This window comes from Haemaphysalis longicornis, unplaced genomic scaffold (genome assembly GCF_048455015.1).
Source record: "Haemaphysalis longicornis isolate Haplotype H1 unplaced genomic scaffold, Haemaphysalis longicornis Haplotype H1 scaffold_74, whole genome shotgun sequence".
Lineage (NCBI taxonomy): Eukaryota > Metazoa > Arthropoda > Arachnida > Ixodida > Ixodidae > Haemaphysalis > Haemaphysalis longicornis.
Window position 1 is genome coordinate 436733 of NW_027526431.1, and position 72089 is coordinate 508821.

Sequence of the window (72089 nt, forward strand, 5' to 3'; positions counted from 1 at the left end):
GCAGGGAAAAGGTAGCAAAGCAGAAGCTGCCATGTGTGACCTGCCTTCCCCAGTGCTATTCTCAACCTGGAAAATAAATGTAGACAATTTTACGTGCTTACAGTACACTCGCGTTAGCTCGCTATTCAAAGGGACCTGGAAAGAATTGATTCGTGGTATGACGCAAAAATGGGAAAAGCGCAGTTTCCAGCCGCCGTGAAAAAAAAGCTAAAACTTGAAACGATAAAAACAAAATCAAGACTTGATGTACTGCAGCTAAAGGGGCACTGTTAAGGGTACTGAGTAAACAGCGAGGGATTAATTAAAATCGTGGTGATCACTAACATGCAAAGAGATCGTGTCCATCTTGCATTGTTTTTCTTTCGAGTGAACTCCGGCAGGAAAACCGCTGCTCAGACCGGCAACGGAAGCTTGGGATCCATGATTTCTAACACAACGTTTTGAACCACTGTAGCAGCTGCACACAAACCCGTGGCGTTATAAAGCTTTATTTTCATTATTCGCCTGCATGTTACTAACACGACGAGAGCTAGGCTTACGTATGCCAGAAACCAAGGGCCCCTTTCATCCCTTTCACGGTACGGATTACTAAACAGGCGCTTTCTGTCAATAGCAGATTCATAACTGCACTCGACACTTAGAAAACAAGAAAAATTGATTGAATAATAGCGTCAATTTTAACAGTCAAATAGAATCAAATCTGGTTACGTGCACTAGGGCTCGGGTGTGTAGAAAAAGCTAATTTCGCACTCCGGCTGTGATCTCGTAAAATGCGTTTTTTAAGCGTAATAAAGTGCCAAAATTAGCCAATGATTAACCGGTTTTCGCGATCCGCATGCTTTATTTTGTACATGTCGGCCGTTATGATCATAAACCCAGTTCATTTTTTTAATATTCCGCCTCAAAGTCGAGGTAAACGCACTGCGCTCACACAGCTTATTGCTAATGTTATTTTTATACTCCTATATTTCCTGTAGAAATTTCATATCAGTGCGTGCCTCTCTTGGAGCTTTTCACTCGAGCGCAGTTATTTTCGGTCATGCGCATTTGCTGAGTCAGCCATATCCCTGGAAGAGTATTGACTACATATTGAACACGTCTTTCGCATTTTCTGATTTATCCGTGAGGTGCAGATGGATATTCCTCTTTTCGTTCGCGTGGGTCTTTTTACGGTAAGACTGCCCGTTCGAGGACAAACTTCGTTTTGCTGTTCTGTTGTCGTGCGTGAGATTACAAGCTTGGGTTCCGCAAAATATTTGAAAAAAATTTGAATTCAGCCAATTTACATCATATTCTATCCGTTAATGCCTAGTTTTATTCGGGACATGGTTAGGCTTCTGAGGGTACAACTATGCTTTGCCAATTTAGCTACACAGCGTAAGCGTCCCTTGCAGATAGCGTCTTTCACAAGTTTGTTGCAAAGTTTTCTGCTTAAATATCGTTTTCCCGTAAAAATTTGGTATCAGTACGAGTAATTCTTCCATCTTAACCGCAGGGTGCTGCGGTGTTGCTGTTTTATTGTTCAGGCGCATGGCTAAAACGTTAGAGCCATTCAATGGCTATGAACACATTTTAGCCGCATGGTGCGAGTTTTCTAGCTGTAGATTTCTTTAAACTTTCTTATTAAATGGCGTCATGCATTAAACCCTTCTAGTACCACCAAGGTGTTAAATGTAATTTCGAATACAAAAAAGTTAACGTTTAAGTTCCTCTCTATCAACCGGCCCTGATCGGGTACTTATTCATGCGTTTCGGCAACGTGGGCGAAGAAAAACTGCATTTTTATGGTGCGAGGCTGAGTAAATATAAGTTATTATATACCGGAACAAACAGAAAGAAGATCGTTGTCGGCAGTGAGCTACAACGATTTTTTCGGTGGTGGCTTCAAAAAATCTGAAACTTTGACGATAAATTTTAAGCATACAAACTTCGAAAAAAACATTGGCCGCGTTTCTGCTCCTATCGTTGCAAATGTTGACGGAAGACTATAGTCTTTCGTCAACATTTGCAAAGAAAATGCCTCCCTTCGCTTTCCCGCTCCCCTCTCATACTGTTCCTGTCCCGTCGCGCTTCTCCCAAAGTAAACACGTTAGAGGTTTTCCCCAGTCAATTTAAATTTACCGCGTTTCATTGCTGCATCCCGGGTTCCTCGATGCCAGCGCTGCCGTACGGCGGAGACAAGCGTGAACACAGACACCCTACTTCTGTGTTTATAGAACAACGGTTCCGACTCCACGTGCGTTCCAGGCGGAATGTGGAACCTATATAGTGAACCTTTGGTAACTGTTGCCGTTTGATTACTCAAAATGCCGATGGAAGCTATAGTGGCGCGGGCAACAGCAAGCGAAGGAGTGAATTTTTTATGCAGCAGATGCAGTGTTTCATTCGCTATCGCAGAAATCAAGGGTTATCTTCGCGATGTTCTCTCCCCCTTGGCTTCTCCTCCAAGCCGCAGTAGCGCTGAGGATCTCACCCCGGGTATCCTCATCCGACAAACTGACCTTCAGATACAAAAACTGCACATTTATTTACAGCCTAGCGGGCGGCTAAGAAACAATGCTCGAGCACAGCTTGAAGACGACGGGCCGATAGCTCCGGCACCCCGACCGCGTCTGTCTGTCTTCATCTTCCCCTCCTCCTGCCGCTGAGGACCGGGGACAGGGAAAAAAGCAAGTTCTCTTCGTCGGGGTCCATCCCCATGCGGTGGCCGTTAGGAGATCCGGTGCGAGCAGGCGCGGCCTTTCTAGAAATACCGGGTGTTTGAAAACGCCACAAGACACGTTCTTTCCATTTCCGCGCTGCTCTTCCCAAGGCCCGCGCAAGTCAGTGCGTCGAAATGCCCGACATCAAGCATCCATAAATTTGTTGTAAAGGAACGCTGCAAATACCACTCATGTATTGACTTTCTGCCTCATAATCGAGTGATGTTTTGTTCGTGTTCAACAATGTTGACAAGTATGAAAATTTCCACCGGACGTAGACCTTTATGTTCGACTGTGGGTATATAAATCTATTGGGCAGCTTCTGTGTCATTTGGCCGGGTGGCTGAATCGAGTTAGACAGACAGACAGACAGACATACATACAGACAGACAGACAGACAGACAGACAGACAGACAGACAGACAGACAGACAGACAGACAGACAGACAGACAGACCAAATTATTTGCGTTAAAGTAGCCCAAGAAAGACTATCCTCTCTAAAGAGGGGAATGGGGAAATGCCGCCACCGCAGAGCTCACCTATCGAATGTCCGTAGCCGCTGGCCGCTAAACGGGTAAATTAAGACTGACGGCCGCCTCCCGAGGGCGCAACATGAACATCACAAAATGAAGTGAAAAAATCACAGACGACGACCTGGAAAAAGAGGATGAACGCGAAGACGTTCTTAGATATCTACAGGATCCGGAAGCAGGAGATCACAAAGGCAAAATTCTTCGATAATACCAAAGGGAGGTTTTGAAGACATTGTTGCTTGGGGACAAAAACGCTTATCCGCTAGCCGGTACAGGAAAAACTGCGCAGGCTGCGGCAGGGAGCCAGAACCGATGAGACATATTGTACCGGAGTGCAAAAGTATCCGTCCAGTCTTCGGTGAGAGAGCCATCCAGCTTCCGGAAACCCTTGGCTTTAGGTTAACGGAAAAGTGAATTGGACCGCAGTAGAGGTTAGTAAAAGGTTAGAATGTTGGTGGAAAAGCGCAGAGAACAAACTGGGAAGACATGCGAACAAAGTCACGCAAGCACAAAACTTTCATGAAGGTATTGCCTTTTTATTTTATTTTTATTTTTGTATTTATTTATTTTTGCAATTTTTTGGCAAGGTGATTGTACAGTGGCGTAAAGACTAAGACAACGGTAAAACGCCACCCCGTTATGAAGGGGAAGCCGCTAAGCATCATCATCATCATCTTCTTCGTCGTAGTAGTCGGGAACAGATTGTGCTGTCAGTCTCTCCGTTCGTCCCATTCACATCTAGGGTCCAACGTTTGGTCCCTTAATTTTGCACACAGCACTCATTTTGGCACGTTTGGTCTCTCAGTTGACTAAGTGTTCTCGCGAGGCCCCAATGTTGCAGTTCGTCATATTCTCTCCCATTTTGGGTGGGAGTATAGTTGGTATGCGCGGGAGTAGCGGCTATTGCGGGTCGTGCCCGAAGTCGTTTTTTTTCGGCCGGCCTTAACAGATCGGTGAAACACTCCATCGCCATTTACAACCTGTGCCAGCATCAGAAGAAACCCCTTGTGCACTCAGCAGGCGCTTTACAAGCGCTGGACATTCAATGCGAACCATTTTTTCCCTTCGACTCAGACCTAGTCGCTGCGTTCTCGTTATCACATTCCAGCAACAAACGAACTGCGGTTGCTGCTGACAACGGGACGCCGTACGCGATCACCCATGGTCTTCGCAGCAGCTTCTCAAAAGCTGTCACTCGGTTTCTTCTAAAAGACATCATCATTCACCACAGTGCTCCCCAGCAACTAATTACGAATAGAGGACACACATTCTCATCCAAATTCATCGACGACATTCTTTGCACTTTTTTTAATGCGATAGATTGCCCTATGGCACAACATGGAGGTTTAAAGGTACAACACTGCACCAGTTGCACGCAGGAAGCCAAGAAGAGACCGGTACTGCGTTCCCCATATCCAACGCTTAAATCGGGAATCTCCTAGGCACTTGTTCGATCCGCCACAAAGTGGCCACAGCATATAATCCCCAAACCAACGGACTTCGTAAACGTTTGAACAACCGCATTACGGATACGTTCACATGGTATGTCTCGGCGGAAAATCTTCTTTGGGACGCCACACTACCATATATAACATTTGCCTATAATCAGTCATGTCGTGATAACGCCAGATATTCTTTATACTTTTCACATGGCCGTGAACCAACCTTACCAATGGACAGCATTCTACATGGTTTTGTCATGCATCCTCAGCATACGCCTGTGATGCCGTTTCCACGACCAGGATAGTGCGCCTTGTTGCCCGCGTGCGACTTTTATCCTCGCAAGTATCCCAAAAGTACCGCTTCAAACTAGAGCCCCTTACGCCCGTACTGTCCGCCTGGTTTGCTTTTTCTTTCCGTGACACCTGCTCGCCGTGTGGGCCTCACGCCAACCTTGCTATATTTGGGCCCTACACAGTCATCTGCAAGGTAAATGTCTTAACTTAAAGAGGCCACGAAGGCAAAATTCCAGTTTGGTTCATTCGAAAGGTGCCTCGTAGAATAACAGTCAGACGACTTTTATCGCGAAGTTCAGTAAAAAACTGAAAATTGTCATGGGACCACTTGCAAATTTTCCGCTCTAGAATTAATGGCGTATTATGGACAGCTATGGGATTGGCTGAGGCCGGCAAATGGAAGCGCAAGTTAGGCAGGGCTTATAAGCTTCTAGAGTGAACTATGGCCGCTTAAAGGGACACTGAAGTGAATTTGTCAAGCTCCCGTTTTTGCTTGCACTGCGTAGACTGGCTCAAATTGGCCTACTTTTCATCGTTTATCCGGTTGACAAATCGGTAATTATTTTACACAGCGCGAAAGAAGAAAAACTACTATGCGTGGTTTGCGGCGGCCGCGCCAACTAAAGCTGTGACGTTGGGAGGAGGGAGCACCGTGATTGGACGATGCCCAAGGTTAGCAACCAAAGTTTCGGTTTCGGTTTCGGTTCTGTAAAACACAACCGATGGCGTTGTTGGATGGGCATTCTCAATATCTCAGTAATCACCGTATCGCGCTTCTGTCATGTTGTCGGCCGTAAAATGCGTAAGATAAGCCTCCCAGGCCGGCTTGGAATCGTAGCATTCACTAGCCGAGGCCTACGCAGTGCATGAACGCCCTCCGCGTCCCCGCAGACGATCAAATGCCATGCGCTTTTCCCCCCCATTTGGAGCTTGCCTCACTCATGCCTGTATCGTAAAAAGCGTGTTCGCACCAGGCCAAGGGTCTGTTGATTCTGGCCTGTGCCCACTGCCCTCAAGCAGTCGGTGCTTATGGCAACAGCACGCCAACGAGAACTCGCTAGCGCGCCAGTGCCAGCCTGCGCGCATTCTGTGAACTAGTTCGTTGAGCCATGAACGTTGCGGCCCAAAAAAAGGTGAACTCAGTATACAAAACATCGGCAGAAAACAAAAAAAGTTACCTAATAAAAAAAAAAAGCGCGCACCCGCGGGGATTCGAACTCGCGACTGTCAAAACACTTGCGATGGCATACCCAGCGCTCTAGACCGCTAGACCACCGAGCGGGCTGTTCTGGCATCGGTAATATAAGGTATATATTCTATAACCTGATTGCCCTTTTATTTAGTTTTGGCATTTCAAGCAGCTTCGGTGACTATTTGTTGTTTTGCGCTCGTGCAGTAAGCATCCCCCAAGTTTCCACAATATTGCCGCGAACCATACATTGGGTTTGTTTATTTGTGTTTTGCTTTTACCGCCCGGCTGCGCCGGTCTGTGTCATCTCTGCGCCAAGGGAAGCGCGTGTTCCATTCTTTCTTTCTGTGCCGGATGTGTTATCTGTCGTGATAGGGAGAGCATTCCGATCTAACGTGAACAGCCCAGAATAATCCTCTTGGATCTACTATGTTGTCGATGTGAATCGACGTTTCGAGAATCACGCGCGCCGAAAGATAAAAAAATTCCCCCGCATTTCCCCGAGGGGGTGAATGTGAAAGTGCGAATGCACGGTTGTCGGCCCGCTTGCGGCGCTTGCGCTCGGCCCCCGCAGCCCACCGCCTCGCCGCCTTCTCTTCCATCTCTTCCATCGGGTTTGTAGTATCACGTGTACACCACGCAGTTATCAAGCCGCTATAACGCCGCTGAGTCGCCAACGCACGCCGCTGACGACGTAGTTTGAATGCGTTAAAGATATAAGGCGCGTCACTAACACTGATATCAGCGTCGCGTCCGTGGCTTGGTCGGTAGAGCGTCGCGCTGCGGCCGCAAAGTCCTCAGATCGAAACCTGGCGCCGGATGCTGTTTCTTTTTTAAATATAGAGGAGCACTGCGGACGCCGCCGCCGCCGCCGCCGCCGGCGGTGGATGGTTTGGGGTCGCTTATAAAGTGCATTCGCACTTAAAAGCCTGCAGTGCGGACGCCGGAGCATTCGATTCGACGACACTCGCCTGTGCAAGTCACTTTGTTGACCGCTGCTTCGCCGCCTCTGTATTCTTTTGAGTTGTTAGGGGAGCACAAGTTCGCTCCAATAAACGTGTTTCTCACTCAAGACAACTGCATCGTTCTTGTCTTCGCGACATCTGGTGGAGGTGCTGGGTACTAAGTCTTTATGCCCTCTACGACATCTCGAAGCCGCCAAGCCAGTCCAACCAGAGAAAGCCCCCGACTGCAAGGATTGCTACCCGAGTTCGGTCTTCTGCCAGAAGGGCCCCAGAGAAGGAACGCTGCAACCAACACCATGGTGCAAGAAACAACGTCACCAATCATCCTGCAGCAGCCCCGAGAACCGCCATCGTTCCGGGGAGCCCCCGCTGAAGACCCCGAAGAATGGTTGGAGAAGGTGGAGCGCGTCCGCATCTTCAACAGGTGGGACGACGAATAACGTTCCGGCATGTCTTCTTTTACTTAGAAGATGCTACTCGAACTTGGTTCGAGAACCATGAAAGTTCTTTGACCGACTGGACTCAATTCAAAAGGGAGTTCCTTAAGACTTTCACTACCGTGGTGAGAAAAGAGCGAGCTGCGCTTTAGCTTGAAACTCGAACGTAGCACCCCAACGAAGGAGTCGTGATTTTCGTTGAGGACATGAAGCGACTTTTTCGTCGTGCGGACCCTGAAATGACCGAGGAAAAGAAGCTCAGGTTTCTAATGCGAGGAGTGAAGCAAGAGCTTTTTGCTTGTCTAGTCCGTAACCCTCCGAAGACAGTGGCGGAATTCGCGTCTGAGGCGGCCGCGATTGAGAAGACGCTAGAATTTTGAACGAGGCAGTACGACCGCCCTGTGAACGCGCTGTTCTCGGAGACCATCGGTGCCGCAAATGGAAGCTCCGATACATTGCGAGAGACCATCCGAGCAGTGGTCAGGGAGGAGCTTCGGAAGCTTTTTCCAACGACGCCGCAACCTCAAGTGGCTTCCCAGACCGACGTAATCCGAGAAGAAGTCCAAAACGCACTGGGAACTTCTACGCCATCGGAAGCACCCCGCGAACCACAAGCCATGACCTACTCCTCGGCTGTTCGTCAACCCCGCCCTGCTCCAACCCGTCGTCAAGAGGCCGAGCCATACCGCCGTCTAATGCCGCCCGCCCGACGCCTTGCAGACCAATACCTGACGCCAAGGAAGACCGACGTGTGGGGAACGCCCGATAACCGCCCGCTGTGCTACCACTGCGGAGAGGCCGACCACATCTACCGTCGCTGTCCCTACAAGAGGCTCGGTTTGCGAGGGTTCTCCGTCGACGCTCCACGCCCCCGATACGGCCAGCGCCCTGCTGAGATCGAAGAATACCTCTCCAACACCAACCGAAGACCAGCCCGCTTCAACCGTTCACCGTCGCCCTACCCGTATCAGTCACCGAACCGCCGCAGCACTGCTGACTTCTCACGTGGAAGGTCCCCCAGCCCACGCGGGGGAAACTAAAAGCAGCAACTTCGGGAGGTAAAGTTGCACAACGGCGGAAAAATGAAAACCCTCCAACGACGCAGCGACTCGCTGAAGACCATCATTCACGACATGCCCTCAACCCGACGACCCGACCTAGCCCTAACGAGACTCCTGAACACGACGACAGCTACACGGCGCGACGCGTACCCGACCTGACCGAGACGTCCGTTGAGAAGACGACGACAACGACGATGCACAGTGCCCGACCGTCAACACGTACAAGCAGAGATACGACGCCCCGACGAACCCGGAACTCGAGGAAGACTGCATTTGACGTCAAGGTGTCCATCGACGGCTTTGACGTAGTCGCCCTCGTAGACACGGGAGCTGACTATTCGGTAATGAGCGGACCATTTGCGTCTAAACTGAAGAAAGTTATGACCAGATGGGACGGTCCGCACATACGCACAGCAGGAGGCCACCTCGTGACGCCAAGTGGAACGTGCACATCGCGCGTCACCATAGACGGCACAACGTACCCTGCGGCGTTCGTCATTCTGCCTAACTGCTCCCGCGACGTAATTCTGGGAATGGACTTTTTGATGGACAACGGTGCAATAATCGATCTGCAGACCAAGTCAATAACTTTTTCCCCCAATCACTTCATGACGCCGGAACCGAACCCCGAACGACGTGCTGCTGTAAGGATTGCCGATGATCATGTCACCCTGCCACCCCGCGCAAGCTTGATGGTCGCAGTCTACTGTGAAGATGCTGCTCCTGACGTCGACGCTATCGTAGACACCGATCAAAGGGTGCTTCTCAACCGTGGTGTGTCGGTCGCAAGAGGCATTGCGCGCTTCAAGAAACACCAATCCCATATTTTGGTTACGAATTTCACCGAGCACCAGCATTTAAACAAGGGCGCGGCAATTGCATTCCTCGAAGAAGCGCAAGAAGCAAGTGACGTGATCGCGGTCGCCGACTTTGAACGCACACCCGTAGAGACCTTCAAGCTCCCGCAGCCGTTCGACGTGAATCCGGCGCTACCGCAAGAACAACGGAACAAGTTATTGGCTTTGCTGCGTCGCTATAGCGAATGTTTTTCGTCGAGCGCAAAACTACGTCAGACCCCTCTAGCGAAGCACCGAATAATAACCGAAGATGGAGCCCGACCCACCCGACAGTCACCGTACCGCGTCTCTTCACGCGAACGGGAAGCCATCCGGACTCAAGTCGACGACATGCTCAGCGACGACATTATACAGCCCTCGAAAAGCCCCTGGGCTGCGCCCGTCGTACTCGTAAAGAAAAAAGACGGCACATTAAGGTTTTGTGTTGACTACCGGCGACTGAACAAAATCACGAAAAAGGACGTGTACCCCCTCTCCCGAATCGACGACGCCCTCGACTACCTCTGCCACGCGAAGTACTTCTCATCGATGGACCTGAAGACCGGCTACTGGCAAATTGAAGTGGACGAGAGAGACCGAGAGAAGAGTGCATTTATAACTCCAGACGGCCTATACGAGTTCAAGGTGATGCCGTTTGGGCTGTGCACAGCACCAGCGACGTTTCAAAGAGTCATGGACACTGTGCTAGCTGGCCTTAAGTGGCACACCTGCCTCGTATACCTCGACGACGTACTGGTATTCGCCCGGACTTTCGACGAACACCTTGCAAGGTTGGAGTCCGTCCTCGTGAAGAAGAATTTCAGCCCCGGAACAAGAGCGAATTACCTTCTCGTCATCCCCGCGGACCTTCGTGACGAAATTTTGGAAGCGTGCCACGACGACCCGTCTTCCGGACATCTCGGCACAGCGCGCACTATTGGAAAAATCAAGGCGAGGTACTACTGGCCCGGCCTTACCTCTGACGTCACTCACTACGTCCGGAGCTGCCGTGACTGCCAGCGACGAAAAACGCCGCCGACAAGACCCGCCGGACTTCTGCAACCGATCGCCGTCCCATCGAGACCATTTCAACAGATTGGAATGGACCTTTTAGGCCCGTTCCCTACGTCACCATCACAGAACAAGTGGATTGTCGTAGCGACAGACTACATGACGCGCTACGCAGAGACCGCCGCTCTTCCGAGGGGGACTGCACAAGAAGTGGCAAAGTTCTTTATAAGCCAAGTTGTGCTGCGACATGGAGCCCCGGAAGTCCTAATCACCGACCGCGGAACGGCATTTACTGCGGAGCTGATGCAAGGAGTATTACGCTACAGCAACACGACGCTACAGCAACGACGGCGTACCACCCCCAAACGAACGGACTAACAGAACGTCTGAACAAGACAATCGCAGATATGCTGTCAATGTACGTTGACGTTGAACATAAGACTTGGGACGAAGTGCTCCCGTATGTCACGTTTGCTTACAACACGGCTATCCAGGAGACGACGCAGCTGACGCCGTTCGAGCTTGTCTACGGTAGAAGGCCAACTACGATGCTCGACGCCATGCTTCCGCACGTAGAAGACGACGACCTCAACGCCGACGTCCACGGATATCTTCAACGTGCGGAGGAGGCCCGCCAGCTCGCTCGAGTTCGTATAACGGACCAGCAGCTGGTGGATGCGGGCCGCTACAACCTCCGACGCCGAGACGCCGAGTACCAACCAGGGGATCGTGTGTGGGTTTGGACTCCCATCCGACGACGCGGACTCAGTGAGAAGCTCCTGCGACGGTATTTCGGACCCTACCAGATTCTACGATGTTTCGGCCAACTTACCTACGAGGTGATCCCCGATGGGGATTCCGGAACATCACGACGACGCACGCGGCCCGAAGTCGTTCACGTGGTTCGCTTAAAACCTTTCTACGGACGATAACGAATTTTATTTTTATTTTCGGACTGTCGCTTATGTTAGCATCGGGTCGATGCACTCTTAGAGGGGGGGTAAGGCCGCGAACCATACATTGGGTTTGTTTATTTGTGTTTTGCTTTTACCGCCCGGCTGTGCCGGTCTGTGTTATCTCTGCGCCAAGGGAAGCGCGTGTTCCATTCTTTCTTTCTGTGCCGCATGTGTTATCTGTCGTAATAGGGAGAGCATTCCGATCTAACGTGAACAGCCCAGAATAATCCTCTTGGATCTACTATGTTCTCGATGTGAATCGACGTTTCGAGAATCACGCGCGCCGAAAGATAAAAAGCCTGCAGTGCGGACGCCGGAGCATTCGATTCGATGACACTCGCCTGTGCAAGTCACTTTGTTGACCGCTGCTTCGCCGCCTCTGTATTCTTCTGAGTTGTTAGGGGAGCACAAGTTCGCTCCAATAAACGTGTTTCTCACTCAAGACAACTGCATCGTTCTTGTCTTCGCGACAATATATCACGTCTAGCAATTGCATTTCTTAGACGGAAAAGCGTTCGCAGACGCATAGTCGTGCTGCTGACCACTGTGCTTGTTCGCCCAGCGCAAAAAAGTGCTTCCCGCACCCTAGTTTTACGCTGTACCGTAAAAATATCAGTTGATTTTATTTCCTTAGTACCTATATTGACTTCGCTGACTCTTCTCCCGCCTTCAAGAGGCCTTATATTTTCCTCCTGGCGTACCAGTCAGCGAAGCGTCGCATGTGCGCTTGTGCAGCGCTTGTGTGAAGCGACCTTGGCTTGGAGCTAGATACAGTGTACAAACTAACCAAGTAAAGAAAGGCACATTCTTCCCTTCACAAACGTGTCCTGGCTTCGTTTCAACTGAGCGAACGAATTGCGACGACCCGTCGGCGGCCGGTGGACGAAACGCTGGGCCGACTGACTCTGCCTGAACGCCGGGGAGCCGTGCAGTAGCGCAGCCAATTGCGAGCTCGGCTCCTCCCGACGTCACACGAGAACGCCACAGAAAATGGGCGAGCGTAAAGAGAGGAGGACAGCATTTTCGAATTAATTTTTCTACTAAATAAAATCGCGTAAACGCGCCCAGAGTGGTCGAAACATGGCCTGGGCACTGCGGACTACAATTTGCGCTAGTAATCCCGCAATGTTTACATATCACTTCAGTGTCCCTTTAAATTTAATACCCACTTTTTTAAGGGCGAAGTTTTTTAGGACCTCGCAATGTCCGTGCCAATGTCTGGCGATGTCCGTGCGCAAGGAGTTTTACGTGCGCATAGAGTTCCTCTATATAGCTCCCGCAGGGACCTAAGAGTTGTGCGACCCTTTTCCACGCGCCGCCGTGATTACATCACTCCGGTTATCCATGCCGCGCAGAGAAGCCCCACTACGGCGGCGCCGCAGCCGCCGACGCTGGCGGCACCGCGCCCCGCCCAGTAACAGCAGAAGCAGCAGCGTGAGCGACATCGCAGGGATCCAGCGTAGCTGCCGTAAGGCGCAGCCGACATGCCGCCGACCCAAGCGCCCCCCCCCCGCGCGTCTGCCGCTGTCGGAAGCGTAGCGGCGATGCTCCTGCACTCGCGACGGGCCGCTTTCCCGCAGCATTCCGGATAACAAGATGGCGCGTGGTCGCGCAACTCTTAGCTCCCCGCGGGAGCTATATAGAGGAACTCTACGTTCGCACAGCATTGTACGCCATCTGTTGAGAGCGGCGCACACTCTAGCACCATCGGCGCGCCGGTAACTGCACTAGCAAAGAGAACGGTAGAAAACTCAAAAATAAAGCCATAACCCTAAACTATCCAACGATCATTCGGGGACAAAGACGCCCTTAACGATGCCGATGGTGTGAAGTACTGGGATGCGAACTGTCTTCGTGTGGCGCTTGTCATTTACACTGCATTTACTGCACCTGAAAATCATTTAAAACTCAGAGTGCATCAGCACGCACGGACAATGACGCTCATCTCACAAGAAATACACAACTTCCGTCCCAGTGCTTCGCAACCTCGGCATCGTTCACGGCGTGGAGATGTGTAATTTTTTTATTGCATAAAGTATGGTGGGGTAAATAATGGATTTTATGAACGCACACCTAAGTACAAACGCAGCAGAGGGTACTGCAGGCAATATTGTTATTATAGTTGCACAACAGTCCGGCGTTTTGAGGCTCTATCTCATGGCACTGGCCAATTGGCCAATTGGCATAAGCGACAGTGCCTTACGGGACCGTATTTGTCGAGCACACCCAGTGTTTTACGAAACGAAGACTATCAACCGTAACAGAAATGCGCCAGGTGGGAATCCGGTTAAAAAATTGACGACATCTTTCCGCGGGGGGAAACCATGGGGTGGTGCGACGCATCTGGGCGGTGCTTGTTACGGTTGCGCCGACCATCGCGGTAGCAGAGCTGTTAGTCTCCATTCAAATCATCGGTGGTCATCGGATGTCATCGGAGCGGTGGAGCGACTGAGCGGAGCGGCGCAGTTATGGCGTTTATATGTACCGCGCGTTAACGGTGAGGGGAATGAGGGAGAGCAGCGCATGCGCATGTGTTAACCGAGCGCTAATGCGCGCTGACGCACAGTTGGCGTTGCGGTGAGAGCGGGCGCTAACACACAGATGGCGCTGCGGTGAGAGCGGCGTTACCGCGCAACTGGCGGGCGAGGAGAATGAGGGAGAGGTGCGGGCTACGGATGGACGCCGGAGGGGCAAGGCGAGTTAAAGAGATGCGTCGCATCTAAAACAAAGCGAGTACGGACCACGGGCATGAGCGGCATTGTGGCGCCGTCTCGAGGACAGACGGCCAACGAAGCAACAAAAGACGGTTTGTCGTCCTCTCCAGCCCTAACCGACATACACAACATTCGTTTCAGGTACGTGCCTGAGATAGTTATTGCTGACGTCAGCGAAAACACGATTTAGCGGGAGAATGGAAATCTTGGCTTGAATTCGTAATTTCACATTGAATAAATCATCATTTTCTGCAGGACAACGGCTGCAGGACAAATAAGACAACTAGTTTTTCGAATCAAACAAACTTGTATTTTGTCTTTATGGCCCCTTGGGAAGTTTAAGGTTGGTCACCAGCTTCAGAAACGCATTCTTCGAATAAAAAGCCTTTTCTTAAGCTTAGAATTTTAAACGTCCCTGTCTATTGAGGAATATTTTGCAAAAAAAAAATATTTTGTAATCTTAATCGGTTGAAAAGTTATGACCATTTCTTTCCGCTCCTAGGCACATCCGAAACCGAAACTGAGGGTTTCCGATTCCATAGCATCTGCCATATTGTGATAAATGTCTCTTCATATACATACTACGTAATAATATTTTGGTTAGATACATTGTCAAGCTTTTGGACGCATTTTGTGGGACATTGTACAATCGATTGTTTTTAAAACTTACACTATACTCGGTTACAACTCAAGAACGGCTCCACCTCATGTAGTGTATCACTCCGCCAAAGTGCCGGAACCGTGACATCAGTGCGCGCGCGTTTTGAAAGGGGTTTGCTATGAATGCGTGATATCGTGTGTCTTGTCTCACGCAGTTTGTTTGTCGTTACTGGAGTCGTTTATAAGCATATTAAGTACAAAAAATTCCCCCGCATTTCCCCGAAGGGGAGTATGAGGAAGTGCGAAGCACGGGGTGATGCTATGAGGGGGGTTTGTTGAAGTTTGGTGGCATTTTGCCCGTTAGATACATTAACACCCCCTCGTGATCACGTTCGGCTTAACACGCCTCGTTTGTCCCTCTGCGGAAATCTTGGTGAATTAACGTGTATGTTCGAGAGATGTTCGAGAGGGAATGTAATCACGCACACACACACACACACGCAAAGTAAAGTGAAACGACAGTATTTATTTCAGCACTTGTTTGTGTTGTCGTTGTATGCGACGGTCATTACGACCGCCTTGTGGCCGCTAAAGTGGACCGTTAAGGGTTGTTGCAGCCGCTATAACGCCGCTGAGTCGCCAACGCACGCCGCTGACGACGTAGTTTGAATGCGTTAAAGATATAAGGCGCGTTACTAACACTGACATCAGCGTCGCGTCCGTGGCTTAGTCGGTACAGCGTCGCGCTGCGGCCGCAAACTCCTGGGATCGAAACCTGGCGCCGGATGCTGTTTTTTTTTATATAGTGTAGTGGCCTGGCTGGCGCGCCGAGAGAGGGTGTTGCGAGCTGGAGAGTAGTAAAGGGGCTTTAGGAGAGTAGGCGAGGGGGGAGAGGAGGCGCTATGCAAGCGCCCTCACGCGTCGGAAATCCGGCGCCGTTGCTAGGCACGGTAGCTAGCTCCGTTGCTAGGCTGCGGACGGAGGACGGCGGTGGAAGCAGGAGTAGGCCCGACTAAGAAGTGCGTCGCACTTAAAAATCACGGAAACGGCTCACGCCATTTTCAAAATATTCTTAGTAACGCCCGACTTGCGCCCCGCGGAGAAACATCCGGCTACGCTGATAAGGCACAGCGGCAACTTTCGGTGCCGTTCTTAAGTTGTCACCGAGTATAGAAGGCCGTGGGTGGTGCTCTCGTGCCGGTTCCAAGGAGGGCGCAAGCTATGAGCCTAGTGGATTTTAGGCGCACTGTTTTCGATTACATGCCCAAATGGCCTAAACCTTTAAAGCCATTTTTCTCAAAACTTGATTTTTTTTCATCCCACTCTTACGCGAACAGTGATAACTTTGCTTGCACTAACATTTTGTGCATTCAAATTTGCATGCTGGTTCTTTATATATAGAATATTCAATCAAAAAGAATGACTCAAATATGTTTTTGGTTATATTTTATATTATGGCGAGTTGTGTGAAAACCAAACCTGCCGTATATCAATTTTTTCTGTCTTTTTATGACTACGCAACTTACCTTAAAGATGTGAAAATCGTGGAGGTTAGATGCAAGGGCTATTGCCCTCATTACGTTTCTGCCAAGTAGCGTTTGAATCGCACCTACAATTTGGTAGTTATGACTGTTCCCGCAACATGCATATTTACGCGCGTTTTGATTTATGTAAATTTTTTGTTAGACATTTTTACCAATTTTATATTTTTAAAGTTTCTAACTGCATAAGCTCTACAAGCCAGACATATATTTGTAACGTCTGGTCTGCACTTGTAAATTTTTTTTCGAAGGTTGTGACCTACCATAACCCGCTCCACCCTCGCCATCTCCCGCTACAAGACAGCTAATGGATATTGCACGAGTTTCTCGTATGAAGACTTACTATCCTCCAGAAGACACTTCCAGGAAGTAGGCATCGGTGCAGTGCTTCGTGCAGCTGGGATTGTGTAAAGAGGACATGGGTATTTTGAAAATGCAAAGAAAACAATGCGCTGCTACACAGTGATTGTTGATGGCCTGAGGAACGACGAAGAAGAGGTTGAGCTAGGACAGTCTGGCAAATCAGTGCTCGTGGCCTACTTCAGTGCCTGAGCAGTGACTGCAAATAACGAGTTTGGTTTCGAACGAGACAAATCCACAAACCAGAACTAAGTCAGATAAAAATGTAGTAACAATAAATACTGTAAAACTTTCCCCAAGAAAACCGGTCGCTACAAAAAGGGCAGATGATACCAAGCGAACGCGTACGCGGATCGTTTTTGGTACCGAAAATGAGCCACGTCCTGTTGTGGAACGGATAAAAACGAGACAAATGTATTGGGCCAATTAGAGCGCGCTTTTGGAGTGACGTCATATAACAAACATGGCAGCCTCCTTGCGAGTTCCAACCTGACAACTAGGACTGTTTTCTGGGTGTTTTCGCAAGTTTTCTGCTTTCAGGAACTCGTTCACCATGGATTCTGGTGGCAATGAATAGGTCGGCGAAAGATCCGCCCCAGACGTCGAAAACTTGAACAGTAGGCAAAGTGAACCGAAAAGGAAGTGAATGAAATGAAACTGAGGGATGTAAAACGATCATTTGATCCCATTTCTCCAGCCCTTACAAACTGATTCAGGTTGTTTTCGGTTTTTGTTGTTTCACTCCTATTTTTACCCTTTAAATACCTCGCTAAATTGTTGCCGCTTACAAGAAGATGAAGAAGATGTGACGATCCTGTGAAGCATTTTGGAAAATCATGGCAAGACACTGAAGAATTTGCTTACTACCTAAGCGACCTCCGGCACACCCAAGATAATGGTCCCGTGGAAGAATTCGGAGAGAGCTGCTTATGCTGCCAAGAAGACTAGCCTGCTCTGCAGGTATAGTTATAGTACTCTTGGGGCACTGTTACTTATATTTAATGCCTTCTTTGCGATAACTCCACCGCACCAATCGTGAAAGCCAATTTCAATAAATTTTTATAGGAACACTGAAAAAAAAAAAACTCAGTGTTTCATTAAAATGCGAGCACAATCGAAATATATCAACCTAATCCGCCGCATAATTGTAATTACTTGAGTCCTTAAGCTTCCCTTAGCAGACATGTAAAACATATCAAATAACACATTTGACTGCATTTCATTTATCTCACTGACTCATTTCGAAAACAACCTCCTCATATACTGTGTTGTAGGCGGCCGATGTGACGGCGCAGCAGGGCCTACATTTATTCACAGTTGCGTGGGGACGAGCACAGGGCCTGAGAATCGGAGAGCGTCCGTGTAGCGTCGTCGAGCAGTGCGGAGGCCATCGTGTTCTCTGTGTTGCGTCATCATCTGAAGAACTGATCATGATGGGGCGCTGGCGTTGATGATGATGCGGCTACATGGCTCCCCCCTCCTAGCGCGCAATGCGTGATGGAATAACAGGCTCATAAAAGCGCGCGAAAAATGCATGAAAAGCGGCAGAAGGAGCTATGTACAAATGAACGCGAAAAATCATTTGCATGGCAAACAGCCGACTGCGGTTTAGAACTATATACAGTTATGTGCGTCCGTATTCACGGACGCTTTTGTAGACAGTCCAAGGACGGCATTGAGGAAGCGTCCGGGACAATTAGTATCCTCGGGTGGCCTGCACTGGGAGTTCCGGTGCGGTCGCAGGCGGTAGTGAGGCGACAACCATGCAGCAGCAATTAGCACTGCTGTCGAGCGAAGTACAGCGACTGCTAAACAGGGCAGACCAATCCGGGCACGCAGCCTGCACAGGCAGCAACGGTGTGCCCGGTCTACAGGCAGTAATTGCAAAGCCAGCGGAGGCGTTGTGAGAACGTCGTACCTCAGCCTGTGACAGGCTGCGCCAGACGGCTGGGTGCTGCGTCTTGCCGACGCTCGAGGCGCTTTTCTGGGGCCAGTGGGTTTACGTGGCAAAGCGCGACAAACGCGTCGATGCGCCTTGGAAGTATAGTTATTCACCGGGATAGTTGTCTGGTGTGGCGAGTCGTGATTATCCTCCGTAGAGCTCGTGTCAGCCCAGCAGCGGCTTTGACGGCTCGCTGATAGTGGCGAACCCAGGTTACCCGAACGCCTAGCTTACAGAGTTTGGCCCCTGGATTTTGAAGGGGAGGACGATGAGCGTGATGCACGATGCTTGCTGCCTGAGGCAAAGGAGCAGCGGATGCCTGGAGGCAGGAGTTGGTGTGCGGCTATTATGTTCATTTGTTCCCGTGCTTTCCCCAGCTGCTTGTTCGGAGGCCCTCTGCAATCGCCGCGGTGCGCTGCAATTGTCCGCTAACTGGCAGGTGGTGACAAAAGGTCATGGCGTATCGCGTGATGATTAAAGGAAGGGGTCGCAGCAACCACCTCGCAAGCGGTCGCAATGCCTGGGTCAGCAGCGGGTTCGATTGTCACCACCCCAAGGCGTGCGCCCAAACATGGTGTGCTAGGTGCCGAAGTCGCGCCTCGGTCCACAGAGAACGCTTGTACAAAAGATGGCAAACCGGGTTGCTTCGAAGGCCACCCTGGTGGTTCAGAAGGGCGTGTAGCCAGTGCAGCTGCAGTGGAGGACAGACTGCCGGAGGGGGGAAGGTAGACTCTACACCAGAGGTACCGTCCGTAAGGTATGACGCGGCCATCGTTGTGGTGGCGTCGTTGCTACTCTGCAAGACGTCGCCGTAGGCGCGCAGTTGCGAGGCGGGAGGACCGCGACAGCAGTGGAGCAATGCTCCGTGGCTTCGAAATATAATCATCAAACCTTAAGAGACCTGCCATAGACTGAATAAAACGCCAGCGTAAAATGGATTTTGGCGTGCAATGACCTGGACCAACGAAGTCGTTCATTAGGTTATTTCCATTACAAATAGCGGGAGAAAAATTGGTAGCCCAGTTGTTTTTGTTATCAGCAGTTTTGATGACGCGTACGTTATCTAAGGAGTTCGGTGCACGTGCATAAACGTCACGACAAAACGGATTGCTGCCGTTCTGGCCTACTTGTAACATATCCCTCAAGCCTACGGTATTCTGCTTTTTTGAGTGGCCACATTTGCGTACAAAAGAATCGACCACAACATTTTTAAGCGACTGGCTGGCCTGTTTTTCTACGTCTCCTTCTAACACATGTGCCTGGTAGCCCCTCTCCATCTTATAGTCCAACTTTTTGTTTCGCATGTGCTAAAGGTTCGATGGTGGGGAGCGGTGCGGCGGTGCGAGCTCTTTGGAAAGGCTGGATATCACAAAAAGGCGGCTAACTTTTGCTCTGCAAACATTTAGCCTTCAGTACGTTCCTATTCTAGAGTAGTTGATTTCTAGCCTAGTGTGTTTCAGTTTTGTTCATTAAAATTCTAGTGTTTCAAACCATGCCCTGCCTTGCATTTCAAAAAGATAGCATTTTCAAACATGTGTGGTGTTTGCATCGGGATAATCTCCAAGATTATAAAACATGCTGCCCAAGCCGTCCATGTCATCGGCATGTGCAATCATGGACAAGTGAAATGAGAACACGAAAATATAAAATGAAACACGCAAAATCAAGGAATATAGATAGTGGAAATAAAACAAATTGCCCTTTAGTGATTTATTTGGAAAGACACGTTCCCGAGTTTTGTCACTGTAATAAATTCACGCGACAATTTCACTTGCACAGAAAGAAATCGCGGTATTTGTGAGTTCTGGTTCATATTTTTGTCTTGTCGTTTCATTTGTTCATTACTGTACGCCGCACGATGTCCTTGGCTCACTGAGAGGGGAACAAATCACAGCCGGGTGATTGATATCGTCTGCACTTTTTCACGAATTGCCTTACCCTCAACGCAACGTCCACGGCGAATCTTCTCGTCTTTTCCGACACAAGAAGTTGCGTTCTCAACTGGGTGTGTAAAATATAGACAAGATTTTAAAACGGTAGCGTAGCACAGCCTACGGGAAGTTTAATGATTACAAACTGTTTCATTATGAGTAATGGACAGCATAGCAGTAAAAAATCACTCGAAAGGCACGCCAATGTTAAAACAAGCTCAGATTTATCAAAACCTGCCAACCTTTTTTTAACCTTCAGGAGCCACATGTCATGCGTTTAGATGAAATTGTTCAGTAGATTGCCCTGGAGCTTGTAAAGTGCTCGTGGCTGGATACAGAATGGCTTTTAAAAACGGGGAACACTGCTGTCTCGACTCTACAAATGGCTCCTGACAGGTGAAGGGGTAGCATAGCATTAAGTGAAGAAAAAGTCGCACAGCTCGCACCGCCGGCCACCGTTCGGCCTGCACAGTGATGTAGTCCAGGATACTCCCGCGTTACAGCTGTCATAACCAAGAAGATTTGAAGCGAGCAGTTATGTGGGCTCATCGTGTTCCACGGCGTACCCGGACGTTGGTGAATCCGAAGCTCGCTAACACCAACAAAGTGTATATGCAGCTATGCATCTGAACACAAAAGTCTTTCAACGGCAGTGGCATTCATACGGCAGTATTCTAGTCTTCACAACCTTTCGCCTCGTATATCCTGCAATAAAGAAGTCTACATGGCTTACAGTGACGCCCTAAATAGCACGCACAGTCACCATAACCGTAAACTGATTAGGTAAGAGCTCAATAAGAATACTTTATGTCAGCATTTCATTTGGGTCGCAGTTTTATTCACTCAGCTTGAGTACGGCTACGAAAGCGTACACGCAGTCCTCCTCGGGGTTTGAGAACCAGCTCGTGGGCAAGTTCAAGATCTTTCAATGGGGCTGTTGCTTCCACTGTGTATTCGGACAGAAGCTTCGCCAAGACAACCTTCATTTCTGACATCACAAACTTCTGACCTGTTAGAAAGTATAGTTTACCATTAGTTTTCTTTACATAAAAATAATTCTACACAGTAGTTTTGCTGTTCTTGCATTAGAATGTAGGGCCTTCTTGTAAGCAATATTGTGAATATAGCGCCACATCACTAACGTCGTTGCATTTATAGAAAAAACAGGTATAATTTACATTCCCAACAATACATACAACATAAAATGAAAATCAACATCCAAACCACCAGGTATTCACATTGGTACAATTTTATACAGTGCGAATAAAGTTTACACACAAACTGTGCAAACATTGCAGAAAAGGCAAACTTTTCGCATCTTGTGTTGTGTTTCAAACATTCCTGGGTTAATATTTGGTAAGACTCTGATGAAAAACATGCAGTTGATGGAAAGAAATCACTCTAGGATTGATCTTTGCTTTACTGAGGCATCCCCAACAAAATGAGTGCAGCGGATCTATGACAATGTTGTTCTCCAGAGCGAAAATCACCTAAGCCCGTAGCTACTGACAATGGCTTAAGCGACATATCAGGCATGACTGATTGTGGTACAACTCGTTGAACCACCCTATTTGGAGACGTATCCTGAAATTAATTTCTTCAGTGCGAAACTTTACTCAGTGAAAAAGGTACTGCCTTTCCCAATTTATACGGCCAACGAGCGCTTCAGTAAATTACAGGGATAATTGTAAACTAACCATCACTGATGACCACCCTCTTTATTTCAAGTGTCGATGGGAGTAATGTCACGCTGCAACAATTTAAGCAGCTCTACTTACCCCCTACACCGGTACCTTACTGTCACTTTGCAGTTTGTGAAAAATTAGTACCCGGAAATTCTCGAATTTCGGCTCATCGTCTTAAGCCCAGCATTATCTATTACGACTGAAAATACTCAAAATTGGAAATAATGGTGCGGAATATATAAGCCACCCTTGAATGTTTAACGGGATCTAAAGTGTTGTGTATAGGAGCACTTTGTGCATTCCCTACTTCCCAAGTACATTATCCATGACCGTTGTTGTGTCCGGTGAAGGGGGAAGTTGGGATGAGAATTACTGCATTATTCCTGAGCTACTTGGGCTAAGAGGCAAAATGTTACCTGAAATGCTATTGTTCTTTTCACACCGGATGTACACTGACTCGCATGTTCAAGTGGGATATAGTGGAGAATGCGGCCGATATATAACGAACACAAATCGCACATTTAAGTACTCTGTAAAATGTGTGTCAGCAATTACAGTTCGTGTAGCCTAATATTCGACAATATCGATGTGTCAGCACCTAAATCCCATATTGGTCGTCAATGGAATAATTGCGGTAAGGCAGGATCTTTCAAGCCGTCACCATAAAGCAGTCTTTCGTCCTACGCGACCCAAGCGTAATGTTAGCCTTATACACCAATGCAGCCGCAAACGTTCTTCCATCTCGGGTTATATTTACCGTTCATATTTCTAACCCCACACTACCGTAAAATAGCGTTTTGTCACCTTCGGTAGACGCTTATCAATATTTACGAGCTCTTTATACGCTGTTTCCAGTGCAAGAGAGCGAATTTTTCTCATCTGTGCTTACAGAAATGCAGTGACTGGATAGATTCGCCTTCCTGTTCTAAGGGTTTATTTTTTTAAGAAGTCCTACTTGCGTTATTTAAACCGGAAAATTTTGGTCTGTCTTTCTGTCTGTCTGTCTGTCTGTGTCTGTCTGTCTGTCTGTCTGTCTGTCTGTCTGTCTGTCTGTCTGTCTGTCTGTCTGTCTGTCTGTCTGTCTGTCTGTCTGTCTGTCTGTCTGTCTGTCTGTCTGTCTGTCTGTCTGTCTGTCTGTCTGTGCCTCGATGACGTCTGTACTGCAGCGCACTCACCAATGCACACCCGAACGCCTGTCGAGAAAGGAATGAAGCAGAACGGGTGCATTTTCCGGGCATTATCCGAGAGAAAACGTTCGGGAATGTACTCTTCGGGATCAGCGTAGTGTGCCTTATTCCTGTGGAGGCTGTATAGGTTGACCATGCAGGTTGTTCCTGCTGGTATTTTGTGGCCATCTGAAACCAAACCGAGAACTTCATCTTCTTATGGAGCAATACGCTTGTACACAAGAATTTCCCGAATTCACTTTTGCTCTACTGCATCCGGAAACCGGCAGCAGCCATCATTATGCAAAGCGTGCACGTGCACAAAGAATGGACCTTTAGTGGACTTAGTCGGCTGAAGCAGTCACTTGAATTTTGCAACCTGGTTTGTTTGTCCATCCGCTGCACATTGTTTTGTGTCAATATAAAAGACGTCTATCAATTAGTTAGCAAGCGTATTGATTTTTGGGGGATTTTGAAGCCTATTTCCAACGCATGTGCCGCATTCTCTGCACCAGATTTGGGATTACTCTATAATTGCAATTTTAATGTCCATTGGTTTTCCACTCGAGTTCAGGCCCAACTTTTCTTTAAAAAGCAAATTACCTATTGCATAACTGGTGATCTTAATTCTGCGTTCCCTCTTCTATTTCATAGACTTTACCAATTGCAGCACTTTGTCGTACATACTTACTGTGCATTTTTTTTTCTGCAAGTGCCTACGTTTTGCTGGTATCCTTCCCACAGACTACGAAAGAGCCAATTGGGTCGTTTAACCTACTTGTATGGGCTATTTCTTTTTACTCCGAACATGATTGATTAATACGTTTAACACACCGACGCTACACAGTACACAGCCTATGAGGCGCGCCGTAGTGGAGGGCTCTGGATTAATTTTGACCACCTGGGGACCTTTAACGCGCGCCGAAATGTGGAACACACAGGCGTTTCGGTTCTCGTCTTCACCAGAAAAGCGGCCGCCGCTGCCGCGAATTTTCGCCCCAACATCTGAATTACTCGCGAAATACGCTCAATTGTTTTTATGGACTAGGGTACTATAGGAACAAATGAACCCGACATTTTTCAGCTCAAAGCCCTTTCATTGCAGTTTAGAAATGCATTCCATCAAATTCTGCAGAGACACATAACCTGTCTTCCTCTTTATTTAGATATGACCCAGCTTTGTTTCATCTTTTCTGTTACAGCATGTTCTCCCAGGTTCTTCGTAGGCCCCGGATTTCATAACGCAAGAGTACCATCTTATATGTATTCTAGGAAACTCACTTGCTTCGTTTTCACAATTTACGCTGTGTTGGATGAAGACGGCTTAAGAAGGTTTTGCGCACAGCTTTCCTTCCATATATTCAAAAGAACACATCGCGTGACAAGACGCTCCGCAGACGTGCCCAACTAATTACTCACATGTTCAAGCATCCTCACTAACATTCTAACCGAGTTTTTACGCAAACGCTAGTCTGAAGAATTGAAACGCATTTCCGGTTATACTTCGGTTTAATAGAAGTCAAAGTCACTCCAGAAAAAACGCTGTGACAGAGGCGGATTCGAGTAGCAGTGTTTAATCATTTTGACTACACGATTCTCACACAAATACTCGTTGAATTGCCTGACGCTAGTAGATTTTTTTTTGCGCCAGCATTTTCACTTGCTCAACGTCATTGACCAGCCGCTCTACAAGTAAAGTTTTGTTTCCTCTTAAGCAAAGTTGTGTTTAAAATATTCTACGTAGACAATTTACGCTGTGCAGGATAGAAATAATATACGAGTTTGAGTTTCTGAACGCTGTTCATCAGTATTTCATAACGATTCCCATTCATAATTATTGTATCTTCACGACATCCCACTATATTACTGAAATAAAAAAATTAAAGAAGCTCACATTAACGCGTCAGACTTGAAGGTAGCGAAGTTGTACGCAACTGCCACGACCATCGAGAATGTTTAAGTCCACGATTGCAGTCGATTCGCTCGTTCTTCACTGCCGCAACGACAATTAGCACTACTTCGGTTCTTAAAGGACACAGGCCTGTCTGAACGATTGTAGAGACACTGTGCACCATTGTTCATTTGTTATTTGGTTATTTTACCGTTTCAGTTTAGGCTTTATTAGCGCCTATTATTTTGTTTTTGTAGTTATCTTTAATTTTTCTTTTCTTGCTTCTCAAGCTCTATTCCTGTTTTTTCAATACTCTTTCTTTCTCTCGGCTGGTTGAGGTGTCGGCGTAAAGCCAGACAGTTATCGGCTCCTATCTCCCCGTCCCCCTTCCCCAACAATCACTTCCTCCTCCTCGTCCTCCTCTTTCTTTCTCTTTAAATCACTCCTTCCCCACTTCCCATGTGTAGGGTAGACAACCGGACTGTAACGTGGTTAACCTCCCTGCCTTTCATGCACTGTATTATCCTTCCTTCCTTCCTTCTCCATCATTGTTGCTACGAGTGTGAAGTTCTTTCATTTGTTTTTGAAGTGATAAACATTGTACATTACCTTGGAGGGGCGTACGCTATGACGTGTCTATCTCGTTCCGAATAAGTGTTGCCATGATTAGGGCGAATGCTGGAGATTTTTTTTGCAAATCTCGTACCATCAACCTAAGGGGGTATGCTTGCCTTCACAAACGTACGCCGGGGACGCTGGGCGGTCGCCATGAAGGACGCACACACGAGCTCTCAGCATTTTGTTGGTCTTTTAAAGGAGCCATGAAGATAAAACACAAGTTTGGTTCGCCTCGTTAGAATCATACTGACACCACTTTTAACGTAAACGTCGCTCGCATAAGCTACATAATCAGGAAAAAAAAAAACGGAATGGCCATGCGACCCACTAGTTCATTTCACGCAACAGAACCCAAGATGTCATACCAGACAGCCCTGCGATTGGCGGAGGGCGGCAAAAGCAAACGCAAATTAGGCAGACCCGAACGAGCTATTTGCGCTTACATTTATGGCACGTTCTTTTTAAAGCATTTAGAATGGTAGGACAAACAGTGGAAGTTACGAAAGCACACGTAAACATTGAAGTACCAATGCGTATACTGGTGTTGGTACTGCGCGCACTATGCTTAGTTTAGCCGCACAGGACTGCGGGGCTTTCGGATTGTTTACGACGACAATGGCCGATTGACGCAAGCGACGATGTCTTAAGTGACCGTACTTGTCGAGCGAGCACCATGTTTCACGTAACGATTGTCCCAATGAGAAAAATAAGCCAGGACCAAATACGTTCACAAACATACTAAACGCAGAAAACGGCTTGCCGCGGTGTAGTGGCGCCTTCTAGGTTCACTAACGGTAAACAAGGCCCTGTGATGTCATTTCAGACCAGGAAAACGCACGATTTAGCGGGAAAATGAGCATTTTAAAATAAATAATTTATTTCTCAGTGAATAAAGCATCATTTTCATTCGGACAAGCGCTAGGGGCACTATAAAACACGAAATCTCTAGAATAACACAAACTTGTGTTTTGTCTTCACGGCTCATTTTACTGCCGGGTGGTCGCAGTAATTTTGGCTAGTCTCCCTGAAAGAGTATTCTTACCTTGACAAATGTGCGCATGGGACGCTGAACGGTTGTCGCGAGGCACGCAAATATGAGCGCTAGGAATTTTCTTGGTTTTGTTAAATGTAAAGCTGAGGCACTTGCAAAACAATAAATTTATAGGCTTGTTTACATAGTTTCTCCGATAGTCGCTTTAAACATAGTTACTCCGATAGTCGCAATGAATTTTATTGTACGGTGAGCAACACCGTTGTCTATAACACTGAGTTCAAGTTCACCTGGTTACTTCTCAAAACTGCGGCCTCAAACTTGTCACAAACGACGTTGAGGTCAAAGTATATTGTCAAGACTTCAGAATGACAGAATAGTTTTCTTCAAATGTTTTTCGCTCGAGGCAAGATAAGGCTATGAGTACGAAACCTGTGTTATAGACAAGGGTGTTGCCCTCAGTACATGATGCCAACCGTAATTTATAATGCAAAACGCGCGCTGTTCGTCTTTGACTCCTCTGATTGGTTGCACTCATCATGATGTCAAAGGAGGACACCTTTCGGCCGCACGGGATGCCGGTAGCATGGGGATGAATACGCGGCAGCGGAGCTTGCCTTTTCCGCGAGTTACCTTGCAGTTTAGTGGTTACACGTGAAAGCAAGTTTTTTTTCTAGCTTCCCGACCTATTGGTTAAAATATCCTGAAGCTGTAACTTGCATTACACGACCGATAACCCCAAAACAGTGAATTTGTGGCGTCGATTAGAGGGTTTCGTCAGAACGTTTTGTAACTGAGAAACCAGGATAGGGTAACAGCGAAAACCAGGTACATGCTGTGCTCGAAAATACAGCCTCCATGCTCTGTAAACGTACATGCGAGACCGAACTTAGATTCCCGGTACGTACACAAACAGGCGGACTGTGCTACCGAATTTTCTTTGTTCATTGGCCCCCACCCCACCACCCTTACTCATTCCCGCACACACCCACGCACGCACGCGCATGATTTTGGCAGTGGCGACTGTGCCTCCGCGATCCCTGCACTCGTTCCATAAAGGGCATCTTCCTGTATGACTTACGTTTACTCTTGAAATCTTTGAGCATACTGGTACCTCGACCGCATTAGTGGCTCTGATGGGGCATCATTCTTGCATGCGCGTTGCACATTCTACTATCATAATACGGCCGCCTGGTTATAATCGACCAGCCCAACAAGGCAGTTATGTTGTAGTTACGTTACTTTGGGCAACGATCGCCAAACGTTTCTGGTAATAAATCGTTGGTCTGTTTCACCAATTCTAGATTTATACATTTACCAATAGCCTTACAAAGAACGTTTATTGCCTCTTCGCCTGCACTTTTTTTTGTCTCGTCGAGATTTCTGGGCCATTTCACGTTAGGGTGTTTCCTATAGCTGAACTGATATCGCTGGAGCACAATTGAGTTTTAACGGCAATCAGTGCCGGACAGGTTACAATATGCAACCACACATCGTCTTGGGCAAAGGATTGGCCCTCTTATTCACTTCCGAATTATCATACTTGGGTGATTCGGGGCACTGTTTTCCTACTCCAGACTATCATCTCCTCGTGGCATATATACTTGCAAAATAGGTAATATTGTGGTCTTGGTTCTTTTTGTTTGTATAGTAATAGTTTACCTATTAGCCGAGAGAGAAGTTCTGGCACGACTGATACCTTGTTTCAGTTTCGGTAAAAGTTGGGTTTTGAACACTGTTCTAAGCTCCGCAGGGATAGAAAACCGTCGGTTTTAAGAACTGGGTATTTCCTGAACAAATGTGACTTTTCTGGAACACGAACGAACCATCCCGGGCCAAACTTGAGCAGAATTCACCCTGCTAACTAAATCGAGTATCTGATATGAGCATTCCTGTCCGTAGCATAAAAACGAACTAAAAACGCATTAGATCGTTTCACGAAGCATCCAGCGAAGGGTAATATATTCTCTGCCATCAAGCACGACAAACCTGGCTGTCGCGTTCGTACGTTATAAAGCATACAGGCATAGTATTATCATGCTTAGGGACACAGAACGGTAGCTTATGCTTGCTGTGGCTTTGGTGCATACTTTTGAACACAAAAACAACAACACCAACAAAAAACCCAGGAAAATTTTTGCTTAGCCGAGCTTCTAGAGGAAGCACCCTGAAAAGAGCGGGGCACAAGAGGCCTTCTCCGGCCGGATGTCCAGCTATGACGTTTCCCGGCCGCTTTTCGGCTCCGCTCTTCGCTCTTCCGGCATCGCGCGCTGAGATGGGGCGGAGCATTGGGCCAGTTATTTTCCTATTGCCGCGCCTATATTGCGGGCATTTGCCAAAATATTTCATATACGGGAACTATTCGATGTGTCCTTGTTGATAGTCAAATAGTCTTTTAATTATGAAACCTCTTCACCTTCCCTTTAACTACTGGGCCATCACTTGGAGGCACGTGCTCCCATGCGCGCGATTTCTGGAAATTTTTAACTCTGGACACAAAAAATTACGGTTTGCAAAACAGATTCGCTGTTAAAAAGAACGAGGGAAAAACACACTGTCCAGTAAATAAAATGCGGCCCAGTAAGGAGGTTCATACATCGTTATTCTAATTTTTTAAATCGTTTTTAATTGTTGATTTGTAAAAACAATGAAAAACGCTCCAACGCTTTGCCAATGATCTTAGTGGTATGAACGCTCCCAAAATCCCTTATGGCCATGGAATATTATGTTGAATAGCCTATGTGTTTTAAACGTATGAAAAACTGCGGTAAAAAATACGACGTGGACGTTTCCACTCGGTGGTGTGGCACATAACTCATTGGGCGATGAAGTCGGGTATCTAGCAGTAATTAGCGTTGGCTCAATGATTCATTTTTCATGGAGCTAATCAAGCTTAATGTTTTACTCGAAATTTCTCAAAGTGTCCGAGGAAACGCAGGAATCCAGCCGTTAGTTGTAGTTCGGCAAAGCTTTAGTTCGGCAAAATATTCTTAAGTGCCGCAATGTAATTACGCCAAATCAAATCGAGTAGCCTGCCAAAGCATCACTTATCGCGCTTACGTACTTTCTGCTACATAACTGTGCCTATCATGTGCGCGCACGTAACCAGTCTGCTCATTGGGGCTTAGGAGCGGCGGTAGTTTCACACTCCGGCCATCGACACGTTCACTGATAACCTTTGAATCATTTTCACGGCAAGTGCTTTTATATTCTACGGGCAGCAGTCACTTATGACACTAGTAGATTAGCCTAAAACGGGGTCTACCGAATCATTTCTTGAAGGAAAACTATGCCTTATAATATACTGCTCAGCATATCTTGCATGGTGATGCATATAGCCCCTTGCGAAACAACGTGAAGTTGCTGTAAATGTAAGGTGCAAATTGTAGGGAAACTTTTGAAGCATTGAAGCTTCAAACGTGCTTGAACGGGATTGAACATCTGAAACTAGCCGCTGAACATTATTCTAATCGCCTGGAACATGCCTAGACGGCTACATGCGAATAAAAGCAGTCACGTTATCAGGTTCGGTTTTCACTGAAGGGTTATCGACATTAACTCAACATAACGTATAATTTTATTCAAGTTACACATTTCGGAGCAAGTTCCGCCGAAGGAAAACTAATTCTCAAATCTCACTGCACGCGAACATCTCGCCCAGTCTCGTGAACTCTTTAAAGCATTGTTCTCGTTTTTCCTGACGGCTATAACAATGGGTGCAATGCAGACTCACCTACCTCCAGATCACCATCCAGTTCTCGTCCGATAATAGGAAATGGTGGGAAAAGGCGGAGTGACTCCTGAAAAAAAAAATTCTCCAAATAACCTGTATATACTAACTACTTCCTCGTGCAAGAATGATACCTCGTTACGAGATACAGGGGAACTGGGAACTGCCGCTTAGAGACATGGGACGGGCATCATTCAACAGTGACAACAAAGCCGTGGATGTCACGGACACGCTATTTCACGTTAAAAACATAACACATACCATGCTCCCAAACCGCGGAAAAAAACAAACACTTTTTGCAGCCTCCGAGGAAGCAGGGTTGGTTCGGTGGATATCCCAAACATTTCTACGAGAGAGGTACGTCACTCGTTTCTCACTGGCATTACTAACTTCATTCACGAAATTTCCGAAGCGCCAATCGCTCCCGGTGGCTGTAGATATAAATTATGGTTGCATTCCGCAATGCTTGAAAAAATCCACGCCCCGCCTTCTCATTTCTGGAGAAAGCGTTGAGATCTTGGGGCCAAGGACGCCGCTTAGATTCTTGACTCGGTGGCTGTTTTTTATAGAACTGAAAGTAACGATGCCTGTGAGCCGTTCTTTCGATGCACATAGAGTCCTCAACTAGCGCAATTCATTCTGAAGCACCCTACTTTACCGACTCATAATCAACCGAATTTCGGGTGCGTAACACCCAAGCCTGTCTCACTTCCATACGCTAGGATAAGACAGATGAACCAAAGCAACTCCAGAATCAACTTGAAAAGAACTGTTTACTATAGGGGAGTTTCAATCTGTGTACAATTATTGACGATTTAGAAAGCAATTAACCTACCTCAGGTGGTAAGCCTTCGAAATTAAAGTGATACGAGACTTGAATTCTTTTTTACAGACGCTTTAATACCTAACTGCTCATGGTTTAATCCTGCAGTAGATATTGAGCTAGAACAAATCTTCTACACCCGATGGACACAAAGCTTCCGCTGGCCGGAGACCTTATCCCACCATAATCTGCTTATAAGTCTATCGTCTTTTATCCGAGATTCTCTCCGCTGGCAGTTCCGTACTATAATTAGCAGTTCACAGAAAGTCCTTCCATATTTAATTTTTTATAGTTTTAAGGGGGTTATTAAGAAAAATATCCCTCATGCGTGCAAAAGGTCGCTACATCCAAATCACAATAATGCCAGTGGTCACCCTATCTCCCAAATAAGCTACGCAACTTCAAAATTTTTCCCGAGGTTTTGATGAGGTAACTTGCTTGTGCGATTGATGGTAGCAGCCCAAATTCACTGCCAAAAAATATGAATCTGTATAATTTGTTGTAATTCAGGAGAGGCCTGACTTTCACACGAAAAAATATGGCTCTTTATCCATTGATATTGGGGGGGCGCATACTTTCATATGCACGAGTTAAAAAATTTCTAGGAGTTTTAATAGACCGCAACTTGACCTGGTCACCCGAAGTCAAACGAATACGGAGCCGCATTTCTTCGGCCGCTCAGGTCTTTAAATGTCTTGAGGGTCCTCGATGGGGCAGTGATTGCCATTCAATGGTTATGCTGCACAAGAGCTATGTGAATGGAGTGCTGCGTTACAGCCTCCCTATCCTGCATAAAATATCTGAGACAAGCAAGAAAAGCCTTGAGGCAGCCAGAAACAACAACCTACGCACCTGTCTTGGACTTCCGAAGGGATCTTCGAGCGTTGAAACCGTGGCAGAGGCACGTTGTTTGCCTTTCGAAGTTATTAGACAACAGGAGACCCTCCGAGTGCACTTGAGGCATTGTCTACACGCGAGAAATCATTTCCTAAGTCGTGTCCCCTCCAAGTGCAACAGCTCCGGATTCGCCCAGACCATTCAGAGCATACCACTGTCTGTTCCAACGCAGCCTCACCAATAATTCCGCCGCATTTCCCTCCGTAGAACCTTGCTCCCCTTCAAATTGAATGTGGTGTCCCAGGAATTGGCCCCAAGAAGACTATGCCTCAGTCAGAAATCCTCCACATCGTTTTAGACTAGATGTGTAGAACGCATTCAGCAAGAACATTCATATTCACTGATGGTTCATCAACCATGCAAAGCTCTTCTTCAGGTCTATACATACCACAAACTGGTGAAATGCTTTCATTTCGTCTTGAGCGACAAACATCTTCGACAGCGGCTGAGCTCTACGCTCTGAAGGAGGCTATCGTTTACATCCTGCGCCATGAGCCGCACCAATGGAGTATCTTCACGGACTCCAAGGCAGCTTTGCAAATTACACGTAGGAGAAGTAGATTTTCCGCCCACCAAATCGCAGCCTGTGATGTATCCTACCTTCACCATCTTGCCTGCTCTGCTGGACACAACATTAAAATGCAGTGGATACCTGGACACAGCGGCATCAAAGGTAACCAAAAAGTCGACGAAGCGGCACGTAAGGGCCTTCTTTACCGAAAATACCGCAAGGTGTATTTCACGAAAACAGAAGCTTCTGCCATGGCTTACCACTTTGCGGTGACTGAAAGAAGCCGTCCATGGAGAAACTTACAAAATACTCTATGCTTTTTGCACACTATTGACGCAGAATTAAAGTCAAGACTCCCGAAACAGCTTCCTCGTAACCTGGAAACGTTGCACCATCGTCTACGCCTGAACTGTGCCTACACAAATAGCTACCTATTTCGCCTTGAAGCGAAGCCAAATCCGCAATGCGACAATTGTGGTTGCGTCGAAACAATTGAACACATTTTATTAGAATGTGCTGCCTACATGGAACCTAAATCCCACTTCCTCGAAAGTATGGAACGTCTAGAACAGGGACCAATTACTCTCAGAAATATTTAAGGACCATGGTTTCATCCGTCAAAGCAGCGCCAAGCTCTACGGAGTTTATTCTTATATTTGGATGAAATTGGCCTAATTTCAAAATTGTAAATTATGTGGCCCAAGCTCAGAACAAAAGTCCGCTACCGCGTCAAGTACACCACAGTTTTTTTTTCCTTTTTTTCCTGCCCAGCTCTTCCTTGGGCCTTTTCTTCCCCCATCCTTAACCCACAGCAGAGAAGCATGTAGGCGTCTGTAAATGCCGGCAAACCTCTCTGCTCTTCCAATAAAGAGCCTTCTCTCTCTCTCTCTCTCTTTCTGTATATTTTGTGGGGATTGCAAGCTCCGTTTCGTCGTGCCACTTTAATGTTAACTTGCATTTACTGCGCTGATAACTGTTTTTTATTATTTCCATAATATATGACTGTTTACGTAGTGTAGGGCCTGTATATTGCCTTCACGGCCTTTTACGCTCCTGTACTGATAGAGTTCTTAAATCGTTGCGCAGGTGCATAGAAATAACCAAAAGAACAAATATCGTTATACCACGTGTAATATTTTACGATCTAGCAAGAATACCGCCAAGTCCACCTGCATTTAGATGTCATAATTGGTCCCCCATGGTACATATTAATACTTTTGTATCGTGGTCATTTAGAAAACACGCTTTGGCTTTTGGAATCAGCCACCTGCACCACGGCATTTTAACGACGTAAAGGTAGTTAAAATATATTTATGCATACTCAAGGCCACCTCTCCAGGTTGCCTTGTGTAAAGCCTAGAGAACACTGTCACGTAATAAACAACTTCATCATTGCTGCTACATACACACAACTGCGCTCTGAAGGAATCCTTGGTCCGTCTGTAGGATTACACTACCAGGAACACATCAAGTTGAATGCAAATAATTTTTTTAATTACACACAAATTATTTGTCTGTCCAATTGAGCAGTTGAAACTTTGGTGCTTAAGTAACTGATAAATCTGATTGATAACGAAGTCATTGCGGTAGTTATCTTCGCAGAAACCTTCAAAGCATACCTGTATCTTTTTTGTACATCGTTGAAGATATCAAATCACAACATAGAGGTTGGTTGGAACGAGAACGAGGCAGTGTCCATTGATCCACAGCGACAGCTACAGCTATTTCTGCGGTTATTTATGTGTAATATATACGGATACTCCCCCTCGCTTAAAATGGCATGGTGATGCTTTGTGGCCAGATAAGTGTACGCATGTGTTGCAAGATCTCTGCCTGCATGAACGCTCTATGCGTAAATCTGTAAAAAAAAATGCAGCTCCTTCACACTTTTTGTAGGCATAGAAGACGCTTATACGTACGGGTCAGTCCATACAAATACCAGACTGCGCGGGAAGCAGAGGGATCTCACCTTAATGCAGCACTCGAGGTATGGCAGCCGTTTGAGATCGCTCATAGTATACTCTTGTTCCACTTCGCTTCCGAAGACGTCGTCTAGCTCCATTTGTAGCTTGGCTTGCTTGTCCCTGTGCAGCCCCAGCAGATACAGGGTCCAACTGAGGGCCGCTGACGTGGAGTCCGCGGCCTAGAGCCCAAGCATCAAGAAGGTTCAGACACGGCTTCACAGAAGAAACTGATAGAAAAAAGTATTGTTAAAAGTAGGAAAAGCCTACAAATATGGGTATTTTGGCCCCTCTAAGCTAAGTAAAAACATATCATGCATTCGCACCAATACTGCGTAGTGATGTAAACGACGTTGTTGACAATTTTGGAAGAAAACTGCATATTTATTAGGCTCGCTGTGCCTACTGCAAACACGTATGTTTCGCAGTCATCCCTCATAATCACCTTTGCCAGCAATGCAATGAAGTTGTTCTTTTTTCAGCGTGCTGGTAAAAAATCAAAGGGGCGTACATAAACGGATGTTATCACCGTCTTAGGTTATTCGGGAAACTATTCCGCCTGAGCTGTAATCAGCATCATGGTCAGCGAGTGATTTTAAGTCTATATTCCAATCGCTCTGCTTATTCATATCGCAATCCTCACATTTCTGCGGCGTCGACAGGGGTGGTCGCCTTCGACCCGAGGTGTTGTTTCGAGACGCGTATGAGGGCGATGGCTTTTTGCGAAAGGATGACTCTCCACCGGCGATGACAATGCAGAATACAATGCAACCTATTTAGCGCGGCCATGGTGACTTCGTTTTGAACTCAGTTGGAACAATGCGTGTTGTAAATCTACCGCCAAGTAACAATAGCTTTAAAATTGAAAGGAATAGCAACCTTCACACTGCAGACGCGGCCGCCTTGCGATCTGTAGCGTTGACGCCACACAAGTTTTACGTGCGCTTGCAATGCTATCTCCCACAAAACAAAGTCAATGAACCTTTAGACAATGAACATTCAGAGGCTTCATTAGTACTAGTTATGAATTCTTTATTTGGTATCTTACATCTTGTACAAATAAAACTAACCCAAATTTTAAATGTCACCTGGCGGACTTCCACGTGTGTTGTCACAGCGGACGTTATACTAGTGATGTAGATGTTCAAATAGAAAGAGAGGTCTTGAAGAAGGAATTTTAATTGGAAGTGGAATGCGGGATTAATAAGCAAAAAATGTTAACTCCTCCGCTTTCGTAATATACACCTAACATTGCTTTAGGTTATCCCCACAAGTTTTCTGAGTGCTACTTATGTAAAGCTTTATAGGAAAGTACCACTGTTGGCCACAAGAAAGTACCTTGTACCACAAGAAAGTACCTTGATAGGAAAGTACCACTGTTGGCGTTACTAATTCCTCCCAAAAGACGGGAAGAAATTTTGAGATCTTCATCCAGGTCCTTATATGTGAGACCTGAAAACGTAACTTCGTCACTGACGAAGTGTTTCGGAACAGCGCTGATAGGGGCACCTTCGTTCCTCAATGCCACGTCCAGGTTAATATCAGCCTGCGCTTCTGAACACAGTATTTTCCCACAACCAATCCACAGAATATTTAGAGCGATATAACTTGTCGGTTGGAAATCATTTTCTTCAACATGTCAATATTCCGCAGATAGTATGGACTCCCAAGAATGAGTCACTACAAAACGTAGCAGTCAAAGACAAGGGGTACTTTCACTTTGGCTAAATACTCGCTTCCACGCGCCCGCATCATCGTTAAATCCCTTTGTCCCTGTAACTTAAATAATTGTCGTCGTGGTAATATTGTTAAAATATAATCCAAGTGCTACAGAAGAGATGTACCGGGGTACAGGCATAGTTAGAAAATTGTGTAAAAAGTAAACTTCTGCGGATAAATAGCAGAGAAAGCCCGAGTCTAAAAGAGAAAAATGCTGCTGACAGGGAAAGAAATTGCGAACTCTTAGGCACTCAAACAATCTGCTGTCTTTAGTACATGACTTATCTAAATAAGATATGGAGAAACCGCTGCGTGTGGTTTCTCGTAACAATACAGCTTACGGGGAAGCAATTTGTGTCTTTTCCTTGTAGAGACCACATTGATATCTACATCCTGCCCTAGGAGCAAGAAGTTACTTGAAGAAACTTCAACCAGCACCAACATCTACGCTAATATGGGGCATCGAACCTTCCTATATTTTGCTTGGATAGTTCATTTCTTTCCAGACCTGTTGGTTAGTGTCACATCTGTTTCATGCTTCATTGACATATTTAAAGTGGACCTTTCATACCATCACTGTCTCATGGTTCATGAGGGACACCCAGGACATTTAATTGCGGCACCGAGTGGAAAAATTTCCCTCTATCCATGACCTTCTTGTGCGACCCTTATGGGTACCCTTGAGAGACACACGGCGAGCAAGCATTTCCCCGAATTCATCCGCTAGAACTCCAACTGTTTTTCTCATTTATTTACTATATCATATAGGCATCACTACATCATCTCCTAATAAATATCTCAAGTTAGCTTCTACTCCAAAAATTGTGTTTTCTACCCTTCTACCTAGCCATATTCTAACTTACACCTCCACTGATTCATGCAGATTAAAGCCTGGATCAAGGCAGTGTACACGAGCCTGGAGAAACAACCCAGCACCGCAACGACAAAATAATGGTTGTTGAAATGTACGCGAATGCCCGCACAAAAGTCCTTGCACGGAGAAATCATAAATATAAATACGGCATAGCAACTCTACTTTAGTTCAGTTATATTTGTCAACCTGTAGTAAACCAATCTGCAATATAACGAAATGAAACGCCCCCACACGCAGGGGCTATAATATTTGTGTTAGGTTCAGGAAAGCAGGTACGTAAAGCTTTTGAAGTTACCATCTCTTTAGAAATGCTGAAACTCATAGGGGTCACTCGCAAGAATAGTTTGATGCAACGTAACGCGAACACGATAGCCGTGGTGTCGTCTTCGACGTCCTGGAATGTGTAAGAGGGGCAAGACTTGTGCTTCTCCGGGAAAGTATAAATTGTACCTGGGAAGGGTCGCTCACATTGGTAATCACCGTGACTTTGCGCGCCCTGAACAGCAGAATTTTTCATCATCTCAGCCTTGGCACTTCGCAGCACCTATAATGAACAATAATGACAATAAATAATGATACAAATGTGTTTGTCGAACCAATTATTAAAATAAACTAGGCGCCAGCCAGTATCACGCTGACCTTGTTCACAAGGCACTGCATGGATTGCGTTACGAATTGAAGGTGGGCCAGCTGCTACATAACTGAGTAAAAAACAGCGCAGGAGCAGGACGATAGGAAGACCGCACAAACACGGCGCTGGCTAACTGGTGTTTCTTGTCGCGAGCAGTCAATAAAAATGAAAAGACAGAAGATACGTGGCATACCAACCTAGGAATGACAAATACAAAAACAGAAATAAAAGTAAAACTGATAAAAATCTAATTAAAACAAAGAACTAAACCAACTAACAGAATCTAAGAGAACTAGAAAAACTTCAATGGCAAAATCATCTGCAGTACTGCTAAATCTGCAGCAGCCAGCACATTTGATATCGGAGCGCCCACACAATCTCTCCTAGCTACAAAAATTTTCCCCCTGTCAGCTTCTTTTTCTTTCAATTTCTTTCCTTTCAATTTCTCTCCGCGTGAGTCAATTTCTTTCCCCGTCAGGGCGACTGAAGGTGTGCTGATGCAATCTTGCTGCCGGTGGGAATTTCTCCGGCTTGCCTGATCTCCCGCCGCAGCCGGTCCTGATACCTGGCCACCACGCGGCACTGCTGAAACGAAGGCGAGCAACTTGGGTATTTTGAAACGTGCGATGCAAGCGTGCTCCCTGTTGCGTTTTTTAAGTCGCACGCGTGCTCCCGAAGCCGATCATTGAGGCAGCGCCCCGATTGACCCACGTACGACCGCTTACATGACAATGGTATCTCCTAGATAACCTCTTCCGGGCACAGAACGAATGGCTTTGCATGTTTCTTCGTGCACCTGCTGGCCGCTGGGAATTCACTGTTTACTTTGCGGCAAAGACTACTCACTTTCTCAGGAGCCGAAAAACCAAGGTCTACACACGACCGCCCTACCTTTTTCCTGAGCTCTTGGCTCACACCATGGATGTAGGGTATGACGACTACCTTCCTTTTCTCTCTTCCATAGGCTGCATGGACCAGCCGTCGCATGGGCCGTCGATTTCTTATCATGCCTGGAGGTTGGACATCTATATACTTTATTAGCCGTAATATCAGCAATAAGGGTGGTTTTCCTCCCCCAACGTGTGTTCATCAGAACTTTCACAACTGCGAAAACAAGCGTTCACAGCTAGGCCACCATCCGACGCAAAACTCACGTCGTCCCGCACCAGAAATATATTACAAAGTGCATAGGCTAACGCAATATCGCGGGGTTTACATTACTTTATTCAGCAGAATGAATACACTTTGTTTTACATTACTGCACTGGAATATCGCCCTGGGATTATTCTGTACGGTAATACAGTAACGCATCCCAATTGTTCAACAACGTCAACTCCAGCAAAGCACCTCACACACCATTAAAACAATCGGGATACCTCAGAAGACTTATTGCATTGGTCGCTGCTTTGTCTCGTTGTAGTGGCTGCTTCTCACGGAGTACACTTCATGGTGGTAATCTTAAAAAGGACAGTCTTTCTTGTGTTACTTGAACGCTACACCTTTGGTTTGTATGCCTGTTTTTCTGCCTGTCCCTCGATTCAGCAAAAAGTTGAACGAATTCTTGAACGAGACCTATGTATGGTCAAATTATTTTTAAACTACATAATCTAAATCTGCTGCAAAATCCGTCAGTTGTACCCGCGATAGAGGTGGCGATTTATGAAATATTGGTCTCTGGTGACGCGCATACAAGTTGCAATTTACGCATAGAGCTCGAAATGCTGCTTTTAAGAAGCAATAACGGTTGGTGCAATTCCAAACTGGCTCGGTGTTGATATGTCGGTGCAAATTTTCGATTTAGATATTTTCTAAAGGGACATTTGCGCCGCTTTCGGTTAAAAAAAAAAGCCATTCCACTCGATGTGAAAGCTGTCGGAAGTGCATAGAAGTGAATCGCCATAATTGGCTGTATCACCGCTATCCTCTCACTGCTGCAACTCAAATTTCCCGCCTCCGCAGTGCTCGCGCTCCCCCTGCCTGAAACTGCACCAGCGGGAGTTCTGTTCTTTTTTTGCTGTTTATTTTCCTCTGCTGGAGCCGTTTTGCGTCATTCCAAAGGCGTACTTTTTTCGCCGCTGGAGCTTGTGAGCGTCATTTCGACCGCGCCATTGTTTTCTTGCGTGGGTGGAATCTTTCTGTGGCACTTTGAAAGCACTATTTTATTTTCGCGCGTGGAGTATTTCTGCGACATTTCGAACTCGCAATTTTTTTTCTAGCGCAACCGCTTTTTTGGCTTAGTATCCTAAAAACCAACCCAATGAGCGCTCCTAACTAAATCAACGGTGACGCTGCCGGTTATTTAACTATAATTTGCCTCAAATATACCTATAGGTTTCTTTGCGGTAAACAACGCGGACATGGAGGACAAATACTATCGGTTAACGAATTTAGAACGCTTATGCCTATATTAACCGCTTGACTTTCGAAGCCTCTGTGGGACGCCGCGGCGACAGCGCTACGACGGAACGCCCTGTTGCTCTACTTTGGTCCAGCAAGCGAGCCACGACGACAAAAGTGCTCCGCACGTAAAGCTTGAGTTATTTCGCAAAATCGCTTATTCCAGGACACATAGAGCCTTTGTTTCTCTATTCTATCGGACTCCTACCGCGCAGATAGCTTTAGCGTTTTAACAGAGGAGTTGTGGAGGGGCTCGCAATATCTGATGTCGTCTGTCACGCAAGGCAAAAACACCCTCCTGGGCACGTGTGGCTCTACTAAGCCCGTAGGCTCTACTAGAGTTCCTCTATATAACTCCCGCAGGGAGCTAAGAGTTGCGCGACCCTTTTCCACGAGCCGTCTTGATGACGTCACTCCGGTTATCCGTGCCACGCAGAGAAGCCCCCCAATACGGCTGCGCCGCAGCCGCCGACGCGGGCGGCACCGCGCCCCGCCCTGGAACAGCCGCAGCAGCAGCGTGAGCGACATCGCAGGAATCCAGCGTAGTTGCCGGCATCAGACTAAAACCTGACCACAACCGCCGCCAAATCGGCCTAACCGCTCCCCACTATGCTGGCAACACTGTCTTTTTGGCCTCAAAATCTCTCCAACTTTGGTGTGAAAAATGGAGGGGCTTTAGCCATGCTGACAACGCTGACAACGTTTTTTGTGCTTTTCTTGTTCGTCCATCCGTGCTTTTGCGGCACCGTTTCAACTGAACGGACGGACGGCCTGGCCTGTACGCTGTGGTGGTTTGAAATGGCACCTGTTATTCCAGCTGACGTTCCTAGGGTGCTACCGAACCTCACGTCAGTCCGCGCCTCAACTTCAAACATTCAGCTTCGACGATGCAAAGGCGGAGACTTAGCGAGCTCGATTTTGTGGCCGTCTACTTCGGTGGTAGCGCCACGCTCGTCAGGAGGTAAGTGTTTAGTCATGGGATATTGCGCTTTTTATACCCGAAGAAAATACACAAGGTGTTGCTGGCTTAAGGGCTCGTGGTAGAAGTGTAGGCTCATTTTAAAGTGGGTAAGCTACGTGCCATATTTCTTGCGAACGCGCACCCGAAAGCATAGCGGCGTGATTTTTTTTTCTTACGGGCTCATATGCGTAACTGAACTGGAATCTGCTAGCTATGGTGTCACTACGCTTACTACTGGTGACAGTTATTACACCGAGGTGAACGTTCACAGCCTCAGTAAGCAGTACAGGGGTTCTGAGTTGCATGCACAAATGCAAAGCGGGCACACTTTCGGAGGTATTCATATCGTATGTCATCGAGACGTCGCTCACTGCTTCCATTACAGGGGCTGGTCGAAAATTTCCACTACAGCCGGTTCACGTGTACGAGTGGCCGACGGGTGACCTGCGCTGTTTCTAAAGAGAGACGGACCTACCTCAAGAGACTGCTTGTCGATTCCTTGGGCTAAGGGCGTCACTGTTCTCGTTGCGGGTGTAAGTATTTTCTCAAAATCTGCGCTTCGTAGCCTGTCTTTCGTAGAGACAGTGCAGTGAAACTATATTCCTGTTGAGAAGCTGGATTATATAAGCGTGCGTCCGTGTGTGTGTGCGTGCGTGTGCGTGCGTGTGCGTGCGTGTGCGTGCGTGCGTGTGTGGGCGTGTGCGTGTGCGTGTGTGCGTGCGTGCGTGCGTGCGTGTGCGTGCGTGCGTGTGCGTGCGTGTGCATGCGTGTGTGTGTGTGAGTGTGTGTGTGTGTGTGTGTGTGTGTAAAAATACAACACAATTTGCACCTGTCACCACAATTTCTGTTGTAATTTTTTATGAAATATAATTGAGAATTCCTAGCGCTCGCATGCAGAAGTTAGAATATGGAATGGATTCCACAGCATACATGCCGCGACATATTCTGTTCAGGGGAAAGTGAAATGGAGACACTCGATGCTAGCAATGAACAAATACTGCGTACCATGTGGTGCACCCACCTAATGCACACGTATTTGGTGCCCAGACATTGCTGTTGTGTGCATTCAAAGCTGCTGTTTCTTTTTTTATCGCTAAGACTGCACTACAGAGGTTGCTGTACATTGTCGTGTCAGAAGTCAGTTATTTATTGCAATTTACTAATGAAATTGCGTTTCGGCAAAAATTTCCTCAAGCAATGCAAGTGGGGTTTTAAGATTAAAGGCCTCCTCAGGTAATCGAAGAATAGGTAGCCATCGCTATTTTTTTTGCTGACATGGTGCACTCCTTGACCGATCCCACATCGCCAGACGAGAATTTTTCTCACATTGCTCATGCCGTAGTCATCATCCTGAGTCTATTTGTGTACACTCCAGAACAGAGGCCTGTCGGCTCCATTTTCGATTTTTCCTATCCTGCTTTATCCAAACCCATCTGTTGCCCATAGGTTTTCTTCTCACACTCATCCACCGAGTGTTCCGTTTTATTCAGGCCCCCAGGCAGCGCAGGACTGTTCGGCCTAAAACAGGCCGGTGTACTTTGGCCGGTGATTTTCTGTCCGGCCGTTTTCCGGCAGCCATGTTCGGCCCATGTCCAAATGTGGGCCTTTTGGCCGTATACGGCCGTACTCCCATGGCTGTCCAACGGCCAGTGTCCGTCGGCCAGTCGACCGGCTTACGGTCATACGGCCAGATTCCAGCCGTAGGGCTCCGGCCATTCCAAAGCCACCCGTGTACGGCCGAAGTACGGCCGCCGGATTACAGCCGAGATGCGGTCGTCGGACTCCAGCCGGACTAAAGCTACCGGAAATACGGCCGTGCTACGGGCATTGGAGTTCAGCCACAGTACGTTAACTGTACTGAGACCGGTCAATGCATGTCGCGAAAGCAGATGACTCATTCGCGCAGTGCAGAAGCAGCTCAAACCCAGCATTTTGGGTCCAATGCAGCCACATGAAAGTGAGCTCGCGCGCAACCACCAGCCATCAAGCTTTCAGCGCAGCCTTGCTTAATTACCAGCCTCAGTTGACAGCAAAATTCATTTATTAAACAGTGCTCACAAATTGTCGTTCCTTTAATTGCTGTGCCTCTTTTACTGTCCAACCCAGAAAATATTCAGTTCTTTGTAGAGCTTGAATAGATGTATTGTCCAGGTCCTGATATCCTCTGTGGGGCGGCTTACCTGTAATAAACGGGGAAAGAGGAGGGGGGGGGGGGGGCGGAGGGCGCATACTTTATTGGGTTGAATTTCAGAGAGATAAATTGCGCCGCTTTTAGCCAATTTCTTTTAGGGCAATATTCCGGAACACTTTCATGCTATGACTACATAAACTATTTTTATAACAGTTGCTTGACCAATTTTGCTGTATATAAAACCGGCGTGAATGCGTTTACGAAGCGTTTTGGTTCTCAACAAAACACTCAGGAGCATTTAATATAACTCCTTCACAAAAAAAGTATGTCCAGTTTTTGCCCATTTTTCTTGCAAAGACATTTCTACTCGATCAACTTTTCTGATGATCTTGGGCAGGGCTGATCCTAAGAAGGAGCGAACAGGTACTTTCATTTTCAATCTATTTTAATGTTGTTTTCATGAGTACAGGTCCACACCACGTAATAGTCCAAAAGAACTTAATTTACTTCTAATGTCATACTACGTTCAAAAAATTCTAGACGCGTTGCGAATGACGCCCTGCTTCTGGTGGCTGCAGTTGTATACCTCTGTTATCACGCAAGGAAACGCGTAAAATTAGAGTTACATAATTTGTTTCAAACCAATAACATAGCAATGGTAGCATGCATACAGGAAACCTTGCATACTGCAACGAATAGGGCAATAAATATTTTATTGGTCAAGGTTGAATCCGTAGGGTTCTCAACCCGTCGGAGGCAAACTTGCGCCTCTGGAAGTTTATTTATTTTTTATTTATTTATCTATTTATCTATTTATTTATTTTTATTCATTTATTTATTCATTGTTTTATTTATTTATTATTTATTTATTTATTTATATTCATTTATTTATTGATTGTTTTATTTGTTTATTTATTTGATGCCTGCTTGCCTTTGCATGCATTACAGAAGGGAGATACATAACACTAAGCATTAAATATGAGACAAAATAACAAAATAATTCTACAAAGCGCGCTGAAAATCGTCAATATAAACAGTCAATGCAATCATAGGTGGAAGATAATTGCACTGCAGTATTGATGTAAAATAAAATGAATCGCGCAAGGCGCCACTTTTAAAGGAAAGTTAATAATTTGCTTTAAGCTAGCGGTCCCACCTTGCGATATGTAGAATGGCGCTTGGACATACTTCTCCCCTTCTACTTCAGTTTTCGAATGATAGATATTACTAAAAAAGTTCAACCTGTGGTTTCGTCTGTGATCTTTCACGTCCTGCCATTTCAGTTTACTTTTAATTTCTCTCATGCTAAGTTGAGCGTGACAATTACCTAATACGAATCGCACTGACATATTCTGTATGTTTTCGAGCGTATCAACCAGCTCTTTGGTGTAGGGATCCACGAAAACACATGCGTACTCCAAGATTGAGCACACATGAGTGAAATACGGTTGTTATTTTCAGTTAGATGGAGGTTCACTGAAATTTCGTCTCAGAAAGACAAAAGCATATGCAGCCGTAACGTGTATGGTGTGAACCTGCCTATTTAACCTCTAACTACTCCCTAAATAAACTCCTAGGTATTTATATTCCTCGGCCGTTGTCACATCAGCATAATTTACGGTATACGTATTCAATTATAATGAAGGTTTTCTTGTAAAGGTGCCACGTTAACACACTGTTTAACATCCAAAAACTTTTCTGAATCAGCACACCAGGATAATATTAAATTCGAATAAAGCTGCAGGTATACGGAATCACGTTCATTCGCTATAGTCCGGTAAACTACACAGTACTTTTAAACAAAGTTAAAGGGCCAATAGTAATAATAATGCAACAACCGATTCATTCAGTTCATAGGACGAAATGTACTACGCAGAAGGGGATATGGAACACCATAATTTCCTTTTTTGCAGTCCAAGAATATACAGTCAACCACTGTAAGCTTATAAGAACCAAATCGTGCGTGAACTCAACAATCTGCGTTGAGCAAGAAAATCCCGACAGAATCCGTGTTCGCTAGGATGCTGGCGATTATGTTTAACCAAATGAGTCATATCCCAAGAGTAGCTAAGCTCACCTTCAAACATCGGAACTAAATTAACAGCTAGGCTTCGTCAGTGACAAGGCTCTCTTGTTATCGCAAATTTAAAATAGTTTTTTTTTTCTAAATAGGCAGTCGTAAAATCCCATGAAGTAACATAGTGCAGGGCATGAAGTTGATCCTACCAATGCGCGAGCGAGTCTCTTCTACGTTTATCACTCACCAACAACATAGTGCAACATTGCTTGTCGCAGTTTAATTGTACGCAGAATAACTTGCGCTTTTGCTCGCACTTGCCTTTCTTTGGTGGGGAGTCCTTAACATGGTGGCGTTTTAGCTCCTGCGTGGTGGCCGCTTGCTCGACGCCCTTGAAGGCCAGTTATTCTGGTGAACCATCTCCATCTCGGATCGGACATCTCTGCCGGGTCGATGTCTCCAATGCTCTCCATTTCTTGAGGGGGCGAAGAGCCTCGAGCTGATGCGTCGACGAAGCCGGCGGCAGAGGCGTCGTAGCGGCGATGACTTGCGAGGCTTAGCTCACCCGTCGGTGTGGCACAGTCTTCTTGTGGCAATAAATGACATTTCGATGGCCTAAAACGTTCCCTGCTAATGTCCAGTGAGTCCTTGCACCTTGCCCGTTCACCGAGAACACTCATTACTGTTTGAAAAACGATGTTCGTTCATTTAAAACGTAGAAACACGGAGCGGATGAAAAACGCGTCCCCGTCGTTCGGCTCCCTAACGGCTTTTTCTGCCCCCAGGAAAAAACCAGTCGGTCTCCTTCCAAACACGTCTTTGCATGAATTCTCGGCGCCCAGGCGCGTGCCGTTGTTCGGCTGTATGCCGTTTACCGAAAAAACGACGTATAACCAGATACCTTACGTAGGCCGGTCTCCTCTTGAACATCGGTTGCCATATATTCGGTGGCCATTCGCTTGCCGTGATTCGGCCGAGGACAGCTAACCGAATGAAAAACGTATATTCTGGGGCCGTACGTCGGCCGGTATCCTTCATAACACTGGTTGCCCGAAGAAAACGAATATTCTACCCCCGGACGCGCGGTTCACCGTTGAAACAACGAATGCACGGCAGCCGCGCTCCGGCCGGTCTCCTTTCGAACATCAACTGCCGCAAGAATACGCATATTCTGTGGCCGGTCGCTAGCCGTGCTTCGGCCTGTTACCGCTTCCCGAAAAAAAAACGAATGCCCTAGGGCCGTACTTCGGCCGTTCTCTTTCTCAACATCGGCAGCCGTAAGAGAACTGAATACTGGCAGCCGGTTAGGTGCCGTTGTGCGTCCGGACACGGGCGGACGGAAAAATACCGAAGCGCTGGTTGCCGAATGTTGGCCGTTCAACGCATGATCAGTGGCTGCCAGAACCTGGATGCTGGCCGGACATGCCAGAAAGCGGCCATAGACGGGCCGGTCTTGGGGCACACTTTCTGTGCCGCCTGGGCCTCTCGTTCCTTGATTGAAATCTTATAGGTGTGTGCAAGTTTTCATGTAAAAAAAGGTGCTTTTAAACGAGTAGTGATGCCAAATTTCTTGATGAAAAATTATACAATAATGTTTGACTTCGATCTCTACGTACAGTGCTCAGCGATTGAAACGCGATACTCGGAGCGCGTGGCTGCCAGTGCTTGCTGCGCCACAGGTGAGCGCTTGTGAAAGCGAGCTGACGCATTGTGGTATACGATGAGGGTGAGAGCGTTCGTGACGCATGCTTAGTGCATCCGGGAGACAGCCCTTCAGTGTGTGGTTCTTGGCGGCGCCATAGGGGTGCTACATGCCATGACTTCAAAACGCTGCGCCTGCGTGCTGCCCTGCGCCGTGCGAAGCTGGGCGAGCTGGAACCGCGCGCATTATGAAAATTTTGAATGCACATTTATCGCGATGTGTTATCGTGGCGCGGCGCAGCACGCAGGCGCAGCGTTTTGAAGCCATGGCATGTAGCAGCCCTATGGCGCCATCGAGAAGCACACACTGAAGGGCTGCCTCCCGAATGCACTAAGCATGCGTCACAAATGCTCTCTCCCTCACCGTATACCACAATGCGTCAGCTCGCTTTCACAAGCGCTCATCTGTGGCGCAACAAGCACCGGCAGCCAGGCGCTCCGAGTATCGCGTCTAAATCGCTGAGCGCTGCACACGGTGACTGGCCAATTTTTTTGGAATTTCTAATACTTCGGATGCATTTAGTGGCACTGCCATCTACCCGGTTGTGCCAGTGTATAACGACGTCTGAAATTTCATACGATGAAGTTATTCGCCATCTGATTTTTCCGACTTTTTGTTTGCCGTGACGACAGGTCCAAAATGGCCGTAATCGCAGCAGCCCCATTTCTGTCCTCTTTACCCCACAGCCTTTAACTACAATTTTCACGTTCCACCCTCGGCCAACTTCTTCTGAGCAGCTCTTTCTCTTCCTTCACATGAATCATTACAAGTTTCTTCGTTGTGGGTTACTACCAGTGAGATTGCATTATCCGCGCACATTCGTTTTTTCTTATTGCTTTCACATTCTTTTTTTTTATAATAAGTAACTTCAATTGATGATTCTGATTGATAGGGTTTAACGCGCCAACGCAACGCAGGCGATGAGGCGCGCCGTAGTGGAGGGCTCCGGATTAATTTTGACCACCTGGGGATCTTTAACGTGCGCCGAAATCTCGTACACACGGGCGTTTTTGCTTTTCGCCTCCATCAGAAAAGCGGCCGCCACGGCCGGGAATCGAACCCGCGACCTCGTGCTCAGCAGCGCAACGCCTTAGCCACTGAGCCACCGCGGCGGGTAATAAGTAACTTCAAATTAACCAATATATTGGGTTTTAGCTTTGAATTATCAAGCAATTTCGTCTACTGAATTGCATGTAAAATTACTGAAACCTGAACGTCCCTTCCAATTAACTGAAACTTCTAATTGGGTGACTTCAAATTATCAAGAGTCGACTGCATTTGGATGGCTTGCTCCAGGGGTTTAAAAGAGGTGAGGTACACTACTGGTTGGTGTGACCTTTACTTTAATTTAAGCATTGCAGCAAGTTATAACTCTTGGTTTCTTACTCATACCACCACATTGATGGGAAAGTTCTTTCTAGATTATAAATTTTGCACAGGTAGTATTGCACTTCAGCCAACATTGGCTGCAAGAGTTCCACTTTTGTGCGAGGCTTTTGTGCTACGCTTTCTTGCATGGCTCTGGGGTCGTGCTAAAAAACCTGCCCCAAGGAACAAGCCATGCAGTGAGGCTTGCATGTTGTGCGGCAGAGCCAACTTTTATTTCTGTATTAATAAGCTTAAAATGAGACCTTGAAGTGAACCAGAGAACAGTAGGCCGTTTGCCCTTAGGAGCGCATGGAAAAACAACTAGCGAAGCAGTGCAGAGAGGAATGGGCTGAGCGGCGTTTCCAGTTCGAGAAGCTCAGAGTAAAATATGTTTTGAGAGGAGGCTGAGAGCAATGAATCGACGTAGGTGGACAGCTAAGGTTTTCAGGTACATATATATGAAAAGCGGGGACACGCAGTGGTTAAGGAGGACTAGGTGAAATGCAGAAACAACAGCGGAAAAGCTAAGACAGCCAAGGTAACCAAAAGGAGGCAAGGCAGATAGAAATAAATAAATGTAGAAGAAATTAGAAGATGTAGAATTAGAAGTAGGTGTAGAAATTAGATGTAGAAATTAAAGATGTAGAACATGTAGAAGAAGTTACAAAAATGAAAGGAAGCTCACACCAATCCATGGAATCTCACTTTTAGTACGACAATGTTCTAAAACCTGTGGCCTCCAGTGTTCACGTAAAAAATCACAGCTCCTTGTCGTCCGCCCTCACGCCAAATCAAGGAATACATTCAAATACTCCTTGATGACCAGGCCATCACTCCAAACCCCAGCATCAAGATCCTTGGCCTACATTTCCAGGCCAACACCAAGAGTGACGTCTCCTTGCAGCGCCTCAAAAACAGCATTAGTCTTATCATACACATGATCAGACCAGTTGCCACCCAGAAGCGAGGCCTCAAAGAATCCGGTACCTTTCGAATATTTGAAGCTTTTGTCCTCTCAAAAGTTACTTACGACAAACCCCTATCTTCTTCTCGACGAGGAAGACATAGAGATGCTTTATATAATGATTAGAAAGGCGGTTGAGCAGGCCATTGGTCTTCTCATGAGTGCGTCGACACTGAGGCTGCTTAGCATGGGCTCCACAACACGGTGGAAGAGCTGATAGAAGGCCATTTTTCTAACCAGAAGGTCCGACTCAGAACTGCGGTGGGTAACCACATGCTTCACCAGATTGGCTCGGCAGCCCAGAATGTCACACCGCTTGACGTACTCCAAGACTCTTGGTGACTGAAACTAAAGATGATCCCTTGGCTTAGAAATATGAACCCCTCACATAACGAGAGTCAACAAAAAGCACGGGCTCAAGCGCTAAACACCACCCTCAGTGGGGCTCGTGAAGTTATCTCCACAGACTTCTCCAAACATCGAGGGCAGCAACACGCCATCATCGTGGCTACCTCCAGAACCAACCTCCTTGCGTGTACCTCAATAAGGACCCAACAAATGACGGCCGCAGAAGAGGCAGCCATCACCTTATCACCTTAGCTGTCACTCAACCAGTGGTTCGGAGGGTAGTCACCGATTCCCAGCAAGCCTTCTGGAATTACCAGTCGGGTTGGGTGTCCTGACCTGCACTGTGCGTTCTAAAAAACCACTCCCCAAACGGTTCCATTCAGCTCATCTGGACACCACCTCACGATTCGATGGAGGGCAACAAATACGCCCACCCAACAAGCCTGCGCTTTTACCTCCCGTGCTATGGAGCTGCACACGGACAGTCAACCGCTTGTCACGTCCAGGGAGATAATCCAGCATTATCGCCCTCTGAGACAGACCGTACCTTCGCTTTACCCTGACCGTTCCGTCTCGTCGTCTCCGTCCGCGGCGCAGAGACGGAGAAGTCAGATCGTCTAACACCGAATTGGAGCTTTGATTTTATAAAAAAAAGTTTCCACTCTTGTGCTGCACCAACACAACTCAACCAAACCCCGTTCATGCATCATGCATTGATTTAACCTTACCAAGAATACCTCTTTGAAGTAATAAATGGTGTAGTTAAGTGCATTTCACATCTCTCCGGTTTTACTATTTCTAGAGCGATGTGAGTGATTTTAATTGACGTCGCACGAGTAATCATTATGGGTGCCGTTTACAGCTTTGCTTTCCAACCACATTCTTGGGTGGATCGGCACGATTTTTTTTAACCTTATTCGAATGTTCCCGCAAGCGGTCATTCGCGCACCGCCCCATTTGAACGATATAATACTTCCTGCAAGAAAGAGCTATTGTTTTCTGCCCAAAATAAGCTCGGTAGTCTGTGCCAGAAAGTGAATCGAGAGGGGAGGAGGAAAACAAGAGGATGTACTAAGAAACATAAGCAGAAGTTTGTTGAATGTCACCAAGGTGTTGTTTACAAAATTCCTCTTTCTTGCAGGAAGTATATATCGGTCAAACGGGGCGGTGCGCGAATGACCGCTTGCGGTAACATTCGAATAAGGTTAAAAAACAAGCTGCTGATAGTCAGTTATCCATTCATTGTAAGAAATGCAAGTGCCACCCAATTTTTGAAGATACCACTTTCTTGTCAAAATACCGTGATGAATACGCGCGTCTCATTTCAGAAGCTCATCACATCCACAACAGTGGCGATGCATGTCTTAGCCTCCCCTGGATTTCCCTCCTTCCAAAAGAGGTAAAATTCATGTGTGATTGATCGCCTTTTGGCCTCTGCGCAGGCTGAGCATTCCAATCTTTTTGTTTGTCATTCCTTTGTGATAGTGGTGAAGTATATATGCTGACTGAAGAAATAAAACACATTTGGTTGTTAGTCAGCGCCGTGGTCCTGTGTCCTTTCTTGTCCTGTCTTTTTAGCGCTGTTTTTTCACTCGTAATCATGAACCAACCAGCCCAAATGCGAACCTTATTGCAGTTATCTGTTGTGTTGTCCTCTAAACATCTTGGCTGTGACTCTTATAAGGCAAAATCTGTGTCACCAACGGCTACTGCAGACCATTTTTGAAATGAAACTCTTTTCAAGATCATACCAAGGTCACACCGAGTTGTGCACAACTTTAAAAAGGTAGCCTCCAGATGAAATCTTCTGGCTGTGTTTTCGGTACCTTTAAAGTGTGCCATGCTTTGTACAACAACAACAGAAGAAAAGATGCACAAAAATTGTGGTAAGAAGCATACTAAGCCCCTTGTTAGTTTTGCAATGAGACACCTTTGACTAGACATAAAGCTCTCATTGGCCAAATCAGCTGATAAATCAGGGACCACTTGAAAATGTGCCCCTTCGGTAGAAAATTACACAGCCCGTTTGAGTGAAACATTGTAATTGTGCACCGAAGTTGATAAAAGGAAAAATAGTAGAAGAAAGCACGGATGTAATGGCACATAATGTAACAAACGTTTTGTATCAAATGAAAAAACAATTTGTGAGTGAGCCCCCTCTTTATCAATCTACTCCAAGGAATGTGCTCTTGCCAAACGCCTGTGACCTTTTTTTTATGCTTCTTATCCCTGATCGACATTCCCTAAATTATTCGTTTGCAAGTAGCGCCCGTCCTGTCTGTTCAATGTCCTTGTGGTCTTCGCACCCAGAACTGATGCACGTACCAATGAGCTCTTGAAGAGTGGTTGGAGGGTAAAAGTGGCTATGGTGCAGCTGTTCCACTAGTAGAAACAAAAAATCCCGGGCGGTTGGGTATAAAACAGATTTTCACCCAAAGGCCAAATTGGGCATAAAACAGCACGTCATCCTATCCTAACGCCGAATGCAAGCACAAAACAGTGCGGCACTTTTCTGCTGTATATGTGGCAATTATTTGGAAGTAGTCTTGCTGACATAAATATAAGCGAAGCAGGCAACATACGTGGGTAGCACAGGTCACAGCTGTAACTAGAGCTTCTATGTTTGTTTTGTAAGGATGCCCGTCGCCAGCGCAATTCACGAAGGAGCAACGCGAGTATAGGAAGCACTGTCCACTCGCCATGAGAGGGTACGTGCCGAAACAGAGCATCATCATCGCAGTCAAGTAACAACAATAGACGGCAGCCGCATCGCGAACGCTTGGAAGGAAGAAGAAGCTGCCTCTCGCTTTTTGCTCTCGGCCAACACTGCAGAGCGGACTTCGTGCTCCTGACTCCTAGAGCTGACTTTGAGCTGACCAGTCCTTTGGCCTTGGAATAAATCATCCTTACAATTTTGGTGGAGTGTGCGGGTTCCTCCCCGCCCTGGCCCCAGCTTCCCACCTCATCGGCCTTCGCACAATCGTCGAGAGGGCGTGACCCGCGTCGGCAGTCGTTTTCTTACCCTGGAGCTCCGCAATCGGACACTTCAAACTCCTACAATGCCTCGCGACGATAACCCGGCGCCTACGCCAACACCCATCGTCTGCTCTGGTGCGATCCGTGAGCGGGACCCTCCCAAGTACAACGGCACCGATGAGCAGGACGTCGACGACTGGCTTGCCGCGTTTGAACGGGTGAGCACTCGTAACAATTGGGACAACCGCCTCAAGCTCAATAACGTGGAATATTCTTTGACTGGGCTCGCGGAGAAATGGTTCCTGAACAATGCAGCCCGTCTTGAAACGTGGCCAGAATTTAAAGCCGACTTCCAAGCAGTATTTGGACGCCCCGCTGTACGAAAATTACGGTCGGAGCAGCGTTTGCGCGAGCGTGCACAGAAAAGTGGTGAAAACTTCATTTCGTACATCGAGGACGTCGTAGATCTGTGCAGGAGGATCGACAGCGCCATGCCCGAAACGGACAAGATCAAGCACATCCTTAAAGGGATCGAAGACGATGCCTTCCAAATGCTCCTCGCGAAAAACCCCCAATCTGTGGCAGAGGTCGTTACCATTTGCCAGAGTTTCGACGAGCTGCGTAGGCAGCGGGCTCTCACTCGGCGACCCGTCGTACAAGATCAGTTTATGTCCAGCTTGCTGCTAACGACAGTGATGGTACATTATTTCAGCGAATCCAGCAGTTTGTGCGCGAGGAAGTGGCTCGTCAATTGTCCCTAATGCCAAACGTTCCGGAGCGTAAATCTTCCCTCAGCCCTGACCTCCGGACCATTGTCCAACAACAAGTTGCTCAGTCCCTTCCAACTGCACTGCAGTCAACTCCTGTTGTTGTCGCCCCCGTGCCCTATTCCGACGCTACGCCGACAGCCCCAGTCACCACAACTCTGGCTTATGCCGATTCTATACCCTCCATGCCGATGGCCGCTCCACCGGCCTTTCTTGACTCTGTCCCACGGCGACCTTATGCTGAAGTCGCAGCCAGGTACATACATCAAAGCCCCGTCTGTCTGCAGCCCCGCGTACCTGTACGCCCCCCGGTATGCTCTGGTCCGCAACTCACTAACCCTTGGAGGACGCTGGACAATCGTCCAATTTGCTTTGCATGCAGGGCTCCTGGCCATGTGGCCCGCTATTGCCGCCGCAGTATGACAACTGGACGCAACCCTGCCACGGCTTATTCCTACGTCCCATCGCAACTCATTCAGGAGGGCGCCGCGTATTCGCCGGTGACATCTATGCCCTCCGAAAGCCGTGACTTCGCCGGCCGCCGATCTTCGTCTCCGCGACGACGCTCGCTGTCGCCCATGCGTCGTCGTCCTACCCCAACGCAAGCGGAAAACTAGGCGCCGCAGTTCCGGAGGCAAGAACTGCGTCGTCGTCGATCTGCCCAAGACCTCCTCCCTCTCCCGCAAACATCATTAGTATTGTCATAGATGGCGCCGAAATCTTAGCCCTTGTCGACACTGGAGCCGCCGTTTCTGTCATGGACGCCAAACTCTGCCGCCGCTTAAAGAAGGTCACGACGCCGCACCTCGGGTTCTTATTGCGGACTGCTACGGCTCATCCCATAGATCCACTCGGCGTGTGCACTGCCCGTGCCGTTATTCGAGACGTCCTATACGTTATCGAGTTCGTTGTCCTGCCTTCGTGCTCCCACGATGTAATACTGGGGTGGGACTTCCTTTCCCAACATGGAGCTGTAATCGACTGTGGCCGTGCCGAAGTAGAGGTCTTCCCGTCCATAGATCCTACCGCTGATGACCCGCCCGCTTGTTCTGCCGTAAAACTGCTCCTCGCGGAAGAAGTTAGCATTCCTCCTCATTCCGCAGTCCTTGCTTCTTTATTGTGCCCCTCTCTGTCCAATGCGACAGTACTCTTTACGCCTTCTACCCTGTTCTACCAGCGCCGAAATCTTCCGCTTCCTTTCTCCCTGCTTCCAATCCGCAACAGCGAAGCTACACTTCTCCTTTCTAACTACGGCTCATGTCCCTGCACCTTGCAACGCGGAGAGTGCGTCGGCCACGTCGAGACCGTAGCTTCTGTTGTGGCTGTGGATTTTCCAGATGATTTAACAACCCTTGACGTCAGTGGACTCTGCGCTCCTGCAGCAGCGACACCCCAACCGTCTGCAGATATCTTTCTTCGCGCCGTTGATGACAAGCTTTCGTCGTCCGAACGAGACCAACTTCTTGCATTGCTGCACCGATTTCGGACGTCTTTTGATTCTGTCCAGACTGGCCTGGGGCGTACCACCACTGGTGAACACACCATCGACACTGGGAGTCACGCACCCTTACGACAACGTCCCTACCGTGTTTCTCCTACTGAACGCCGCGTAATCGACGAACAAGTCGAGGACATGCTCCAACGTGGTGTGATTCGACCATCCACGAGTCCATGGGCGTCACCGGTAGTGCTTGTCAAGAAGAAGGACGGTTCTATTCGGTTTTGCGTCGATTACCGACGGCTTAACAAGATAACCCGCAAAGACGTATATCCTTTGCCAAGAATCGATGACGCCCTCGATTGTCTTCAAGGCGCAGAGTTTTTTTCTTCTATTGACTTACGCTCAGGATATTGGCAGGTCCCCATGGCGGAGGCTGATCGTGCAAAAACGGCCTTTGTTACTCCAGATGGCCTCTATGAGTTTAACGTCATGCCGTTTGGCCTCTGCAATGCGCCTGCAACCTTCGAGCGAATGATGGACAACATTCTCCGTGGACTCAAATGGCAGACATGCCTTTGTTACCTGGATGATATTGTGGTCTTTTCTCCAGATTTTTCAACACATCTCATCCGACTTGAGCAAATTTTGACGTGCTTAACTACCGCAGGACTGCAGCTAAACCTCAAGAAGTGCCGTTTTGCTGCCCGACAGCTGACCATCCTCGGCCACGTTGTCTCTAAAGCGGGGGTGCTGCCGGATCCTGCCAAGTTGCGTGCTGTGGCAGAGTTCCCGAAGCCGACATCAGTGAAGGCCCTTCGCAGCTTCATTGGGCTGTGTTCGTATTTTCGCCGCTTCGTACGGAACTTTGCATCCCTCATCGCGCCACTGACACAGCTCCTCAGCAAGGAAGGCAGTATCTCTGAGTGCTCAACGGCTTGCGACGACGCTTTTGCTAAACTGCGTCATCTCCTCACATCTCCGCCAATCCTGCGCCATTTCGATCCCGACGCCCCTACCGAGATTCACACCGATGCGAGCGGAGTCGGTTTGGGGGCAGTTCTCGCACAACGGAAGGCAGGTTATGACGAGTATGTGGTCTCCTACGCAAGTCGTACGCTAACAAAAGCCGAGACCAACTATTCTGTGACAGAGCGAGAATGCTTAGCTGTTGTTTGGGCGCTTGCAAAGTTCCGCCCGTATCTCTACGGCCGCCCTGTCGAGGTTGTTACGGACCACCACTCGCTTTGCTGGCTGTCCTCACTAAAAGATCCGTCCGGTCGCCTAGCACGCTGGGCTTTGCGACTCAAGGAATATGATATTCGCGTTACCTATAGGTCAGGCCGGAAGCACCATGACGCTGATGCCCTTTCTCGCTCCCCATTGCCGCATGAAAGTGAGCGACTCTCGACTACCGATTGTTACCTCTCACCACTGGAGATACAGTCCATGTCATCCGAGCAAAAGAAAGACGCCTGGATTTCCTCCATCTTCAAACTCCTGTCAGGCTCATCGGCGAAAGGTGCATCTCGAAATCTACGCCGGCAAGCGTCGCACTTTGCCATTCGTGACGGTCTGCTGTTTCGACGCAACTACCAACCCGAAGGTCGCAAGTGGCTCCTAGTAATTCCACGCCACCTACGTGCACAAATATGCGCATATTTTCACGACGAGCCGCACTGCGCCCATGCTGGTGTACCCAAAACCTACCAACGTTTGCGCCTGCGGTACTACTGGCGCGGCATGTACCGTTTTGTTCGTCAGTTCGTTCGTTCCTGTGTTCACTGCCAACGCCGCAAATCTCCACCTCGCCAAGGAATTGGACCTCGATAACCTTTACCATGTCCAGAACGACCCTTCGACCGCGTCGGCATCGACATCTATGGGCCTCTCCCTTGCACGGCAGCTGGAAACAGGTGGGTTGTTGTGGCTGTTGACCACCTGACCCGATATGCAGAGACGGCAGCACTGCCGGCTGCAACTGCGCCTGAAGTTGCCTCTTTCCTCCTTCGGCACTTCATTCTACGACATGGAGCGCCTAGAGAACTACTCAGTGACAGAGTAAGGGTTTTTCTGTCTGAAGTTATAGAAGCCCTCCTCACAGCCTGCCGAACCATCCATCGCACCACAACAGCGTACCACCCACAGACCAATGGTCTCACCGAACGTTTCAACCGGACGCTAGGGAATATGCTCGCAATGTACGTGGCATCTGATCATTCTAATTGGGACACCATCCTTCCATTTGTTACATATGCGTATAACACCGCAAAGCAAGCCACGACTGGCTTCTCTCCGTTTTTCCTTTTGTATGGGCGCGAGCCCTCTTTTACGCTGGACACAATACTTCCTTATAGCCCTGATGACTCAGAGTGCACGCCCATCTCATACGTTGCGAAACACGCCGAAGAATGCCGCCAACTGGCACGTTCACTAACCAAGGAAGACCAACAACGACAGAAGACACAGCATGACGAAAAGACCTCTGCACCAAGCTTCTTACCCGGATCACTTGTTTGGCTGTGGGTGCCAACGACTGCTCCTGGATTGAGCAGTAAGCTCATTTCACGATACGATGGTCCCTACCGTGTCATCAAACGCACCTCCCCTGTCAATTACATTGTCGAGCCTGTTGCCCCATCACCCGACCACCGACGCCGCGGCCGTGATATAGTACATGTCCAGCGCCTCAAGCCTTACGTTGAGCCCCTCACCATTTCGACTCCCTGATCGCCAGGATGGCTCTTTTTCCCCGGGGGCAATTGTAAGGATGCCCGTCGCCAGCGCAATTCACGAAGGAGCAACGCGAGTATAGGAAGCACTGTCCACTCGCCATGAGAGGGTACGTGCCGAAACAGAGCATCATCGCAGTCAAGTAACAACAATAGACGGCAGCCGCATCGCGAACGCTTGGAAGGAAGAAGAAGCTGCCTCTCACTTTTTGCTCTCGGCCAACACTGCAGAGCGGACTTCGTGCTCCTGACTCCTAGAGCTGACTTTGAGCTGACCAGTCCTTTGGCCTTGGAATAAATCCTCCTTACAGTTTGTTTATTGAACTTCTCACAATAAAATTGCCAAGGTGCTGAGGCAAAAGGCGATTGAGGCATTGCAGTCGCCCCAGGTGCAGCAGCTGCCGCCAAAGACGACTGCAATACTCGCCTGACTAGGCCCCTAGCACCTGACAGCACAAGCGACAGCAGAAGCAGCTATACATGCCAAAATACATACAACAAGCATGCACACTTCCGGTGTGACAACAGCAACATATTCCAAAATAAAGCATACTAAAAAGACTTAACTGAAGAGAATTACACGCTTTTTTTGCGTAACAAAATGTAATAGAAATAAAATTATCGTGCCCACTGTTCGTTTTTGCGCAGAAAAAGTAATATAGCGTAAAAAATCACAAAGTCAACAGATGTACAAGAAAAATCTTACACATCACGGAGAAAATACATTTTGGTTTTCCGTTTAAAAGCGTATACCGAGAAAGTGTGTTCAACCATGTCAAATAGTACAAGGTGGTTGTTCAAAAGATTAGGAATTTGCCATTTAAGTGTTTGAGTGCCATAATTAGTTCTAGTTCGTGCTTTTATAAAGTTTTTATGCCGGAAATTATATGCCACTTCAGTGTTAGTGAAATTAAACAGAAAAAGCTCTAGGGTTGTATTGAACTCTGGAAAAATGTATTGAACTCTGGAAAAAGCCAGTCGTTGATTATACAATAACTGAACATCAAGTATGCAATCTTGTTGAAAGTATGTATATGTATTGGTATAGTTTGAGAGAATCTGAATGAACAGCAGACCCTTCTTTTGCATGCGATGCAAGACAACCATGAGTGATTTTGACGCACCTCCCCATACATGTAAGCAATAATGTAACCGTGCGTGCACATAGGCAAAATAAAGTTCCTTTTTTATTCTGGTAGGCAAAAGGGCTCTAAATTTACTTAACATGCCAATGTATTGCCCAATGTTACGTTTTATAGAACTTATATGACATCCCCAACGAAGATGTTCATAAAATACTACACCTAGATACTTATGGTCAGAGGCTCGTTCCAAAGGCTTAGATTCAAAAATAATTACATTAGTAAGAGTAACAGTTCTGTTAATAGAACAAAATACTATATACTTCGTTTTATTATGTTCAGGTGAAGCTGATTGAAACGGAGCCATTGGGATAGGCTTTCGAGCCATGAATTTGTAAAGGAAACAAGAGGTGATATGTTCCGGGATGAAAAGAAGACATTTGTGTCATCTGCGTAAAGCACAATTTCTGGTGTGTGGGGGATATTAACTATGTCATTTATGTATAGAATAAATATTACCGGCCCTAATAGTGACCCCTGTGGGACGCCAAATTTTATATATTCAGTATCTGAAGACATGGTATGAAGTAATACATACTGTTTCCGATAAGATAAATAACTCCGTATCAAATCGAGTGCAAGACCTCCTATGCCGTAATATGGTAACTTAGCGTATAGGATTTCATGTTTAATCGAATCGAACGCTTTACTAAAGTCTAAAAAAATACCTAGAGTGTACAACTGTTTCTCTATGTTGTCTACAAGTTTTTCTCTAATATTTAACAGAGCCATCTCCGTTGATTTGTTTTTCTGAAACCCATACTGATTAGCTGATATTAGATTATATTTATTTATGTGACTTGTAATACGGAAATAATAACTTTTTCTACTATTTTCGAGAAAAGAGGGAGTAAGATGTCGGCCTATAATTGCTAATGCAATCAACGGCACCTGACTTATATAAAACAGAGACTCTCGCCACTTTCATTTTATCCGGGAAATTTGCAGGGGATAAAATAACGTTTGTTAGATGACAGACTACATCACCTATAATGTTCGCTACAGCTTTTATGGGTGCAGCCTTAATACCATCAAATCCACAGGAACAATTATTTTTAAGCTTACTTATAATGCCAACGATTTTCGTTGGTGTTGCGGGGTGAAGAAAAATAGAATTAACGAGGTTACTGTTGATATATTCCTCGGGCTGTTTAGCAGTAACTGAGTCAGTTGCTCCAAAAGACAAAAAGTGTCGGTTAAATTTATAAGAAAGTGCCTTTCCTGTGACAACTTGTTCACCTACTTTCATTTCAACAGGGATATTGGTGTGTGTTTTCCTTAGTAAATCTTTTACAATACGCCAACTTCTCCGAGGATCGTTGGATACGTCTGCAAATCGGTCAGTATAATACCGGATTCGTGATTTCTTAATATCAGCATCTAATGTATTTCGCACTTTTTTAAATTCCTTTAAAATGCACAGGTCTCTGCTCACAATAAACTTGTTAAAAAGCGCATTTCAAGCTTTTAGTAAAAGCTCGCTGGTTATCCATGGTTTTCTCGCCTTCTTGGATTTCTTTATTGTAGCCGTTGGGAATGCGCAATCGTAAATTTCCGTTATTTTGCTCAAAAAGGAATCGTATAGTAAATTACAATTTTCTAGTTTGGAAAACCCGCCCCAATCAACCGTGGACACCATTTCTCGGAAAGTCTCAATTGTGTCGTTCGTAATCACTCGAAAAGTAACAGGCGTTTCATTTGTATTACAAGCGTACGAGTTCAGTTTTGGAATAAGACAAAAAATGGATAGATGATCATAATATCACTCGTAGGAACACCTGACTTCAATTCATCTGTATTTATATTTGTTAGGCATAGGTCAATAAGTGTTTCACTCCTGCCTGTGATACGAGTAGGTGCGTCAATTAGGTTTGAGAAACCGTTAGATGTCACAATATCAAAGAACTCATTAACAGATTCACACGGATGCAAAAGGTCAATATTAAAGTCGCCCAAAATTACCACATGACTATTTACGGATGCCAGATAATCTAACAAGGACTCAAGGAATTCAAAAAACTCTGGGAAGGACCCAGACGGAGGTCGGTAGATGACGCCTGCCACAAACGCACTAGATTTAACAAAAAGACATTCAAAACTTCTATTCCTTATAGTGTACTGTGGGATAACCTTGTAAGAAAAATTATTACTAATATAAAGTGCTACACCGCAACCTTTTCGCGTGTCGCGTGATATCGACTCACATGTATAACCTGCAAATGTCACTGCATCTCGACTACCGGAAAACCATGTCTCACTAAAAGCCAACACGTCAAATTTGTGATTTAGGGACGAAAAAAAAATACACATTTCGTCTTCTTTATCCCTTAGGCTACGCACGTTTAAGTGATAGAAGCTCAAGAAGTTTGCGGGATTCTTATCGGCAAAAGCGGTAGAGCGAAATGAAGTGGCATTGCGATAGTACCGTGATAGCGGTATTGTATCAAATTGGGCAAATGTACTGCGAAACACCGACAAATCACTCCGCACTCATTTTGTCAAGGTCCACCTTGCAGTGAATAACAACCGCCGGTAAGCCCTGTTCTTGCCTGAGAAGAACCTTGTTATTAGAATGCCAGGCAACGCGGAATCCATTTTCACTTGCCCAGTCACGCGTGTACCGAAGGAGCTCTCTGTTGTATTTGGTTGGGTTCTCAGTAATTGATACTGTCGATTTCGCAGCCTTTAGGTCCTGTCGTTTGTCAAACCAAGAGTCTCGAAGCGATTGGCGCAAAAAACGCACAATGATGCCTGGCATTCTCTCATGTCTCGAGGGAAGTCTGTGTACATCAATTACATCATCAACAGAAAGTGCAGACAAGCTAATAGTCCGGGCTACACCGTTAAGTTTAGAGATGAAGTTTTCATTTTCAGAAGGTGGAATGCCATGGATTTGCAAATTTTTCATTCTACTGCGCCAGTCCAAGTCGTTCACAGCTGCCTGGAGGGACGGAACATGCTGTTTGGAGCACCTGCATTCCAGTTTGCCGACGCGTTGCTTCAAGCCACGTATCTCCGCCTCATGCTCCGCCTGCTTTTTCACAACTTCATCGTACTTCTGGGACATCAACTGGATAGATTGCTGTACTTCGATAGCCTGAGCTGGCAAGCCGGCTAGTGCATCGAGTTTTTGCACAATGTCTGCAAGAGTGCGTGCGATATCAGAATCACTGCCCAACCTACCGCCCCCTTTGCTCTTTGTAGCACGGCAGCTGACACATCGCCACGATTTGTGAGCTGCCTCGTTGTTGCCTTTAAATGTGGACTCAGACAACCCCGAGCAGTCCCCGAGATGGTAGACGTACTCACATTCGCAGCACTTTAAAGCACGGCCATCGGGCGGCAGGCTTTCGTTGCAGGTACGACAGGTGTCTTCCGGTGTGGACATTTTCACAACAAAAACATAGGAAAACGCAAGCAGCACATACAGCGCAGAACACAGCAATGGGGCAGCGGCGGTGGTCGAAATGAATAAAGATTTGCGGGGAATTAGATAAAGTCACCAACCTGGGAATACGAAGAAAACGTGTAAGCGGCGTGCTTCCACCGCCGCCGCTGGCTCCAAAATGCGTGGCTCAGAGCAGGCTCGCCAGGAGTAGTACAGCGATAGAAAGCTTCATGACGTCACGATGCGCACAAAGCAAATGCGGTCCACAGTCTGAACAGTCTGAATCTACAGTTAAAAAGCATTGTGCGTTTCGTTGTTCGCCCTTCGCACAAACTTAAGACTACATGCTCATTAAATTCTTCTGAACGAAACATACATATACCGACACACGTCAAAATATGCGACTACAGATCCCACAGGCTAGAATACACTACTAAAATACTGAAGCGGAGCTTGCACGCTCTAGTAGAACGTAAAACCATGTTGAAGCACACTAGGTTATCTAGAAGTTCTGAGTTATTAGTCACTACTGCTAGGCATATTCCATCACAACTATGAGATAAAAGTGACAGCTGGAAGCACGCCGGCAAATACACGAAGCAGCACAGGCACCAATGTCGAAAGCTTGCAGGGAGCGTAACACTCGCCTTCCACTCTCAGATTTCTTGGCACAAACGGGTGGTGGTGCTGAGCTAAATGCACCACGGTGAGCCAACTTCACACAAGGATCGCACGGAAAACACTCAGCAGCAGTTTAAAGAAAGCAACCAGCAAGAAGGGCACATTGCAGGAGCTTCCAAATAAAGCTGGGCTACTGATTCACCGTAGCTCGGCAGACGTGTCCTGTAGGTGATGGGCAGCATAGCTGAGCGAAGCGACTAAAACCTGACCGCAACACGGTCGTCGTTCAGTGCGGGTTGCAACACTTCACACAAGGATCGCACGGAGAACACTCAGTAGCAGTTTGAAGAAAGCAACCACCAAGTAGGGCACATTGCAGGAGCTTCCAAATAAAGCTGGGCTACTGATTCACTGTAGCTCGTTAGACGCGTCCTGTTGGTGATGGGCAGCACAGCTGAGCGAAGCGACTAAAACCTGACCGCAACACCGACGATGCTGAGTGCGCGTTGCAAGTGTTGCCAGCGTAGCCGCGAGGGGCAGCGTTCAGCTAGAGTGTACTAGAAGTTTTAGAGTGGCCCGACCGGCCGCCCGGAGAGGTGCTCGTTTCGCGCAGAAAATAGCGGCGGCGCTGTAGTCAACGACCATTGAAAGCGAAATCGGCGGCCTACCGCGCGGCCGGCCGGGCCTTTACGCGCGGAGCGCTGGAAATTTGTTTTGCGGGTCGTCCAATTGCTGAAATGTACTGTAGGTACAGTGGACTGTGGGTAACGAAATGAAAAATAAACGCTGCAGCTCATTTTGCGTTAGTTTTGCCTTTCCCGCTCGACAACAATGAAAATTACGGATTTTCCTTCGGTGCAGCATTCGTGACGGATTGGAAATAAAGTAATTGCAGCGACATTTTCGCTATTCCAATTTCCCATAAAAAAGTATTTTGCGTTGAATCGCCTAATATGAACCAGTTCATGATTGCTTTATGATTGTGTCCTTATTGTGCTGCTTGATGGACATGACACGAAAAAATATGAGGACTGGGATGATAGCTTCTCAGAAGAATTTCTTAGTTATTGTCTTGCAATTTACGCTCGGACTGCAGTTATGTAGGTTAATATCATAAGTTGCGTTTGTTCTTTATTGCGTCAGTTGTTATTATAGCAGTATTGAAGCAGTGGCCCGCTTGGTATAATTACGGGTCACCGTGGTGGCCGAACAGAAAATGACACGTGCAAGCGAGATATCTTTTTAACTAAAAAGGGGTTAGCCCAGTGGTTAGCTCAGTTGTCCCAATGACCGTCTTTCATAGAACTATTCTCGCAAAGTTCTATTAATCGCACCACCTTTCACCTGATTCGATCAAGAAAGGAGTTGAATCAAACTAACACAAATTTAATTCACAAGTATGCTGAGGGTACAATTACACGCACATAAAACAAATGCAAAACATAGATCAGAAAATATATTGACCGCGACAAAAATGAAATATAACACGTCTACTATAGAGGTACAGGTTCAAGAACGCTAACATGGAGGTTCAAATAAACGGAAGTGGAACAAATACACATTTTGCTTTCATTTTCAATAGCCCAGCAAATGAAATGTAACGCGGGAAATCATGCACAAAGTCTACACATGTAAAGATTTAGGAATAACGCTAACATGGAGATTTAAATTGACATTTTTGGCCAACGCATTTTCATAACTCGCCCTCGATCATTAGCGACGGCTAAGCTTAAGGTGTTGCTCCCACCTTCGCATATGTAATCACGGAACTTGTTTAAACATTTTATGTAGAAATGAATCTGTGTCACAATGTATACAGAACCAAACCAAATGGGCTGTCAAGGTCTCACGTGCTGGTCGCAACCAACGTGTTTGTTGCGAATAAGGGCTGCAGCACATCCATAACGCTGTCATGGTGGAGCTCCTTGTCGCTGAAGCGACTGGTAAAAACGTCCAAGAGATCGCTAATGAACTTTAAAAAATGAGCGGAAGGATTCAAAAGTACCCCCAAATTACAAGAGGTAGTAAACACCACGGCATCGTCCCCTGGCAAGCAGGATTGGCCCTGCAGACTTGGCACTTCGTTTTCGGCACACTTCCTTACCAAGTGCCTGCATGCATAGCAGGTTAATAAAGTAAGAAAGCCAACAGTACAAGCATCAATGGTAGGGGTATCCCAGAAGAAGGCTTTTGGTATTTTCGTTCCAAATAGGAACGTAAAAAAACAGTAAACTTTTTGCAGCATAGAATGTGCGCCCGCCGCTTTTGCTTCATGTGCAGAGTCAAGAAGGGGAAGGGAAGAACATTCCTGGTGCCTGTCCGTCAAATTCTTCGCTCTTTAACTCGAACTCTGCTATATCTCAAAATATCTTCTCGAAACTTTTTCTCACCGTGTGTTTACCTCCCATAGGCACTACGCATTTGCCCGCTTTATCTCCCAACGTTTTTTCAGAGGACCACGGATGTCTCGATATACTGGCAGAGAGGACACAAGCCAAGGTCCGCTGCAGGCAGCTGATAAGGTCCCCGTTCGAATGATTACTCCCACTACTCACCAAACGCGGTCGTGAAGTGCAAGTTTGCGCGGACTACGCGTCCCCGTTACCGGAATGCTGTCTGGCGCGTACATCATGAGGTAGCTGTGGACGACGCAGGTGATCATAAGGATAAGGAGGAGCCTTCAGAATTGCCTACAACGGCAGAAATAGCATACATGCTGCGTCTGCGTTGTAACAAGGTAGAATGTAGCGGTGGCAGCCACCAATTCATGCGATGCATTGAGAAGCTTGGGTAGGTTTTTCATGGATGCAGATATGAACGCGAAACAGCCGAGCGCAACACAGTTCTTTCTTCTGCAATAATAAAAGGTTCTTTTTCCTGCGAATTATTTTACCGTTATTACGAAATCTCCCCTGTGCAATAGCGCTTTTGTTAGCAGCACTATAGCTGTTTTTCAGGGACCTGGCTACAAATTTTCTGCATTTGACTTAACTCGAAACTCCGCGCCTATGTGAAAATTTTCAGCTAACTTTGAGACTGAGTTAACGAGAGGTTACTGTATATAAACAATTAACGTTTTCAGAAAACGCACAAAAACTTATAAAGTATCATTGGGGGGGGGAGGTCGATAATTTTATGGCGGGTCGTACTAATTTAAAGTTTGCTCAAGCGGAGTCGCAACGTTTCTGCGTTTACTTTCTAAATCAGCTGACCAAAGGCGCAGGTTTGATTCCCGGCCACGACGGCTGCTTTTGTGATGGAGGATAAAAGCGAAAAACGCCCGTGTCTTCGAGATTTCGGCGCACGTTAAAGATCCCCAGGTGGTCAAAATTAATCCGGAGCCCTCCAGTACCGCTTGCCTCATCGCCTGTGTAGCGCCGGCGCGTTAAACCTCATAATCCAAAATAAATCAACTTCACAAGCGCAAAACACCGCAGCGAGCAACGCAAATATTGCCGCGCGCAGGCTGGGAGCTAGGCGCCGGGGAGCGCCGGCTGTTCAGTTGTTGACGACAGCAGCGCCGCCGCTATACCGGTTTTATTTTCTGCGCGAAAGTCGACCCGGCGGAGCAATGGGAGAGGCCGCCGCTCAGGCCACTCTAAAACTTCTAGTACACTCTAGTTCAGCGTCGGTTGCGGTTAGGATAAAGCAGTGTTGCCAGCACGCGTTTGTACAGTATGCTATGGTCCCTAGAAATATGTGCTAGTCTGCCGTCCGCCGGCCGCGAAGGGGGCTCCTCCGTGATGCATGCAGCGGCGGCGCTGCAGTCAATCGGAGCGCGGTGGCCGGCCGGCGCGATGGGCAGCGGCGGACGGCGCTCTGCCGTGCCGCTGCAGCCTTCGTAGTTCTGCCCTATTTCTGGGCGGGTTCAGCCAATTTTAACTGCCCCTTTTCGAACCCTATCCCTTTCTGTCGACAGAACAGATTAGCCAAATAAGTTGGTTCTTACCAGTACGAAGAGTTTTAACCGAAGCGTGAAGTGACACGAGTACGTTTTCGCGTATTATGAAGGATCGAGCCTTGTAAAAACCGCGGAATCGTGTCGCTACGCTAGCCCCCGAGTATGTGTCGAACCGATTTCGACACATACACGGGGACTTCGGGAACACTGCCGGCACGGCACCGTTTTCCAGCTTGGAAGCATCATGCGGGACTTCAGCTACATTACCAAGCAAACAACCGTTCTTTGTGAATACCCCCGCCGTTGTTAACTGATGGATTATTCAGCGCGTGAAAATGTGTGTGTGGTGTGTCGGCGCTCTGCTTTTTTGTGTGGCTCTTTGGAACCGTCTTTCTTTGCAAGTTTCCCAAGATGTTATCCCCTGTACGTGTATGTAAAAAAGCAGCTGGAACCGGTGCCTTCTGACCTTTCGCATCGTTGATCTGGAGGCCCTTAAGCGCACGTCTTCGCGGCCCCCTCAGTTACCTCCAGTCAACTGGGAATCTGTTAAATGTAAATGCCGAATAAAAAAACAAGATGTGTGCACATAAATACGAAGTTTTATCACCTTCAGTCATCAGATACAGTGATTTCTCCATAACTCGAACTCGGATATCTCGAAATATCGGTTAAGTCGAAACCTTTTTTTGCCGTGCATATACCTGCCATAGGCGACATTTTCCACCCTTTGTCTCGAAACGACTTTTCGGGGATCACGGATATCTCGAAATGTTGACAAAGAGGACGCAATGCAACATCCGCTGCAGGCAGATAAGCTCTCGGTTAAAGCATAGCTCCCATTACGCGCCGAACACCACCGCGAACGGCAAATTTGCGCGGGGTACCCACTGTGTGCGGCCGATGTCCCGTTAGCGGAGTGCTCTCCGACGCTTACATCGTTGACATAGCTGGGGAAGACGCTTCTGATCATGTGGACAAAGACGCGTCTAAGAAGTGCCAAAAAAGGCAGGAACAAGAAAAACATGCTTTGCCTGCTCCACAGAAAGATAGAATATAGCGTTGGCGACCAACAGTTGATGCTGCATTGAGAAGCTCGAGAACACTTTTTTGGGACCAGATGCGAAGGCGAAACAGGTGAGCATCACGCAGTTCTTTTTCCGCAATACCTAAAAAAAATTGTTTTTTTTTCTGCAAATTATTTTGCCTGTATTCCGGAAGCGTCCCTGTGCATCAATTGGAGCATTTGTTATCAGCACTATACTCGGTGACAACTTAAGAACGGCACCAGAAGTTGCCGCTGTGCCTTATCACCGTAGCCGGATGTTTCTCCGCGCGGCGCAAGTACGGCGTTACTGGGAATATTTTGAGCATGGTGTGAGCCGTTCCCGTGATTTTTTGGACTTAATATGCTTATAAACGACTCCAGTGACGACAAACAAACTGCGTGAGACAAGGCAGACGATATCATGCATTCATAGCAAACCCCTTTCAAAACGCGCGCGCACTGACATCACGGGTCCGGCGCTTTGGCGGAGTGATACACTACATGAAGTGGTGCCGTTCTTAAGTTGTAACCGAGTATAGCTCTTATTCCAGTGATCTGGCCATACATTTTTGGCATTTCGCTTAACCCAACCCTCCGCTTACCTCGAGATTTTCAGAAATTTGGGTACTACAAACCTCTTTTGCGTGCCTGTAATTTTCGTGAATACCACGATTTCAAACATTCGCCAGCATTGGGTACGTGAAACTGATTTTTAATAACACCCGGCTGCAGATCAGTAACTTCGCTTGCATTCCTCAATGCACACGTTCTTTTTGATCACCAACGGTCTGTACAAGCTGGTATAGCGGTGTGACAGACTTTCCCGGACTGGCCATTCCCTTCCACGACCAATGTCAACAGTGCATACTGTGCATTTTGGTGCCACTGACAGAGTGAAATGTGCATCTTGTGAATAGGACCTTAAAACTAGAAGTGTGTACACTGTGTGAATTGTGATGAATTGTGACCTCTCCCTTTCTGCTCCCCCTCCGCCATCCTCACTTCCCCACAGGGCCTCATGGCCTCTCGTCCTTAATAAAGTATTTCACTCACTCACACTGGGGGTGAATTGCGAGACGCACGTGGGGAAAGCAAAACAGCAGAATATTTGTGTTATGGCCAATCATTATAATCGCGGATGTTTGAAACCAAGGAGTAAAAATATTGAGGTTTATTTATACTATCATGACCATATATACCTTGATTTATCCCCCCCTCCCCCCGCACTCTGCCCAAAGTATTTACGAACAAGTTTTTGCTGGCACAACATTTTACTCAAACTTTCGCTTTTCTTCTTGTCAGCCTACCAGCCGGCTGCGTGCTTGTCACCGTCAATGACGTTCGGGAATGACCCAGTAGTTTCGATGTGGAACAAACGCAGATTATGGTGCCGCAGGGAGCTCTTTTTGAACGGTATCTCACTGTCTGAACATTGCGTAAAAAAATCATACACCCCTCTGTCTGACGACGAAGATGGTTGAACGCGAAGCTTTCTTGTGAGCGATTCGTTGTCGTCTGAGTTTTGACTTCGACTCATTGAGCTTTGACTTTGAGTCGCACGCATTTTGGACTTATGATCGCGCCGGATTTGACATCGACCCTTTGCCGTTTGATTTCACGCGAAGAAAGCTTCGTGTTCAACCATCGTTGCGGAGTGGAGGAGTGGATAATTTTTCTGACTAATTACATGTGCACGTCCATGCACTCCTCTCCAAATCCAAACTCCTTTGACCATGTTGGAATTGCGCAATGAGATAGACGTCGGCTTCATAACGCGATGGAGCCAGCTTCGATTCTGACTACGGGAAGCATTTTTTTCCCTCTCACTTTACTCACAAACATCACCGTCGTCAGAGACAGTTGGCTTTCGTGCAGTGCTTTTTCGATGCGACATAGGCCATCAGTGAGACATAGAAAGCTTCACTTTAATAATGGTTCTAGCTGTTATGGCGAAACGGCTACGCTGGTTGCTGCGGTTTCATCCTTCGGTCTCACTCGCGAAATTCAGCGGCCGCAAAGAGGCTCCGTAGCCCAATTCGCGAAAAACTCGGGGCGTGAAAGTAAAAGGTCTTATAGTACTATCGTACCTTCAATTGTGAGCTGATGTACTTCGTATCATTCGATTTCAGCGCTCTAGTGGCCGACAAACCCCGATGCGCGCTCGCGTTCCTCGGCAGTAGCGCGCGTCACAGGCCGGCCTGCGGCCCCTCTCGCTCCGGCCGCTCGGGCGCTCCGATTGCTCGCAGCGCCCTCTGCGCAGCGCTGTGCGTGCATCAGCGGCGCGGACACGCCTTCCCATAGAGAAAGCGCGCGGACGGCAGACTAGCAAATATTTCTAAGGACCATAGTGTTCCAGTCAGGTTTTAGTCGCTTCGTAGCTGCTAGCGTCACTAATATAAGCTACGCTTAAGAGTACCGCCACTTCGTGCGTCCGGGGGCGTCTGGGGGCCATTTTGTTTCTGGGTTGCAGTGTTGCCATCTCTCCGAACGAAACCGCCGCCGGTTGTGACGGGCAGAGTGCGACCGGCCGCTTTAGCGCCCTCGCAGCCGAGAAAGAGAGAGGGGAGAGGCGCCCAAACACAAAATGGCTGCGCCCATATATAAACAAACATCACGTGGTGCCGACCAACCAATGGAAATGCCGGCGGCACATAACAATGAGAGAAAAGAGTGCCGATACTCTAAAAGCCTTTATTTAGTGACGCTAGTAGCTGCCGTAAGGCGCCGCCGACCGAAGCGCCCCCACCACGCATCGGCCGCCGTCCGAAGTATAGTGAACTAAAATACTTTGGTAGTAGAAAAAGCGGCCACCTCCGAGCGTGGCCTCCGCGATCGGCTACCGGCGGCTCGCGATCGGCTACCGGCGGCGCGCCGTTGCTCCGGCCGTTCCATTCGGCGCCGAAGCAAGGGGAGCGGTGTAATTTTGCTAACTCAGACACACGCCGCGAGGCGGCGCCGTTAGCCTAAGGTTGAAGCGAGGCTCGTCTCGCCGACGCTGCCTGCGCTTTCAGTTGTAAATCAGCCTTCGTTGTCGCGTGTTCGGGATAGAAAACTTGAATATATGGTCTATGTATTTTTACTCGATCCCACAAGTACAAAGTTGTTTAACGTACGTTGTTTAACAGCCACGATTGCCTTTGCACGCAGCTTTAGTGGTCGTTTGCTTGAAAGGCGAATGCCGAGAAGGGTTCTGTCATCTCAGGCAGAGTTAATGCCAGCGTGCTGAATTCTTTTTTCGCTGTTACATCATTTTCGCGCGCTATCGCTGCCCGAAAATATGCTTTTTTGCCTTTTAAGTTGTTTCGAACGCTCTGGGTATCCGTTGTGTGTGTGTGTGTGTGTGTGTGTGTGTGTGTGTGTGTGTGTGTGTGTGTGTGTGTGTGTGTGTGTGTGTGTGTGTGTGTGTGTGTGTGTGTGTGCGTGTGTGCGTGCGTGCGTGCGTGCGTGCGCGCGCGAAAACAGCGTAATACCGATAAGCTCTCGTGTATTGTTTATAGGCAGGCGAATACGATAGTCAAATAATCTGTCAAATAATCAAATAATCTCAATCATATTTTTTGCGTTTTATTTATTACGCTTAGGGATTTCAAGTACCTACTACAATCACGCTACCAAATTATTTGCCGTGAGTGAAAAAGTCATGATATTCCGCGATGCCTTTCATGTCGCTATCGACTCTACATACGTATTTTTTCGAAAGACTGTTTCTGAATTTCTAGATTTGCTAATTTGTTGTCATATTTTTTTTTCGGTGACATGACATATTTTTTTCGGTGAGCAGTTAAGCTGATCACTAATATCTGTATGCACAACATTGGCTGTAAGTAAGTTGTTCGGGATGCTAGTGAATAAACACATCAAGTGGAGAACTATAACAATCGTAACTCGGGTAAAGATTTTTATTACATTACTTAGACAACGTCCATTCATGGTAGACTGGAAGTCTCTCTGTACGTTTGTATATGCAAGCATTCATGCCAATAAACGGCACCAGCACGTTTACCCTGCCTATTGCGGAAGAAATACCGATAGCCATTTGGACAGTATACACTTCAGATGCTGAAGTATACGACGTCTCTGTTAATAGTATCGCGATAAAAGTTACGCCAAACGTTTCAAGTAGTGTTGCCATGTCATCTACTTTATCTGTCAAAGACCGCACGTTTAAAGGGAAAAAAAG

At 47.1% G+C, this 72089-nt stretch overlaps 1 protein-coding gene across 1 annotated transcript; it reads right to left on the minus strand.

The window, feature by feature from the left end:
* Positions 1–21318: 21318 nt before the first annotated feature.
* Positions 21319–35516, minus strand: LOC144148047 (cytochrome P450 4c3-like). Its single transcript, XM_077679646.1, has 5 exons — positions 35431–35516; positions 34796–34969; positions 30599–30665; positions 23375–23554; positions 21319–21523 (listed from the first exon to the last, which is right to left on the minus strand). Exons 2-5 carry the CDS (start codon positions 34886–34888, stop codon positions 21354–21356), a joined length of 510 nt encoding a protein of 169 aa, XP_077535772.1. The 5' UTR covers positions 34889–34969; positions 35431–35516; the 3' UTR covers positions 21319–21353.
* Positions 35517–72089: the final 36573 nt, after the last annotated feature.

Bases quoted from the DNA above. Each gene is read 5' to 3' on its own strand.
- LOC144148047 (XM_077679646.1), bottom strand. From the start codon at position 34,888: ATGGAGCTAGACGACGTCTTCGGAAGCGAAGTGGAACAAGAGTATACT. The intron at 30,666-34,795 runs GTGAGATCCCTC...TTTTTTTTTCAG, and splicing joins ACCTCGAGTGCTGCATTAAG to GAGTCACTCCGCCTTTTCCC. The intron at 21,524-23,374 runs GTGAGTGCGCTG...ACTTTCTAACAG, and splicing joins AGGCGTTCGGGTGTGCATTG to GTCAGAAGTTTGTGATGTCA.